This window comes from Eutrema salsugineum, unplaced genomic scaffold (genome assembly GCF_000478725.1).
Source record: "Eutrema salsugineum unplaced genomic scaffold, Eutsalg1_0 scaffold_2, whole genome shotgun sequence".
Classification (NCBI taxonomy): Eukaryota; Viridiplantae; Streptophyta; class Magnoliopsida; order Brassicales; family Brassicaceae; genus Eutrema; species Eutrema salsugineum.
The window spans coordinates 15,706,628-15,774,219 of record NW_006256829.1 but is presented as its reverse complement, the minus strand read 5'-3'; the positions used below and the strand labels follow the sequence as shown (position 1 = coordinate 15,774,219).

General features: G+C 36.1%; 4 protein-coding genes and 1 pseudogene across 4 annotated transcripts; 4 read left to right on the top strand and 1 right to left on the bottom strand.

Moving 5' to 3' along the window:
• Positions 1 to 15,957: 15,957 nt before the first annotated feature.
• On the bottom strand, positions 15,958 to 17,517 carry LOC112086580. Its single transcript, XM_024155549.1, has 3 exons — positions 17,416 to 17,517; positions 16,892 to 17,146; positions 15,958 to 16,794 (listed from the first exon to the last, which is right to left on the bottom strand). The coding sequence occupies exons 1-3, from the start codon at positions 17,515 to 17,517 to the stop codon at positions 15,958 to 15,960; spliced, it is 1,194 nt and encodes a 397-aa protein (XP_024011317.1).
• Positions 17,518 to 27,211: 9,694 nt separating this feature from the next.
• Positions 27,212 to 28,234, top strand: LOC112086579. Its single transcript, XM_024155548.1, has one exon. It carries the CDS (start codon positions 27,212 to 27,214, stop codon positions 28,232 to 28,234), a length of 1,023 nt encoding a protein of 340 aa, XP_024011316.1.
• Positions 28,235 to 29,414: 1,180 nt separating this feature from the next.
• On the top strand, positions 29,415 to 31,837 carry LOC18017649 (cycloeucalenol cycloisomerase). The gene is made up of 8 exons (XM_006402056.2): positions 29,415 to 29,527; positions 29,626 to 29,771; positions 29,907 to 29,990; positions 30,269 to 30,310; positions 30,525 to 30,635; positions 30,739 to 30,930; positions 31,139 to 31,236; positions 31,409 to 31,837. The coding sequence occupies exons 1-8, from the start codon at positions 29,521 to 29,523 to the stop codon at positions 31,584 to 31,586; spliced, it is 858 nt and encodes a 285-aa protein (XP_006402119.1). The 5' UTR covers positions 29,415 to 29,520; the 3' UTR covers positions 31,587 to 31,837.
• Positions 31,838 to 38,018: 6,181 nt separating this feature from the next.
• LOC18017648 lies at positions 38,019 to 39,935 on the top strand (annotated as a pseudogene).
• A 19,269-nt stretch (positions 39,936 to 59,204) lies between these two features.
• Positions 59,205 to 61,788, top strand: LOC112086578. The gene is made up of 7 exons (XM_024155547.1): positions 59,205 to 59,429; positions 59,590 to 59,835; positions 59,937 to 60,562; positions 60,659 to 60,709; positions 60,847 to 60,913; positions 61,013 to 61,105; positions 61,192 to 61,788. Exons 1-7 carry the CDS (start codon positions 59,205 to 59,207, stop codon positions 61,786 to 61,788), a joined length of 1,905 nt encoding a protein of 634 aa, XP_024011315.1.
• The last annotated feature ends 5,804 nt before the right edge of the window (positions 61,789 to 67,592 follow it).

Here is a 67,592-nt window from a genome sequence, read left to right as displayed (position 1 = left end):
TGAAACGTTCGAACTCACAAAAATTCCCCGCGGAGAGAATTCGTCAGCAGATGACTTAGCCGCTCTAGCCTCCAGTTCCAACCCACACATGAAGAGAAAAATCCTGGTCGAAAGCATCTCAGAGCCAAGCATCAAAACCGCACAGGAATGCAACGTTGCTACTCGGCGACGGAACTACGACAAAAACCCGAACTCGGTACCGCAACAAACGCAACGAAGGAATCTAGAATGTACGAGCGAGGGTCCCGAGCAGGTTCCCGAGGATTTAATTGACGACCACGATTTCGAACACATAGCCGAGGGAATCCATAACCCATCAACCAATGAGAACCAAGGACACGAGCTCGCCGACGATTGGACAGCTGCAAACCAGTACGGCACCTTATCCCTTTATGCGATGGGCCATGGACATCATCGGACCCCTATGCCGATCAACAAGTCAAAAACAGTACATCCTGGTCATGACGGATTACTTCACGAAATAGGTCGAAGCCGAAGCATACCCCGAGATCACCGCCCTCGACGTTCAAAAATTCGTATGGAAGTACATCATTTGCCGACACGGGGTTCTGCACGAGATCGTCACGGACAACAGACCACAATTCATTGCAGGAACGTTCAACGATTGGTGCGCAAAATTCCGAATTCGTCTTAGTTTTTCGACCCTGCGCTATCCGCAAGGCAACGGGCAAGCCAAGGCGACCAATAAGACCATCCTGGATGGTATAAAAAAGCGTCTCGAGGCTAAGAAAGGCACTTGGGCGGACGAGCTTGATGGAGTCTTATGGTCGCAACGAACTACTCTACGACGATCAACCAGACAATCTCCATTCTCTTTGGCATACGGAATCGAAGCCCTCCGTCCGGCCAAAGTTAGCATCCCGACCTTAAGATACGCCGTGCTCCCTGAGAACCCCGATCTCAACGACCAGATGATGATCAACAACCTCGATTCCTTGGAAGAACAATGATGTTTAGCTCTCCTCCAAATCCAGAACTATCAACGCCTTGCTGCTCGGTACTACAACAAGAAAGTGCGAGAATGGCACTTCGACCTACGGAAAGTATTCCATAATACCGAGGAGCTAAATGCAGGCAAGCTGGGCACGAACTGTGAAGGCCCATACCAAGTAATGAGAATCGTCAAGCCCGGAGTATACGAACTCATGCAGCTCAACGGAACGCCGATCCCGCGATCATGGAACTCGGTCAACCTCAAACGGTACTACTACTAAGTCCCAGCCACCGCGAGCTCGGGCCAAACCCTCGCGCCACCAGCGCTTAAAAAAAAAAAGGGTACGTAGGCAGCTCGATTTCGAGTCCAGCTATAAATCCAATAAAAATTCATCTTTTCTCAAAAACTGACTCCACACATCGACTCCCCGGCCAGGAGATCGATCCAAGTATTCCCCACGAATACAACTGCGCCCGAGATCAGTCTCGCCCGCATTCCCATGATGCCCCATTGTTTAAAGCTGGAACACAATCCGCACTCGCTCCTCCGAATAACGATCCATCAACCCGAACTCGACTTTGGAAAAGCTCCCCGAGTTCGTTCGCATCGCCACCATAGCATCACGAACTCTCCAGTTTAAGGAAAACAAGCCAAACTCCCAACAGTTCGCGAATAAAATAAACAATACGAGGAAAGTAAATTCTAAGTAAAAAGCTAAGTGAAGAAATATCCGCAATCATTCCATTAAAATATCCGAAAATTGCCTAGATAGACGACAACAATTAAACGCCAAAGCTGGCGACAAAACAATAAGTTAAAACCTGAGCTACACGGGTAAGATAGCTATACGACCTAAAACAACATAAGAAAAATAACAGAGGAATCTACTGGCGAGCAACAGAAGCCGGACTCTTCAAACTCGCTGCCCGGTCAGCCTAGATGGACTTGGAGTTTGAACCGAACTGATCCAAACCTTTCGGAACCTGTGTTCCCGGAGGGAGCTCGATTTTTTGGGATGAGCTCAGCATCGCTCGGAAGTGTGAAGTCTTCATTCCTAACCGCAGAAGAGGAATGTCATCGACCTCCTTCATACAGTTCCTCACCCTCTGCTGATATGTCTCCACAATATGAGACGGGACGATGAGATTGTGCTCTCGCCTAAGGAAGTCACAGAAGCCGACCAGGGCAGTAGCCTGGTGGAGCTTGAGGAACGGCGCCTTTCTCAGCTCAGACTTGTCCATGAAGTCCTTCATCTTTGCCAACTTTCCCTCGCATTTGCCCCTCAGCGCCGCCATCATCTTCCGGCCCTTTGACTCGGCGTCCCGGAACTTCCGTCTCTCAGTCTCGCTCGTTTTGAAAGATTTAGATAAAGCATCCAAATCGCCCTCCAGCTCGCCAGCTTGTTTCTCCAAGGCTCTGACCTTCTCCTTTAGAGCAACGTTCTCCTTCTCCTTCTCGGTGAAGGCCAGCACGGAAGCTTCATATCGTTCTTTCTCATCCCGATACGACACCTCCAACGACGCCCTTTCCGCGGCAATGTCTGCATTAATCTTCTTCAGCCTCTCGACCTCGGAATCATACTCCCGAACGAGTTCATTCGTGTCGCATACGAGCTGGAAATCGAGATAAAGTCAATAACATGTCAAAGCTAAAATGCCTAAGTACAAAAAGAAAAAGGGAACTTACAGCAGAGGCGGATCTCGTGACCCCAGCATAGGACTTGGGACGAAAGAGATCTTCGTCTCTGGCATCGGCGTAGAAGCTGGAACGATCTGCCTGAAGAGTTTGGCGCAGTCGGAAGCGTCAGCGAAAAAGACCGTTCCTTGTCGTAATTGAGACGGACCGAGAAAGATGAAGAATCAGAAACCCGACGTCTCTTTGACGACCTCGGATTCCCGGCTTCGGCCGCGTGACCCTCGGGAGGATCCTGAGTAGCCGCGGGCGAGCCCTCGATGTCTCCGCCGTGAATAACCATGGTCACCTCGCTGACCGCGGCCTCGGGGTCACCAACCCTCTTCTGAGATGACTTCTTGGAGGATTTTCCTCTCTTCAGCGATGGTGAGCTCGTCCTCGTCCTGCTCACCGATCTCACCTTCCTCAATTTGAGGTTGAGGTGTCGCCTCGAGAACGCCAGTCGCCACCTCCTCCACTGCGGGATCCGTTACCAGAATTACCGGATCAGCCTGATCAACAGGCGGAGGCTCAAGAGTAGCATCACCGGCCTCATTCCCATCGAGGCCGACGATGTCGATTGGAGCGTTATCATCCTCCTCATCGCCAGCGAAATTCATAATCGGAATGTCCGACCTGTCAAAAGCCATCCTCCTTCGATTCTTCTTACTCTTCTTCTTCGGATATTTCCTTCTTGGTGCCTGTTTCGAGGAGCTGGGTTCAGTCTGAGTTTTAGCTACAAGAAAAATAACATAGTCGGTCACGCCCTCAGCGTTATCTTAAGATGGACAAGTCGGGAATTCATACCTCTATCCTGAGCTCTCTTTATCCTCCGGTCAATCTTCTCCTGGTAAGCTCGGGGCCAACGCCGCTGTCCGCCAAGGCTTAGTCGCTTCGCTAGATCGGTCGTGAGGGAGCGTTGCAAGAATCCTGGAACGTGGCGATCTGCACAAATCGAAGAATGGTCAGTATCAATCAAAAAATAAAGGAGTTGACCGTGAGATATGTACCGAAGTTAACACTCCAGCCAGTCCGGAACATGCTCTCCGGATTCTCAGCAGAATGCGAGTCAACACGAACAAAGATGTAACTCTTGTCCCAGTCCACAAACTTGCTCGCCTTGTTCCCAGTGACCAAATTGAACTTCCATAATGAAGAGTTCCTGAGAAACTTTCATAATGAAGAGTTCCTCGAACTGGGCGACGTTGATGTAAGTATGGGTGTCGCGCCCGAGCTGGAGGATCCCGACGAAGTTCACTATGGACGCCGGTTGTAACTGCGATATCGCGTAACCACGATGATTGCAGTAGGCAAACAACAGACACGGTAATGGGAAGGTCAGTCCAGCCTCGCGGAAATACGTCTCGTAGACGCAGATGAAGCCCTCAGGAGCATCCCAAGGGCGCTCTTCCGGTTCGAGAATCCAAATTATGATACCAGAAGGGGCCCCGCAGATCAACATGGCGGCCCGGGCTGTCTTTGGGGACGATAGCGTAGATTTCATGGGAGCACACACGGATGGCCGTTCTATGATCATCATCATGTCATCATCGTTCGGATCTCCGGCCCCCTCTTCCCCGACCTCCTGCAATAGAGCTTCTTCGTCCGTCTTCACGTCCGGCTTTCGACCCAGGGCTAGGTCGGCAGGAACCTGACCCTTGGGCTCACGGAGGTCCTGATCCATCTGTTCCGGAGCCCGAATCAGGACACGACTGCTAGACCCGACTTCGACGACCCGAGAGTTCTTCCGGATCCATCTGTTCGGTAGATCCTGAACTCAAGATATCAGTCGAAGTTTTCTCCCGGCGGTGCTCGGGGAGGACGACATTCTTGGAGTTAGATGAGGACTCGGAGGACATTGTCGGAGCACCTTGAGAAACAACCGTCGAAGAGAGAGCACGGCGGACGACGACCGGATTACCTAGAGAGAGAAAGAAGAAAACTTAGAGAGAAGAGAGAGCAAATACCTTGGCAGTGAGAGCGAAAGTAAGAAATGGGGAGAGCTGAGCCCTATTTATAGAAGAAAAACGAATCATTGCGACTTCTCGAGTTCTGAGCCTCGTAACGCCTCATTTTTCCGCCAAAACCGACACGACTCTTCAGTTCCCTACGAGCAAAAAGACCTTAATACCCTCGTCAAAAATGTCAGAGAAAGGAAAGCACATACGGGAATCGGGAATCTAGTTTTGCCGACCTCGGTCATCAACCGCTCCAACTTCAAGTCGGCAAAAGTCTGTCAGGTTCATTTACCGAACTGGGGGGGGGACATACTGTTGGTGGTATGCTCTTCTACCCGGTTCGGACCGGTTAAACCGGTCCAATTAATCTCGGTTTACGACAGTCTTAGCCGAAATGGGCCTGGCCTGACAGCATGGCCCACAGGGAGACAGACCCAGCGACAAGAGGCGGTGAGAGTCGATGGGGAAGCCCTAAATCTTCTCCTCGTTAATGTACTATAAATAGAGGGCTCGTTACTGTAGAAGGGATTCGGACCGGGAGACATAGAGACCTCAATACTTTTGTACCCAGTTCGTCGAGAGACCTCCGAACTGTATGAACTGTAAAATCGAAATTTAATTGAATAAAATCAATCTTCCGAACTCGAATTACCGAACCGACCCTAAACAGTTGAGAACCATAATCAACAGTTATAGTGGCTTATGTGTAGCAAATCGTCCTAGCTGGAGCGACTAGTTAAGCAAATCCTGCGACATTGTAATGAAAGCTTGTGAAGACATCTTATTTTTTAGATTTTGGATCATAGTACTTAGTAAAGAAGATGATACTTAGCTTTTTTTTTATGTTGGCGTGAAATTGTTGTGCTCAGTTCTTTAAATGGAGAGCATGTATATTGTTAAACTCATGATTTTCACAAGTCCCACGCAAGGTATTGTGGAACTGAAAAGCTTCGTGAGATAATGTCAGAGGCTGAAATTCTTTGGCGATTTTCCCGAACTGCGTGAGTATTTTCGCCGTTCCGTTGAATGAATGGATGTCAAACTTGAGCCAGGTTTAACTTATGCAGTGGCCGAACTCAGTTGGAATATTTCCGCAAAAAGAATCCTTTGCTTAGCTTGGGGATAATGAGTTTTTTCTAGTGAAGTTTTCTGAGCTCGGGATGAGGATGAAGCTCTTGAGGTCGGCAATGGAGAAGACTGTGGAGATGGATTTGGGAAATCCGAGAGGGGAAGCTGCGCCTGCCTTTCTCGCCATGGTTGCTGAAGCAAGGAGGAGGGCTTCTTTGCAAGCGATGGGTAAACGATGGAGACAACTAAGGTCAGAAAAGCGGCGGTTCGCTGAAAGCTGCAGATTTGGTTGGAGATTCACCGGATTTTACTTGATCGGAGCTGCATCCGTTTCATCATCGAGAAACGATCGTGAGATTGCCAAGATGGAGATGCTGAATATGGGCTTCAATCTTGTCATCATGTTGTGCCAGTATTTGGGGCTGACATCTCATAATTTACGTGGGCCAGAAACCTTACTAAGCCCAATTGAAGAGAAAATCTGGTTTCCAATAGACAACTCTGTTTGTTGCAGGGGCGACGGAAGATGATGGCGGAGCTTTGGGAAGCTCAAAGCGATGGTCGTGATATGATCAGAAAGCAGAGAAAACGTCGAAGCTCGGAGTGAAATTCTCGGTGATTGGTTTTGCAATGGAGATGGCGTCAAGCTTGCTTTTTTTTTGGAGGGGATGATAAGTGAGACGAGCATTTGCAGGTCGGCTTTGAGACGTTTTAATAAAGACTCGTATCTTTGGGCGGTGCTTTGGATCAAATGGAGATCAGTTTCAGTCATCCTTAGTTTGGTTCTTCATTGACTGGTGAAGTCACAAATCTCGACGAATTCTGTAATCATTTACTTCGTGATGTAACATTTGTTGTCATAGAAACTTGTCTCTTTGCGATCTTGAGCTTCTTAGAAATAGATTTTGTCAACTAGCAGATGTAGAGTTGACAAAGTTAATCTCCAATTTTGAGGTTTCTTTGCTTGTAATTTGCCGATAGAACCAAATTTCTTTGCTGGTCTTAACACGAAGTCTTCAATTCTTTCTTCTAGATAATAGCAAACGAGGTCAGCAGATGTTGAGCCGGGCTTAATGCTGTGACGACGACGAACGATGGAACTCAGAGTCTCGGAGTGAGGTGTCTCCTAGTCCCTACTCCCTCCTCTCTCTTTTTTTTTTTTTTTTTTGGAAAACCAATGAGCTTGGCTGCTTCCTTCTTGTTTATGTTGACCTTGATGTCTTGTTGAGGCATTGATGTTGTTGAATAAAACTTGTTCATAGGCGAACAAGCTAAACCGTAGGCTGGGGTACTTCATTTTTTGGTCTTTTTATCATCTCCAAGGCATAACAACACTTGTCTTTATGTGATCATGGCGGTGGAATGACTTTGCTCTGTTTCTTGAATTGGTGAATTGGTGGAGGTGTTGAAGATTAATGAACTGAGATAGAGCTGCGGGAGCTCGTCTTTGCAAATGCCGAGCTGACGAACTCAAGCGAGGCCGACGAACTCGAGCAGAGTTTAGAGTTTTCGAAGCGAGCTGACTTGTTGACCTTTTCTTGTTGGGTACCTCTCCTTCTTTTTTTTTTTTTTTGAGTGTTTGATTTGGAGAAGAAGCTGTGAACGATCTCCCTTTCTTATTTGTTGCTTTATGTGTTGTTAGGGTCGGTTTTCACCCCAAGCACAGATAGTTGTGAACCATCTCAAAATGACTAAGTGTAGAAGAAAGACAAAGTAGCCGAGCCGTCCACCAAACGAGTGGGAGAGCCGTGCTCACCAGGACAAATGGGAGAGCCGTGGCCACCAAGACAAGTGGGAGAGCCGTGAAGATAGACCAATGGGGAGAGCCGCGAAGAAAGATAGATGGGCCGAGCCGTATCATGAGAAATGGGCCGAGCTGCACTTCAACATGCTTGGGCCGAGCCACGCCTCGGTGAGGTGGACCAAATCACGTCTCGACTCGAATGGCAAGTGGACCAAGCCGTGGAGAAGTTCAGATGGGTCGAACCAAGGCCTTGAGAGACGAAGCCCATAGAAACCCTAGGCAAAATACAAAGGCGGTGAGCCGCACGAGGCGATAAGAAAATATTCCAAAAATCTCTCCCGAGATTCTCAGCTAGGCAGTTCAGAGAATTAGTATAAATAGACGATGTATACAATTCATTCTGTAACTTTTGCAACCCTAAGCAATAAAAGCTAAACACTTTTACAACAAGAAAAACTTTCTTTCGATCTTACTGTTCTTGACGATAAACCCTAGAAGTTTCCAATCCCTTAGTTTTCCTTAAACAAATTTCTGGTTGTGCGAGTTTTAGCTCACACATGTGTGATGTTGGAGGAGCTGCGGAAGAAGCTGCCATTCAAAAAAGAAACGTGAAAAGAGGACCATATAATTTGATTTGATATATATATATATTTTTTTTGCTGACTTGGTTTAACATTGAATTGTACCAATTGGTTATTGCAAACCGAAAATAAATTAAACATGAGTAAGGAAAACTTAGCTTTAGCTTTTTGTGACGAAATCGTTTCTCGGTGGTATTGTCGAAGACCCATGGTTGTGATTGGAGAATGGAAACATCGATTATGTAGGTTGATTTTGACTTTTGTGAAGTCCTCTTCTTTTTGTTGTCATAGTGTCTGCTAAGACTGCTATATTGTACGGCTATGAAAAACCCTAAGACTCCTTATCCCCTTGTTTCTTCTTTATCAAGTAACGCTAAACACCATGTCTTGTATTTTGTCTTGATAAATTTGATTGGAGAAAATCTTGAAGAGAACGACACGATTTTGCGAGATTATAAGTCGGAGATACTGCCAACGTTTCTTTTTTGTTTAGAGTCTTTCACCCTCTTCCTGACGTGCCAATTGTTGATACCGAGTATCACACAAAGAGTTTTTATTGATGTTATAGCTAAACTCAAAATGAGCTGCCTACGTACCCTAGAATAAGGATCAAACCATTCGTAGTTCATATTACAGAGAGAATAAAAAAGACGTGTTCTAGATTTTCTAGTTTCTGAATGATGAATGAATCCCTCTTCTCAATGTAGAGCTCTTTTATTTATAGGTGTTGAAGCAGGTCACTTTTTCCTTTTCCTTTTTCTTCTTGACTTGATATTGCAGATTTCCTTATTTTCTAGAGTAGATAAAAATAACTTCATTTTTTTCGGAGAATTATCTTTTAAGAGTATTTCCTTTTTCCAGATAAGATTAGGAAATATTCCGCGAAGTCCGGATATTGGACTTTAGAGGTCTGGGGCTGTTAATGGGTCGAGTATTCTTCGGATATGAACCATCGTAAATCGGGATCAATTGAACCGATCTCGGTTCATACCAGACTAAACCGGGGGTGCGGAGTACACCACCAACACTAACTCATCTCAGAACATATTTTATTTTATCTTTAGGTTGCCTGAGTGGTGTTTCATCTTCAAACTCTCCTAACTATAGCTGCAATTATAGTGTTCCTTTGATTTAAGAAATTTGTTATTATCTCTATACTCTCACTACTTTTGCTTTATGTGTTGTGCTCTGCTCTAAATATAGGCATATATTACAACTAATTTGATTTACTTATAAGCTAGATCATTCGTATTCGTAATTCAGATATTTGTAATTAATTTAGTCATCAAATATATACTGAAGTCCTATGTCTCTAAATGTCAGCTAGCGGATTAGGAAGGAGCTTCATCTCTCTAAAATATCAAAAGATGTGTTTATGGTTTTATCTACGAACTCTGAAGCTTTTGTTTGGTAACCTTGTGATGTAAATTAAGTTTACGTGAAAGTTATAGAAACGGTTTTAAAAGTAGAGTCATTCTACTTAACACAATATCTTCAGCTACAAAGCAGAGAGAAAGAGAGAAAGAGAGAGATCGAGAGAAGAGTATACATCGGGTATATACTCTCCAACAGATGATTCTCCAACGATTTTAAGAAATACACTAGGATAACAAAACCAAAAATCTTGCACAAACAGTTTAGCGTTGAAAAGGAGAGATTATTGCATTATGACAAGCATCATTAAATGAATATATTTATGTCTTAAGAAGAAGCCAGCATTAATCATTAATGGGGACCTTTCGGATTCATCGACTCACCACGATTAGGGGCAAGTGGAAGCCAAATTCGGTTGTATCTAAAGTTATGGCAGAAAGCGACCAAGAAATATTTCAATTAGAACAAGTTAAATCCATATTGGTTCATTATGCATGCGATTCTAGTATTCGATTCTAAAATCGGTTATTAATTGATTATTTATAAAAATTGGTTATTAAAATGGTAAAAATTGTCTAGAATTTTGTGGTCAAATAGTAAGGGAAGGATTTGGGACGCTAACACGTTTCAAGTTCGATTTATCTGCTATGCGAAACTCCAATACATAATTCTTAGACACCTACATGGATATGGGTTATTGCTTGCAGCCCATTTGAATATTCGGAGAGAGTGTTTATCTATGGCTTGCACCTCTTCTATGAATTAGTTTAACTCTTTCATAGATGTGAGATTTACCCTGAGTTATAAAAAAATGGTAAAAACAATTAACTAGAAGCTTATACATTAGTTATTTATACTATCTAGATATTGCATTCTTATTTTAACTCATCATAATTAAAAAATATAAAGATACTAATACAAATATTATTGATTGGCGAAATTAGGAAGTTTAATCTGGAAAGGCTAAAAAATCTTTTTGATAATGTAGTATAATAATAATGAATGGATCAGTAAATTGTCACCACATGTAATTAAAGGTTCTTTAGCTGATTTCTTTTCTGGATATTCCAAAATTGGTTTAGTTCTGAACCAATGACGGAATGATTTTTTTTTTACATTTCATATAGGTAAATGTAATAGTAAATCATGCATTTTAACTTGGAGATAAACAGTTCCATAAGGGAATTTCACGAAATTTCATGATATATTGACTAGTTACTATGTTTCACCATTGCAAACCGGCTAGTTGTTGATCTAAACTGACTCGGTCAGTAAGTTGGTTTACTTCAATTATATTTTGTCATTTGAGCTTTGGGAGTATTGCTAGCGTCCACGGGAGCATTGACGGGAGCATTCCCGACTCATTGACTCCCCAAGATTAGGAGCTAAGTGGAGCTTGAGTCAATTTGGTTTTTATCATACATATATTATAAAATAAATGCACTACATAACCCTGTTCCTGTTCACAATTTGCAGAACCGGTAAATCTACTATTTGGACACTGTGCACATTCCCAATATGGCACCTTTACCCTTATCACCCTATGGAATGCTAATCGAGCATGCACGATATGGCGAAGATATTTTGTCAGTGGAAATATATTATTTTAATATATGATAGAGTGATAATCGGATAAATTTTCAAAATTCAAAATAAAATTATGTCGAGGTTCCGCTACATACATGATTATTGGGATATTCACATAATTAAACGATCCTCGGTTATATCGTTTAGGATATGTTCCTTCTTAGACAGAAGTTTTCAGTTTCTAAACATTACGAGTCAGAACAATTCCGAGTTCACAATTTTGGGCAGTTTCCGGCAAACCCGAAGTTAAATTCATCAAAATAAAGGTAAATTTCTGATAAATTTGTAATCCATGCCAAATTATTTGATCTACGCTATCTAATCCATTCCTCTGATTCAGCTGTTTTGAAATCAGCGATTCCAGAATGTCTAATATCAAGCTTCCCGAGTGACTTTTCGCAGCTGGTCAAGAACCCATGGGGAAACGAGTTAATTCGTACCAGAAGTCCAAATCTGTGCAAGCGATACTCAACGCCTTAGACGAAGATGAAGTTAAGAGACTCAAAGACTCTCAAATGGGAAGGCTATTGGCGATGATGGATATGCCTTCTTTCTCCGGAAGTTTTGGGTTTTACATGCTAGCTCGACTTCTCCGTGTGAAGAAAAAGCACGAACTTTGGTTTCTGTTCGCCGGTCGTCCGATTAGATTCTCTCTCCGCAAATTCGCTATTGTCACTGGGCTTGAATGTGGGAAATTTGCTCAGACTAGGAAACTCAAAAATCTGGTGGCACAGAAACCTTACTGGCCTTAACTATTTGGGCTATTAAAATCATGCACCGTTGAATCCGTCGTTAACATGTTGCTGAAGAAAAAAATTTCAGACCGAGAGAAAAGATTTAAATGCGCCTGTCTCGCCATCACCGCCGATGTTCTAGTACCAACCTCTCATGTTACCAAGATTGTTCCAGAACATGTTGAGCTCATTAGAGATATTGATGTCTTCCATTCATACCCTTGGGGCAGAGTTGGGTTTGATCTCTTTATATCTAGCATTAAATCCAAAGACGAATTGGAGCTATCCCAGAAGACCATCGCCGTGAAAGGATTCTTCTATGCGATTCAGCTGGTAATGATGGCCGCTGTTCCCACATTAACTGAAGTGGTTCAAGACCCGTCCGGAGAATCCGACAGTGATTGTGATGATGAATCCGATACAGCCATTGACGTTGCTAGCGGTCTAGATGTGAATCGCGTTAACGATCCAACGGTGGACGCCGAAGGCGTAACAGCAACAGGAGCAGTGAAGATGATGCTCAGCCCCAGCCACGCCCGTGAGATTGATGAAGAGGAACAGGTACTTTGAGTTTTTACGTTTTTTTCCCATTCTAAACAGATAAATAGTTTTGTAGTGGGCTAACATTATCGATAGCCGCTAAGATTTAGACAAATTGTTTCCGTTAATACTATTAATTAATATGTAGTCTACCATAACATTTAGATGTTAACATTTGACATATCAGGCTATAGTCCATTCCATTATCCCTAATGATGGTGACATAGCTATCGAGGGGATGGACTTACGATGGGCAGACGAAGTTGCTGACGAGGCCGTAGATGTCATGGTCAAATTGATCGGTGAAGGTTTTCGGTTTACCAAAGATATGTTCTCCGGTGGTCTCTCTGCCGCTGAGTTGGCCCGAATGCGATCTGATAAGGCCTTAAAAGAAAAAGAAACTAAGGACAAGAAGAAGAAAGACAAGACAGCTGAGAGTTCTTCCACATCAGTTTTTCTCGATAAGATGCAATTGCTGACCTCGTGGTTGATAAATTGAAACCTGAACTGCAATCTTTTAACAACAGGTTACGCGATCTGGAAGCATCAGTTCTGTTGCAGGATGGGAAGATAGTTCAAGCTACTACCGGTGCCTTTAAATCATTTCACGACTCTGTTATGCGTAGTATTTCTCAGCATGCCCGGGTAACACATGGGGTGTCAGAAGAATGAGGTCTCCCCACACATTCCGATGATGATAACACAGCTACTCAGCACCCTCCATTTTCAGTATCCCCGGCTGATGTGGTGGCAGATTCGGTCACGGAACATGTTTTCAGAGAAACATCAATAGGTAATCAGTCTGTATCGGTTTCCAGTATCCAAACTCAACCAGCTTCATATCGTTCTACCGCGTTGAACAAGCCCCCGCCACTTGCTATGAGCGATGACGAGTTTCTTCGGCAATTGACCCAATCCATTAATGCCCAGGTAACTGTTTAATTTTTGGTTTGGTTCTCCGACCGCTTGATATATTTAGTAGTTATTGTTGGTAATACAGAGCTAGGATGTTTCTCGCTTTAGTACCGGGTTCCCAGGCATTAATGTATCCCAATGTCAGACTAATCCCATGGTTAGTAGCACAGTCATAGTTACCACAAAACCAGTCACTGCAGAGGTGAGTATTCGATTGTCGTTATGTTTTTATTCGACGTCTAACATAAGGTTTAGATGATATTCGGATTCATGTACCTTTATTGAACTTAATATATCAATATTTTCCGTACCAATTAAGAATTACACATTTCAGTCTTCTCCTTAGAATCAGCTTGTTCTCTATGACACTCAGGCTAATCACCAATCCATTAATGACATTGGAAGCACTAAAGCGGTATATGTTTCTTTCTATTTGCTGTAAATGTCTTTTAAACTTGTTGTATACTAACTACTGTGTTTGTAATACGTAGATGGATTTTCTGCTATCGGTGTCCCCTTCCTTTTCACTTGGTCTGACACAAGATGATTCCTTACTGCATCCGGAGGCGGGCATCTCCAATGTCAACGTAACCGATAACAACCCCTTTATCCCTCGGAAAAGCAAGAGACTGAAGACGTCGTCCGTTGTTTATAAGGACTACCAATGTGGTTTAATTAAGGCTCCCCCCCCCCCCAAACTGACATTTATAATCCCCTGCGACCCTAATGTCAATTACAGTGTTCGTTTTGCGGAATTGAAAGCCAAGATTTCACACGACCGGTATGACAGCATTTCCATAGTCTATATTACTTGGTATAGCCGCAAAACATTTTCTTAGCTGTTAATTTTTATCATCACGTCTACAATTGTTTGTTTATTAAGGTGACCTATTGAGATTTACCCGGGTGCATCTCTCGAATCCGAAGATGTTACTGCCATCGGCGAGAGAATACAAGTGCTTCCTCCGAAGGTAATTTAGTCTTCTCACTTCTTTGTTTGTACTATTTGTGGTATGGGATATATTAACAGTAAATGTGTCTTCTACTTCCACTGTAGGTTGTGGACCCATTAATGTTCTACCTCCGGAACTGTTCTGGCCCTCAACTGTATCCGTTGAACTACTCAAAGATCGAGTTTTTCGATACCATTTTCCCATTGTTAATCAAATCTCAGTATGACAAGTTTACGAGGACCGCTGTTAAAGAGCGTTCCAAGTTCAAATTTCAAGACTCGTTGATGTCGTACTTTGATTCTGAGAACCCCCGACGACCTCTACCTGAGTCAATGTATTTTCCCTTTAACTTTGACAAACGACAGTGGGTTGGCGTATGTGTCAACATCTGCACCGCAACCATCTTCGTGCTTGACTGCAATGTCTCGTTCCGTTCAGACAGTGCCCTTAAGAAAGAATTCACCCCCATCTGTAACATATTTCCTTTTCTACTCAAAGCCGCCAGCACAAAAGCTTTGCGCGACGAGAAACCCTATGCTCTGGAAAGGGTAACGGGCATTCCACAGAACGAGATCAACTCCGATTCTGCTGTCACTGCTTTGTTACTTATGCAGGCCCATGCAAGCTCGGGTTTGGAGGGCTGTCATTCGGTAACTACGGAGTTGGTGTCGTCGGAGGCGTACAAGTTAGCTGTCATGTTCTACAATGAGTTCGGTCCTAATCCCTAGTTTATGAATTGGATTTATGTTTACATCTGTACCTGTACTTCCGATTGGTTTGTTAACGCTTCACTCACTTTAGTTATTTTCCCTTTTATACATTTCCTCCGTTATCATAGAACCATTAATAATATTACCGATCTAATAACATATGTAGTCTTTAAAGATCCACGTAGATTCTGGTACACTTTCTTGATGCTTGCTGTCAAAACAACTTGTTCCCTGCACATATACTTTCGATACACATATATTTTGATATACAACTTGTGATGTCAACAGTTTAGCATCTAAGATACGAAATGACCCTTAATAATTAAATGAAACCTGTTACGTCACCTGCTCCCATATACAATATTAACTACTTACATCATTGAATATGTTTAAAAAAAAACTAACTACTGTGTTAGATGCGAACCGCGTTAACGATCCAACGGTGGACGCCGAAGCCGTAACAGCAACCGGAGCAGTGAAGGTGATGCTCAGCCCCAGCCACGCCCGTGAGATTGATGAAGAGGAGCAGGTACTCTAAGTTTTTAAGTTTTTTTCCTATTCTAGACAGTGAAATAGTTTTGTAACGGACTAACATTATCGATAGCCGTTAAGAAATTTGTTACGTTACCTGTTCCAATACTACAACAATCTATGTATTTTTGTTACGATAAATTTGCTGCGATTGCCTCATAAATGCGATAATTACGGTGTCTTAATACCATAAATTTCGTACCCTTAGCTTAACATTGTTCATGAAGCAAATATTATACATCCCATAAGGTACCATATTACAAACCTTGAAGGAAACAGCAGTACAAATTACAAACGGAGAACGGACATAAAAAGATTCCAAGACTGTAAAGCACACAACACAGTCTATTAAGGGACTTACACTAATATACTACAAAGTCACCAGTTGAAAATTTGGCCGGCCCTTAGTTCGGTTCATATCAAAATAAAACCAAATTCTTTCGTCCTAGTCCTCCCTCTTTTTGACACCTTAGATCGGATTCTTACAGGTGGCTCAGTTGTGTCCCTGTCCACCACACCGACCACAAATTGTAAGACGCCTCACAAGTCGTCTCTGCAAACTTATTGAGTAATAACACTTCGTTAAACGACTTCTTATATAGTTAATATAAACTTTAGACTCCAACAATAAACATTTCAGTGACAAACTAAATTAGAAGATACCCTGTATTCTCCTCGAGAGTAGATGCGTTGCTTACGCGGGCGGCCCGGCGGTCGTCTAGTTGCCGGCGGCATTAGCGAAAAGTTAGCAATCACATCATCTGTCTCTGTCGGTGATTGATAGTCTGGAACTGGGTAAATACTCTCCGAGTAAGCCATCCTCCAATAAGTAGTCGTTAACTCCTCTCCGACCAGTTGTTCAACATTTGCTTTGGACCGTACAGCCGCTGTTACCGCATGAGAGCAAGGTATAGACAGGAGCTGTAACTCGCAACAGGTGCAAGTTTTCTTACACAGATCCACACGATTTGTTATCCCATTTTTGTCTGTCACTTCAAACTCACTCTCGTTAATGCGGTTGACGATATACCCGGTCCCTTTCTCGAAGTTAGCAACCACAATTCCCTGAACTCTCTTTGTAAGCCCACCCGACTCATTGTTGGCCTTGTTTTGCCGTGTGCTAAAGCAAGTCATTAAGGTTGTTTGGATATGCTCCAACAGCGGAATGATAGGAAATCCGCACGTCTCTGCCATTGTAGCGTTTAATGACTCAGCAATGTTGCTAGTCATGACGTTGTACCGCACTCCTGTGAAGTGAGCACGTGTCCATTGCTCAAAACCTATGGAGGCAAGATACTCAGCACATGCTCGATCGATTTCCACAATTTCGTTGAAGTGTGTGTTGAATTCAGAGACGTGGAAAGCTCTAGCTGCTTTGGATATGAGATAACCCAAGTGCCTCTTCTTAAAAATGGCTTGTACATTCCTTTGTAAGTGCACCACACAGATTCCGTGCCTTGCTTTTGGATACACCTTCAAGTGTAACAGATATATGAATAATTACCCACTTTTTTTTTTATGATATTGTCTTAATACATTATCAGAAGTACAGATGCATCACCCTTCATACCTTACTAAGTGCCGCGTAAATGGAATTTTGCCGGTCAGACAGGAAAACGACGTCCTCTGCGTCTGGCATAATGTTAAGAAGATTCTGAAAAAACCAAGTCTGTGACTTGTCATTCTCCCCATCGAAAATTGCAAAAACCACCGGAAAAATCTGATAATTGGCATCCTGCGCGCTTGCTGTAAACATACATCCTGCATAATTCCCCTTCAGATGGGTCCCATCCACTACCACCACCCTTCGCATATACCTCAAACCCTGCACACAAGCTCCAATCAAAAGAAAAAGGTATTTGAACTGCTGTCCAACTCCTTCTTCGATGTCTGTTTCAAGATTGACAATCGACCAGGGTTCGCGATTACAGTTGCTTTAGGTAAGCCGGCAACAACTTGTAAGACCCTCCATTTGTCCCTTTTGCATAGTCCATCGCTACCTGTCGAGATCGCCAAGCCTATATTAAAATAAATATCGTCTACATATTCTAGTATCACTTTAACGCACATCATACACTTCACAAATATGCTTACCTTCCAGTATGATATTGGCACATCGTGATCTGCCATCATCATCTCCCTTACTTCATTAGGCTTTGGACCACCACCCCGACCCGCGTACCTTGCCCGCATCATGTCCCCTATCACACTCGATGTTGCATGCCTTTGAAAGTTTCATCTTTCATCAACCGTGCATAAATGGTCGGCTTTCACCTTTCTAACTTGGTACCACTCCGACCCACCGATCTTACGGCATAAAACTTTTTCCAACACACTCTAGGACCATAACGTTTGGTGTTGACCTCTTGTGAGTGAATCAAATTTTTTGATGAAGTGCGTACATAGCCATGTGTAGTTTGAAAGCTTCGCGATTTTTAAACATCATCCCCACATACACCTCCTCATTTCTAGTTAACCCATCACCTGTATAGTTTCAAATAAATTTACGCTTCACAACTTATTTCATTTACACTTAACATATTTTACAGTGATCGAATATTAAATTATAGACGTTAATAAATTTGTTAAATGCTATCATGTTCCTTACCCACGAATACTTCCTGTGCCATGCCCTCCTCTTCACTATCACTACTCATAGGATCATTGTTATCTGACCCACTCGGACAAGCCAGCGTCAAAGCCAGATTAGTGTCTCCATCAGAGTCATTGTCTGCCATCTTTTGTTTTCCTTTTCCACCACTGAACTTCATAGTATTAGGTGTCACCAGCTCAGCTACGGAGAAGTTTCGTGTCCCACCTGCGTTATACGTTACATTAGAACTTATCAACCTCCATTACAGCTGTTTCGAAATATCTATGATATACCTTTCACTGGAGTCATCAACGCCAGGTTAGCTAGAGCAGCATCGAAGCTCGCAGGTCCCATCCCTGTATCCTCCTCTTCGGCCAGCCTGATGATTCCCTCGTGCGGGCTGCCTCCGTCACCAGGTCTGTTGCTTGACCCCGCAGACGCCGGTTTGTCACTTAGCTCGATCACCGGGTTTGTTGTCATATTAGTCCTCTCTTTCAACAGCTGTGCTTCCAGTTCTGCTGAATGTTTTTCCAGGATTGCCAACTCCTCTGCCGTGCAGATCTCCTTTAACACACTCACGCTGCAAGGAAAGCAGTCCCTAGTTGAAAGACCTGTACATGAAAATACCAATCAACATCTTAATCTCAAAAACTGTACACCGTTTTTCATATTTATTTAACCGCTAATGAATCTCTTACTTCGGTAGTCAAAAGTTCCAAACTGGATATGAGGAGGTTGTGCAGATACTGGATTTGATGGACCTCCAACGTCATATGTAGCACTCTTCTGGAACCTGTAACGGTTAACTTCTTCCGTTCTCACCGTAACATACATCGGTAGTTTTAGAACCTCCTGACGAACCGCCATGAACACTTCTACATCTGAGCTGTTCATCACATCAATAGGCGGCGTCGGCAGCCCGGCTGGAACCAACATCCAGTCTGGGAACTGGTAGCTTAAGGCAATCTCCGTCGCCGCGTCAACCAAGCATCACGCCCTCACACTGTTCATCAGCTCATCGAAGCTCGAGTTCTCTGCCATCATGACGCAGAAGCTATTTCCATTACTGTCCACCTTAAAGTTCCAAGTGCCGACCTCTGTTCTCTGCCAACTTCCGCGAATGAGCATCACCAAACTTCCAACCATCTGTAAATCCAAAACCGAAAACACTGTAAATATCTAAATACTTCCTTTTTATCCAGGTTACTCTCAACGACATCAATAAATTCTTATCATTTATTGCGCAATACGACAGATTCTACACTTTACAACTCTACCAGAACTATTAAATATGCAACAGAAAGAATAAATTGAAGACAACTGCAATAACTGGGGACATACCTTTAACGAACGAAACCGGAAAATCTTTCTCGACTTAATCAACAAGAAGATAACCTTTAACTTTTATATTATTCTTTCTTTATCTGGTGGCTGGTGAACTAAGAAATGTGGCCGATACCTATTTATATAGAGCGTAAAAAACCCTAATACCATAAACATACATACATACATGTCATGCCACATCCACATAAGGAAATCTTTCAGATACGCTATTAAATGCTCAGCTTCGGGAGAGAGAATTTTCTGTGGACAGCAGCTACCTAGTTCCAGACCTAGTAACCGCTATAGAAGTCTAAAACGGCTGATAATATCTACATAATATCTATTTTAAAAAAAAATAAAATCATCCCTAATTAGCAGAAGCTGTCGGGCGGGGCTTTTTCATAATGTACCGCCATTTCGAAATTTCCAAACTCCCTCCATTCACTGTTTTTACCATCTTCCTAATTTCGTCCCATTCTATAAATTTATAGCAAATTCACTCTATATTATATATATATATATGTATATGTATATATAGTAGAAAACGCCCAAGAAATACTTTATTTAGAACGAGTTATATCTTTATAGGCTTACTGTGCATGCAATTCTAATACATGATTTTAATCTTGTTAACTCGTTATCAGGATTGGGCCGTAATTCCCAAGCTGAATTACAAAATAACATAAACTAGGATTTAACACGTGCTAAAGCTAGCAGGGGATAACTTTTTAAGAAAAATATTTAAAAATTTAAAAAAACATTTTTATTTTTATTTCATAATATATTTAACTACTGATTATAGATAAAAATGTTAAATTAAACTAATCCGTTTATTTAATCTGTTTTGAATTGAATTAAGTAGAATAAATTTTTATATTGAACTCGATTTTACGCCCACGCTACGCGTGGGTATTTTGTTGATAAAAATTATATACAATCAATTATATCTATTATGATATAAATTTTATATATTAGTGTTTTGATAATATATTAAAAATATTATGATGTTAATATAATAATTTTAATGTAAATTGTGATGTTTTAACGGTTTTGTTTTGAATTTTGTATTTTAAAAATGTGTTATTTTATCAAACACTTATAAGTTAATATAATCAAACTACCTAAAAAATTTACAAATTAATCAAATGCTACTTTTAAAACATAGTATTGATATGATAATAAAATATTATACATTCACTTCTTTAAATCAAGAAGGAAAAATTATTTTTTCATCAATTTCATTTTTATTTCAATTATATATGTGTTATTTTATAAAACATTAATATTTTTCTGGTTTTATTTAACCAATACAAAATTTTATTTTGATTTATTAATTTAAAAAACAACTAATAAATAAAATATTTACTTTGAGATTAATAACAACTTTAGTTTTGAAACCAAAATCATAGTTGAATATGATATGAATAAAATCACACAAAATATGTGAATTAAATATATTTTTGTCAATTGGTTGTATTAAATTTTAAATAATTTTTCAATGATTACACATCATCTCTTCTAATAAGAATGAATTTGTTTTCATCATGTTCATTTTTATTCTTGTTTTATATGTTTTTTCAATCTTATTTATATATTTTAATGATTTTTGTATGATTATATTCAGTTTCATTATATTCATTCTCACTTTTTGTAATTATAAGTAAGTAGGCAAAACTGGTACAATTTAATACATAAAAATATAAAAAAAATTAATAACAAATTGAAAAACTAAAAACTAAGAATTTCTATTAATATATTGCAATTCCAAATCGAATATACAAATGTATTTTTTTCGCATAATATATTACATGAGATTATGTGAAAATATGTTTTGCATATGTAACAAAAATTTAGATGAATATAAATCATAGTTATTATTTATTTACAATTTTAAGGTGAAAAGCTTTAAAATCTAGTAACTTAATCTTGTATAAGTAGGATATATTTTTATTATAGATAACAAATTAAATTTGTAACTTAAACAGTGATATTGAAGATTTTAATATCATGTTATTTTTTTATTAATATAAATTTCTTTAGTTTTTAATTTATTTTCTTAACAATAATATTAGAATTAAGAAAATTTTTTTTTAATTTACTATTTTGATATATACGAATAATATTGAAATTTTAAATGCTGATGTGGATGCCTTGGAAATAATATAGCTTTAATTGTTATTAATAATAGAAAAATTTGTTAACAATATTATTTTACATTTTTTTTTCTATAAATATATGTTTTGTTAATGATATAATTTTAAAATTTGGAATTTTTTTAAATTTTAAATATTGATGTGGACCAATAAAATTGAACTTTTAAATCCTATGTGGACACTTTTAGAGACATATAACTTTAACTTTTATTAGTAATAGATTTAGAAATCAAAGCTGGAAGATCCCACACGAAGCCCGTTGCGGCAAGTGATTTTGGTCTCTCCTCCTTGTTTTGAAACTTACCAAATGTATTCGGATATTGCTTGGTCAGCGAATTGTTACCTTTGTGGTTCATGTTGGGTTGTCAAAACTCTGTTAGATGTCATGTTATTCCAAAAAATTTCTTTGGATACCTTAGTCTTCTTCGCCTTAATGACGGAATCTCTTACTCTATTTTCAGTGTTTCATCTTTTAAAAAGTGTCGAATATCAATCACTTGACATGTTTCTCGGATTGCTTGGAATTTATCATTCTTCTCAAATTCGATGGTCAAGCTTTAAAGATTTTATAGTCTCTTTTTCACTATTAAAACAACTTGTAGTGGCTTTGTTTATATTTCCTTTCATCATATTCTTTGTAATTTAGCTAATATTTAAACAGATAGTTTAGTCAAATTTGTTCTTTTACGTTGTAATAACTTATTCTTTAGTGAAACCTAACTCTATATTTTTGTTTTTTTGTTTTAATTGAAATGATTGCACACAAAAGGAAAAAAAACTTAAATTTTATTATAGTATATGACAAAAATTTGATTGCTAATGTAAGAGCCCCTAAATATGTGTGCATACATCTAATTTAAATTCAAAATTTTCATATTTTCCTACTTTAATATTGAAAATAATTTAGCTTTAATTGTTATTATGAATTTTAACTAACAATTTTTCTTATATTGTTTTGTATTAACAATGTAATTTTATAATTTAGAAATTTTTTTAATTTTAGTTATTGATGTAGACTAATAAAATTGACCTTTTAAATCTTATGTGGATGTCATTAGATGCATATAGCTTTAACTTTTATTTTTTTATAAATAACAGTTTTTGTTAACAGTAGAATTTTTTTAAAAATTTAATTTTAAATATTGATATGGACCAATAGAATTGAACTTTTAAATCCTATATGGATATTATTAAAGGCATATAGCTTTAATTTTTCTTAGTAATAGGATTTAGAAGCTTCCTGGTTTTGAGGCTTACCGAATGTATTCTGATGCTGCTTGGTCAGCTAATTCTTAATTTTGTGGTTAAAGTTAGGTTGTTAAAACCCCATCAGATGCCATGTTATTTCAAAAATCTTCCTTGGATACCTCAATCTTCTTCATCTTAATGATTAAACTTCTTTCTCTATTTTATGTGATTCGTTTTTCAAAAGTGTCGAATATCAATCACTTGACATTTTTTTCGGATTGCTTGGAATTTATCATTCTTCTCAATTTATATCTTCTTTCATTATATATATATATATATATATGTATATATATATTGTAATTTAGCTAATAGTTTGTCAAGTTGGTTCTTTTATGCTGTAACTGACTCATTTTTTAGTGAAATTTAACTTTTTTTTTTATATGGTTGCACACACAGAAAAAAAAAAATTTTCAAAATTGTTATACGTGACAAAAAATTGGATGCTAATGTAAGAGTCTCTAAATATGTGTATACATCTAATTTAAAATTAAAAATTTCGTATTTTAGCCGCTCTCTGAGGCGATTTTTTCGTTCCCTGCAAGCAAGCCCTGTCGCCGGCCATGGAGCCTCCTCCAGTGCCGGAGGCAGCCCCCACCCCGTCACTAAACAGCCCCTGCCCTGAAAGCTCCCCTGTGACATTTTCCTATGCGTCAGTGACATCGGATCACTCGTCATCGCCATCCGCGTTAGTCCCTGAGTTTGTCGTGTTTGATGGATTTGCTACAGTAACTATCCCGGAAGAGATAATGGTTGATGCTACTCCTCTCTGGAAGTGCTTTGTGGTTGGATATTTTATGGGGGATGCGCCCCATGTTGGTACAATTCATGCGACAGTGAATCGAATCTGGAATTCTACCGAGAAGATGGCTAAGATCGACGTTCAGTTTTTGAACAAAACTACGGTTTTGTTTAGGGTTGTAAACGACCAGATGCGTGAACGAGTGTTGCGAGGGAAGTACTGGCATATTGCGGATACGCCACTTATTGTTAACAAATGGAACCCTGAAACAGCAGGCTCCCCTCCGGATCTAACAGCTATGCCACTATGGGTTGATTTCCGTGGAGTCCCTGGTTACCTGTTCTCACATAAAGGCCTCAGCTTTTTGTCTCGAACTTCAGGAAAGTTTGTGAAGCTACACCCTAATACCGAGCGCTGTATACGTATGGACGTTGCCCGCATACTGGTTGAAGTGAACCTGCAGAAACCTCTGACTGAATAAATATGCTTAAAAAATCAGAGTGGTGATGATGTTACAGTGGATATTTCTTACCCGTGGCTTCCCCCCCCCCCCACTGCAACATTTGCTGCAAATGGGGCCATACCGGAAAAGATTGCTCGGGAAGTAGCATCAAAATTTTACCTAGAGATGTTATGCAGAGTGTGCAAGAAGTTACCGTGATTGACAAGGTTGTGTCGGACAAGACAACAGATGTAGTGTCGGTCCAAGAGATCGCTCAAAACTGCTCCAGGATCTTGAGCGTACTCCTCCCTTTAAGGAGCAGAAAAACTTAGAGGAGGTCCAGGTCGAAGTAAGCCAAGAGGTGATAGATAAGGTTGTGGAAACCAACACGTCTGATTGGAAAACTGTAGCTTGAGGGAAGAGCTCCTCTCCACTGAAGTCTCTCCCAAAAGACAAAGAAGAGATAGGGTCGCTATCCCCAAATGGTTTTGGTGTCCTTGAGGACCTCCGTGAGGATGGTGAGATATCTGAGGCAAACGTGGATATCAGCGTTGAAGAGGGAGAAGTGGAATCATCTGACGCAAATGATGAAAAGAAAGTGGCAAAGATTAATCGTAAGTCGAGTGCGCGAAGAGTAACCAATAAGCATCGACACAGAGCTCGTGTGCCATACAGATCAGTTGGTAATCGCAAGGAGGTGGATCTGAAAATCAACAAAAAAACTTCCGTTAGGAAGTTATGACGTCCTTTTTTGCTTGGAACATGCGAGGGTTCAATAAGCCTCGCAAACACGACGTAGTTCGCCATTGGATTCAATCAGTTAAGCCAGCTTTTGGCTGTTTCGTTGAAACAAGAGTGCAAGAAAACTATTCCAAAGATATTATGGATTTCGTAATCCCAGGCTGGACAACATTCACGAACTATGATAAACATCGATTGGGTCGCATTTGGATTGGATGGTCTAATGCTGTGGACATCAGCCCAATCTTCAAAAGTGCTCAACACATTACTTGTAGTGTCTTGGAGATAGCTATGGGGAAAAAATTCTTATGCACCTTTGTCTATGCTTCGAATTTTGAATCAGAAAGGAGAGAGCTCTGGACAGACCTCTGCAATATTCACTCTTCTCTTGCGCAAGTTCCGATCCCATGGATCATTCTAGGGGATTTTAATGAAATTTTAGCTCTCCAAGATCACTCTCGGTGGTTGGATTATCATGTTCGCTCGCAGGGAATCAGAGATTTTCAGAACGCTGTCGCGCACTGTGAGCTCTCTGATCTCTCTTGCGCAGGCCCTGATTTTACTTGGACAAATAATCAAGACTCAAATCCAATTGCCAAGAGGTTGGATCGTGCTCTCATAAACTCAGACTGGCTGTCTCTTTTCCCCCATTCATACGCTTCTTTCGAAGCGGGTGGTATTTCTGACCACTCTCGGTGTCTGATACGCCTCCAGTCTGTGGATTCCCCCACTCGACGGCCTTTCAGGTTTTTCAATTTTATGGCAACCCATCCGGATTTTCTGTCTATCATCAACCAACACTGGAATGCATCTCCTCCTCTGTTTCATTCGAGAGTGGCTCTCTCTCTCTCTATTCCACCAGAAGCTCAAGAGCTTGAAATTCCCTCTTAGGGAGCTTAATAAGACTAAATTTGGGAACCTTCCCCAGCTATCCAAAGAGGCTCTTGCCCAGTTCTGTGACGCTCAGAACAATGCACTGTCCTCCCCTTCTGTTGAGAATTTAGCAGCGGTCGCTGATGCTTCTGACAAGTGGAATCACCTAGCTGGGTTAGAGGAACAGTTCTTCAAACAGAAATCCCGGATACAATGGTTAAGATGTGGTGACTGTAACGCATCTTTCTTTCATCGAGTTTCTCAGGCCAGAGCCTCAAAGACCTCCATCCGCAAATTACTCTCAGATACGGGTGAGGAGATCACATCTCCGGATGGTATAAAAGCCGCAGCTGCAGAACACTTCCGATGCTTCCTTCAAATGGAGGATGAACATTTCCATTCTGCTCCTCTTGGATATCTTGAGCACTTATTAGAATATCGATGCCCTCCTGAAAAATGTGCAGGGTTAATCGCTCCCATCACTGCTGAGGAGGTCAGGAGTACTCTGTTCTCTATACCATCTGAAAAAGCATCTAGTCCTGACGGTTTCACTAAGGAGTTCTATACAGGAGTATGGAGCATTATTGGGCATGATTTTGTAGTGGCGGTTCAGTCGTTCTTCCTCTACGGCTTTATGCCCAAATCAATAAACGCTACTCTACTGGCTCTCATTCCGAAAAGATTGGATGGATCTTGCCTCTCCATGAAAGACTATAGGCCGATTGCCTGCTGCAACATAGTCTACAAAATTATATCTAAAATCCTGGCAAACCGTTTGAAAGTCATTATAACCGACTTCATTGAATCAAATCAGAGTGCTTTTATTCAAGGGCGTTTACTCCTAGAAATATTCTCCTTGCTACTGAGCTTGTAAAGGATTATCACAAAGACACCATTAGTCCTCACAGTGCTATCAAGTTTGACATCTCAAAAGCCTTTGATACTGTCCAGTGGAGTTTTATTACCGATATCTTCCAAGCGCTGGGTTTCCCGGAACTATTCATTCATTGGATTTTCTGTTGCATTTCAACGGCTTACTTCTCAGTTATTGTTAACAGAGACTTGGAGGGGGTCTTTCACAGTGCTCGCGGAATCCGTCAAGGGTGTTCTCTCTCACCCTATCTTTTTGTAATGGTCCAAAACGTTTTATCAAAGCTTCTCGAGAAAGTTGTGGAGGAGGCCAGAATAGGTACCCACCCACGATGTGACCAGGTGCGTGTCACTCATCTCTCCTTTGCGGACGACATTCTTGTGTTCACGGATGGCTCCTCGCAATCACTTCGTGGAACTATGAGAGTATTCGAGGAATTCACAAAGATTTTCGGATTGCATATCAATGCTGCGAATTCTTCCCTGTTTGTAGGTGGCCGTAATAGCCAATCTGTGATTGCGACTGCAGCGGAGCTGGGAATTCCTCAGGATTCTCTCCCCATTCGTTATTTGGGCCTGCCGCTTACTACTAAAGTCATGACTCGTCACGATTACGCACCGCTGGTCGATAAGATTCGAACAAAGATGCTCTTTTGGACCTGCAAACAGCTCTCTTACGCAGGGCGTCTTCAACTCATCACGTCAGTTATTATGAGCCTATCCAATTTTTGGTGTTCGACCTTTCCTTTGCCAGCAAGCTGTCTGGATGAGATAGAGGCCCTCTGTGGAGCCTTTCTTTGGTCGGGAAACCCAACATTTCTACTGGAGCGAAGGTATCCTGGGAAGAAGTCTGTAGGCCGAAGTCAGAGGGCGGGTTTGGCTTGTGCCGTCTGAGGGATGTGTCCAAAATGTTTGATCTGAGTCTGATTTGGCGACTTTTCTCGGCTCCGGAATCTCTGTGGGTTGCTTGGGTGAAGCGTACTCTGCTGCGAAATGAAAGTTTTTGGATAGCCCCTAACAACACTCAGGGCTCTCGGATCTGGAGGAAGCTTCTCAAACTACGGATCTTTACTAGTCCGTTTATTCAGGGGATTGTTCGGAACGGTCAAACAATTTCTTTTTGGCATGAAAACTGGCTCTCCCTGGGGAAATTGATCGATATCATAGGAGACGCAGGTCCACGGCTTCTGGTGATCCCTCTCAACGCCACTGTGTCTGACGCCTCAACTCCAACAGGATGGAGGATTCGTCGAACCAGGATGCGGCACCTGGATACTGTACTGGAACATATTCGCGCTCATCCGATCCCAAATGCAGCAAATGGACCTGATTTTTATCTTTGGCGTATTGAGGCAGGGTCATATAAAGATCGAATCTCGTCGCCTCATACATGGAATCAGCTTCGTATTCATCACCCGCCGGTCCAATGGTGGAGATTACTCTGGTTTAATCATGGGATCCCAAGATGCAGGTTTATCACCTGGTTGGCTATTAGAAACCGGCTTTCTACGGGTGTTCGAATGAGAAGATGGGGAGCAGATCAAGCTTGTGTCTTATGTGGCGAAAGAGATGAGTCCAGGGATCACTTGTTCTTTGCCTGTCCATACTCTTTCACGGTATGGTCAGACCTTGCGGGGAGGCTCCTTCGAAACCGTCAGACCCCAGATTGGACAGATACAGTTAACTCCATTCAAACGTTTCAGGGAGACAGACTGGATACTATATTGATAAGGCTGGTATTTCAGGTGACGGTGTATTATTTGTGGAGGGAACAGAACTCTCGTATCCACCGGAGCGGTTTCTATTCAGCTTCCCAACTTGTTCGTCTCATTGATAAAGTGGTTCGTAACAGGATCACTTCTCTGCAATACCACACAGATCCCAAGCTCCACCTACTGATGCAAAGATGGTTCACGGTGGCTCCTCCCTGAGAGCAGCTCTCTTTCGTTTACTCATATTTATCTCTGAGTTTTTTTGTATTTTCGGGTTATGCTCTGTTTTGCTCTACAAACACTGAAAATATTTTTCACAGTGATCAATGAATTTAACATTTCATAAAAAAAAAATCAAAAAAAAAAATTTCGTATTTTAATATTATTTATTTTAATTTATTTTATTATTAATATTAATTATATATAATTTCTTTATCTTTAATAATTTAAAAAAAACAATAATATAATTTGTAAATTTTTTAATTTTCAATGTTGAAGTGAACCAATAAAAAAATTATACAGAATTTCTTTATTTAGCAATTATATTAGAATTTGTAAACTTTTTTAATTTCCTTATTCAACAATAATATTAGAACTTGTAAACTTTCCTTATTTTTGAATGTTGATGTGGACCAATAAAATTGTAATCTTGAATCCTATGTGGACACCCTTAGAAGCCTATAGCTTCAACTTTTATTAGTAAAAAATAGGATTATCCAATTTCGAACCCAAACCGAATATGATTTGTATGAAACCAAATAAAGTTAGCCGTAGTAATCAAAATTTTAAAAATATATATGATAACTTTAAATACAATAAAATCTACAATATCATTAGCAATTAATTAATTAATTTGGATTCTTCTATAACTTTTGTCTGAAAAATAAATCTGAATCGAACAAAACCAATATAAATTTGATTTCGTATATGATCTATTTATTAAAACTTAAAAACAGCAAAAAATTAAATAATTAAACCGAACTGAATAACCAAATAATCTCACCTCCACTTGAAAATCGAAATGATTATAGACCACAAACAGAGAAAGTCCATAAATATAATTTTATCATGTCTTAGTAAGTAGAGTTAGAAAAAAAAAAATGTAATTGAAAAGGTTGAATACTATAAGTCTATTTTTTCTTATTGCTTGATTATTAAGTCTGTTTTGTAGCAATTTGATTCGATTTATTCTTTTTTTTATTATAAATATTTTCAAATAGTTCAATAACTTTAACATTTAAAGAAAAGAAAAAAAAGTTGAATCCTAAATAAGAGAGTGATGTCACCCAATAACGAGAACGTAGATGCCCATGATGAAGCGGATCTAGTTTTCCTCAAAAATATCACACAGTACACCTGCCACGTCACCTTGATTGGGTGATTTTTTTTTTTTTTTTTTGGTCGACCGTACAAAAACGAACCCAATCTCACCCTCACTCTAGTCAACCATCGTTTCGTTTTCTTTTTCTCCGGCGAGCAATCTCAGATTCTCCGGCGGAGTGATTATGTCAGGTAACGCCGATCTATTCTTCTGTTTCCGATTCTCAAATCCGATTTTCACACTTAACATCACTCAATATTGAGTTTTTTTTTTCCCTGGCGAATGATAGGATCTGGTGGTGGTGGTGGTGATTCTCGGAGCTTGTGGCTAGCAGAGAATCCGAGCAAAAGATGGGGAGAGCTCTTCTTCCTCTTCTATACTCCTTTCTGGCTCACTCTCTCTTTAGGAATCGTTGTTCCTTACAAGCTTTACGAGGTCCGATTCTCCAAATCCTTAGAGATGAGAATATTTCATCTTTGAATTGTATTGGGATGCAGTCAAGTTTCTATCTTTTGGTATCCAATCATGCAATACTAAAAAGGGTTTTTAATTTCTTGGCCAAACTAGTAGACATTCACGGAGTTGGAGTATCTGCTTTTGGCCTTGGTCTCTGCTGTTCCAGCTTTCGTGATACCTATGCTACTCATCGGAAAGGTTTACACTGTCATTCTCTGTTGTATCTTTTATCGGAAAGGTTTACACTTTAATATCCAAACAGTGAAGATGATATTATATGTTATTTGGCAGTATAGAAGCTTTGTTTGACTCTGCTACTTGTTGAAAGCTTTTGCTTTCACTGTGAGCTTTAATATGTTGGTGCTTTAGTTTCTTGTCTATGGCCATATTTTATCTGCTTACGTTTAGTTGAAAGCAAAAACCTTTATTTATCTTCCTTACGTATAAATGGACTCCAAAATTTATGTTATTTTCAGGCTGACAGAAGTTTATGCTGGAAAGACCGTTATTGGGTTAAGGCAAGCTAATTTCTTCTCTGTCCATGAAATTCTGCTGCCCAGTGTTAGTTTCAAGCTAATTTCTTCTCTCTCTGGAAGCTCTTTCTATTTAAGTTTGGTTTGATACTTTCCTTAAGGATAGTTTGTGAGAGTTTCTTTTGATTGTCGTTTTGATTGTGGACTTAATTTCTACCATAGTTGTATTGATTGATTGTGGACATAATTTCTACCACAGGCAAATCTCTGGATAATTATTTTCAGCTATGTGGGAAACTACTTTTGGACTCACTATTTCTTTCAAGTTCTTGGTGCGTCCTATACTTTCCCATCGTGGAAAATGAATAATGTAAGCAAAAAACAGGTTTACTGGATAATCTCGGCTTTGTTCCGTTGAGTGTTTTTCGTGTTTCCATGAACTCATCATGGCAGGTTTCTTTTTGTTTGAACAGGTGCCCCACACAACGTTCTTTCTAACACATGTTTGCTTCCTCTTTTACCACGTTGCATCGAACATGACTCTTCGAAGGCTACGACACTCGATTGCTGATTTACCAGACTCTCTGAGATGGTGTTTTGAAGCTGCATGGATACTGGCGCTTTCTTATTTCATTGCATACCTGGAGACTGTTGCTATCGCAAATGTATGGTGTCATGTTCATTCTCTTGTAGATCTTTAGTTTTTGTGTTTCTAGCTAGTTCATCCTAGAAAGCAATTTACTTCGTGTTTGATCAAGTAAATAGCTTATATCTTGATTATAAATTTCTTCTTGTAGTCTGCTTACACAGGCTATATAGATTTTGCTACTTAATCATTTTGGAATCTTGTTTGACTCTTTTAAACATGTGCAGTTTCCTTATTATGAGTTTGTGGACCGAAGTGCCATGTACAGAGTTGGATGTTTGTTCTATGCCATCTACTTCATTGTGAGCTTCCCAATGTTCTTCAGGTAAACCATAATTTTCTGTATTCTGAGTTTCTTGATTTTCCATCTCATAGAAGCTGTTGAGTCTTTTCAGTGTCATGATTGTTGCATATCAAGATTGCTCTTGAGTGTTATACTCGAACTGGCCTTTTTTTTTTTTTTTTTCATATATGCGTTTGATTCATTGGTTTTGCAGGATGGAAGAGAAATCAAGTGATGAGTGGGATTTATCACGTGTGGCTGTTGATGCTTTAGGCGCTGCTATGTTGGTAACAATCATTCTTGATCTATGGCGTCTCTTCTTGGGACCTATAGTTCCCTTACTGGAGGGACGAAGCTGCCTTGAGTCTGGATTACCATGGTTCTCCCATTGAATATCGTAAAGAAAGATGATGGCTGCTTCTACCAAAACAGTGAAAGAGAAACCTACACAAGAGTTTCTATGACCGCTTTACGGATTTTTGGGCATGCTTTGTTATGCTTTCTTTCAGTTTTTCATTGATAGACTTACTTCAAGCAGAAAACAGAGAATTCTGACATTCTAAAGATTTAACTTTCAAGCTACAACTTGAGCGTGCTAGTTCATTGGTAGAAAGATGCTCATAAGAATCTGAGTTTTTATGATCATAAGAATCCAGAGTATTTGACCCCAAAAAAAAAAATTCTGAGTATAAAATAATCAAATAAGTTCTGAATGCCATATTTTTAAATTAACTAATCAAATTCTGATGCATATTAGTATTTTGCAGGACTTATTCTTCTCTTTGGGCGCCATATGAATATTTTTTCTAATCATTTTGCATGCAGGCTTAGACTTAAAATTTTGGAAATTCGTTAAACTACTGTTTATGCTATAAACACTTATGGAAAAATATTTAATTAAATGCATATATAAAAGCATGTAAAATGATGTATATAAACTGTTCAGATTGCCGGATTGTACTTGTTGCGTAGCTCCTAGACCACTCATCCCCCTAATTCCACAATCTCCTGATGACTCAGCACAACTCAATGATTTTGAGAAAATGTGGCCTTATACAACATGTTCTAACATTTTCTAAGTATGTGATCACTTAGCCTCTAATAACATTCTCTCCAAATAACATGGCAATAATAGTGGATTTTGGGATAGGTGACGTGAATATATATATAGATATAGATATATAGATATATTTCATTGAATGTAGAAAAATGAATTTTTTATTTAATTTCAACCATTGAAAAATTATATTAAATAAATGATTGTGGAAGCTCCTTAGCCCATTTATTGACTAATTATTCTGTTATAGAATTGTTATTGTAATATTTCTAGTAATTTATAAAAAAACTATTAAATTAATGTTAAAAATTCATTGTACTTAACTTGAATAGTATTGATGAATACCTAGTTTATTTTGATTGTCTAACATTATATAATTTCAATCTTTTTGCTTCATCCAACCCAAAATACATAATAATAACTAACATACATATGATTTTTTTTTAAAAATAAATACTTTCGGATATAATTTGTTTTTCATTTATTTATTAAATACTTACTATTGGTTTAGCTAAATTTAAACACAAACATAAGCCAATAAATTTTCTGGCTAGTATCAAAAAGTAAAACTGGTCAATAAGATTGCAAACCTTATAATCTTACCTTACAAATTTATAGCTAATCACGAAAATAAAACCTAAACCAATAGTTGTAACAGAAATATTACAACTATGTTATTTTAAGGGTTTAATGCAAAAAAACCTATCACCTTTATTTTTTTTTCAGATATGACTCTCACCTTTCAAAAATACAGGTCAATCCCTTTACCTTGAAAGTCACCCGCAAAACAGTCCAGCCTATATTGATGATGTGGCAAATGTTTAAATTCCATAAAAAAACACACGGAGAATTAAACGCCTCATTTTATCAGTATAAAAACTGCAACCACTCTTTCACTCATTACATTTTTTTATAAATAAAATTGCACATAGTTTTGGTTTTGAAATGCTTTTTGCTATTATCGATTTGGAAAAATTGATAAAATTAGGGTTCTTGAAACATAATCTATCGATGGGAAAGAGGAATATTAAGCTTTCTTCTCTGTTCAAATGTGGAGACGACATGATCAAGACGGTGAATTCGGTCTTCTTCGACCATAAACACCACAATGGAAATATATTGGAGACTGAAATGCATGAGTCGTGGTTCACGAAGACGAGTGCTCAGACGTATGATAGAGGAGAAATGTTTGGTTTTGTTTTACTTGTCAATTGTATCAAAAAATAATTAAAATTTATAAAACAGCTTGATTTATATTCTCTCTCATTGAATTTTAAGACACGTGTATATTTTTTAGTATTAAAACAACATGATTTTTCATCCATTCTTTTAAGACAAAACGCTGCACTTTTAAAACTGTTGCAGATATAACATGTGTTTAACGGAGGTGTTATATAGCGGATGACTTTCAAGGTGAAGGGATTGACCTGCATTTTTGAAAAATGAGAGTCATATTTGCAAAAAAAATAAAGGTGATGTTTTTTTTTGCATTAAATCCTTATTTTAACTATATTAATAAAATATAGTATACTACTAAGACCATTTACAATGGTGGGTTGAATAAAATAATTGATCTGTTGAGAGGATACAATAGTTTGTTGAAAACAGAAAAAAACTGAGTTATATTAAAATCTGTTGGTGTCAAAAAAAAAAATCTGTTGAAAAAGTGTAGGTAAACAAAGAGACATGTGACATTTAGTGATTGAACGCAAAAAAAAAAATATAGTTAATGAAATTGACACATGTTCAATTCATATTTGTTGTTGAGATTTTTTTTTTTTCCCTCCAAATCATTTGCGATCAGTTATTTCATAAAAAGTTATATTTGATTTTTACTATACCAAAATTCATCATTTTTTCACACTCTATAAATAGAGTCTTGTTTCACTTAATTTGGATACAGAAAAAAAAACCATTTTTTCACTATATTTCATTTTTCCTATTAGCCGCTAAAAAACTCTTTTTATTTCTTTATCTGTCTTTTTAGGGTAATAGATCTGAATAATATATAACCTTTTTAGCTTCCAAAATTCTTCTAATTATCCTTTTAACTATCCAAATCCTAACAATTGTTTGTGATTTAAAGTTATGTGTGTTTTATTTATTTGTGTCATATGTTTATTCTTGTATTGTATTACATTTTAAAATTTTTATAATAGTATTTGTTTTAATAATAGCTAAGTTTCTTTTTTCGTGTTAATAATAAAATATATGGTTAAAAATGTAAAATATAATATTTATCAAATTTATTTATTTTAGTATTTTAAGTTGATTTAATTGTAATCTAATATCAAATTATAATAAAAAAAACATAAAATAAAGTAAAAATATGAAATAAAAGTAATAGGTTAGAGTGTTGAATTTTACTAAACAAAACTATTGTAGAAGATAAAAATGAGTGGATGTTGAATTATTAAGTGGAAGAGAGAGAAGATAATGTGGAATGTTATTAAAAGATAAAAAAGAGGATGTTGAAAAAAAAAACCATTGTTGTAACAACCCAACCTCCGGTTAACCGAATGAGGATTGTTACCAGTTCTTAATCCAGTTTAATTAGATTAAACCATTATTTTTAATTATCTTTTTTAAAAATCAATTTTTCTTAATTTCTTTTTAAAAGCCCATTAACCCAACCCATCTAAATTAAGTCTAACTATAAATATTTTATTAATCTTTTATTTTCACTTTCAGAAAACTCTAGCCTCTCTTTCTTTTCTCTCTTTTTCGTCACCTTTCTCTTTCTATCCTCCGTCAACTTCCAAGATGATTTCCCGGCGATCCGTGAGAAACCACGTAAATTATAACATATCAAATTGAAGCTCCAAGTGTCAGCTTTCTAAAGAGACCAAGTTCGTTTTGATCAGAGATCTGAGTAAGGAGATATCGCCGTTCTCGTGTGGGATGTCAGATCTGTCTAAAGGGGAGGCTAAAGTAGATCTTCTTCTATAAAGGCATTTGTGAGGACTTTATGCTTCAACCTCTCTTTCATACATAACTATTTATAATTAGCCTCTTCTTAAAGCAATGGTTAGATCTGTCTGTTAGGGTTTATAGAATTAATAGCACCTAGATCCATGTTGTTTGCTTGTTGATGATTGTTGGTTGTTGGTGGAATGATACACACTAATTTGATATAGATCTGGGCTTATGGAACCTTAAAAAATACATTGTTTGATGATCTGTTATTCTTTAGTATTATGTTATGCTCAGTAAGGCCGCTGGCCCATGGAGGATGGGTCAGTTTTTGTTGTTGGCTGGATGATGTCTGTGTGATCTTCAGCAGTCACCATCGGTGGGGGGATGACCCACCAGGCCTGTTTGTGTGACATGGTGCCTGTCTGTTTGACCTGGAAAATATTGAACCTGTTTGTGTGACCTGGTGCCTGTCTATATGACCTGGTGGATTGGGTAGTCTTACCTGTCTGTGTGATCTGGCCGGTTACCCGTAGATGGTAGTTGCTTGTAGGGCATGTTTGTCCGTGAATGCTTGCTAGTTTAGGCATTAGAACCTTAGTTTGAATGATGGTTTAAGCTTGTGTTAGGATTAGACTTTTTATAAATACTTCTGTTTGTTATGATGGTGTTGTGGGCCTCCTTAAGGTCAATCCTCGCTGAGTAATCCCCATTACTCAACCCTCTTTCCCCTATTTTATTTTCAGGTATAGGTAGATCAGTAAGTCTATGTTGTTGTTTGTTCTTGGGTGTTTTTGATCCTCGCCGACCCTGAGGCCTACCAAGGACCCAACCTGGTGTCATACTGAATGAGGTATTGATACCGACTTAACAGACCCTATTCTACTTTCTCTATAGGAAGCCCGGAGGAGGGATGTTACAATTATACGTAGTTTAATAAGAAGTATGTTTTTCGATCAAAACAAAACATTGTAACATAATATAACAGCAAACCAAAAGACAGATTAAAAAAAATTGAGAAATTTATCTTAATTTTTAATAATAATTTAATTTCAGCATGCCGTTATTTCAATAAAAAAATTCAGCATACCGAGAATTCGGTTGCTTACTTCCCACTACATTTTATCGTAATGATTTGTCGCTATCATATTGTTGGATGACATATAAACAAAATTGATTTGTGTTTGTAGGAATTTGTTTCATGCAAAGTTGTGTTTATTGTGAATAATGGAAGAGAACTTTGTCGGTCTGCCTCCATTGCCACACTTGATCAGCTGAACGTTTGAAAATCACAAGATAAATTTAATAAAATACTAATTCTAATAATTTAGAAAAAATATATGTAAATCCTAAAGTCAATAATGGGTAGTTAGATCGAGAGGTAACCATGCTTGACGAGGAAACAATGGTTCATCATTCGTCCACTTAGCTGCACCAGAATCATATTATGCTAAAGTTGAAGCGACATCAATATTCAACAATTCTCTACATCTGTAAATTTTGCGTAAATTATTTCTTATCATAGTTAACTTCTATTGTATTAAGATCTGGTTGTGACGAACAAATCTTCTCTAAATCCACTGAAATTCTCTCATTCTTTGTTGTATATCCCTTTTAAGATTTAGACACAACCTCATAATTGAAATTGTAAGCAACATCAATCAACGATTCTCTGTATATATAAATTTGTACAACTTTATTTCCATCATAATTCACCCTGATGGTATGAAATACCTGGTTGTGATGAACAAATCCTCTTCCATTATTCACAATTCTTATAAAACTGACTATAGAAATGGTGACTTTAATGTTTGCATCAACTCTAACAATTGATACAACTATTCCATATCATTTGTATTCATTTATGTTAATTTGTATCATTTTATTTTGTTTATATTATTTTTTTATTGATGCAAACGAAATAAAACTGATTATAGAAGTAAGGATTTTAATGTTTTGCATCACTTTTAATGATTGATATACCATTATTGATGATAATTTTTATTGCTTGTAATAAATGATGTTAATATTTTTTTTTGAGCGAAATAAATGAAGTTAATTTTTGTTTTAAAATAAATGATGTTAATATTTGTTTCGTTGACAATTGATTTCAAATACATATATCAGTTATTTGAATTGATGTAATAATTATATTAATTACAAATAAGTAATGCTAAAATGAGTGTCAATGTTGTTGAGAATTGTATCATTTATCAATAACCAATGATAAGGATTAATTCATTCCACATAACTGAAAATAACTGAAGGGTCGTTTTTAACAATACTATTATACTACAGATGATGTTTTTAATCATTTATTAATCATATATATGATTTTAGGTGGACTTTTTTCATCTTGCTACCACATCAGCACACAAATAGAGGACACCTGTCCACCTTCTAATGCCCTAAATAATAATTCCCCCCATTCATCATTGATATTTATTTTTATTCAATGCACCTTTTAAATTTACAAACATCTTCTGCTTACAAGTTGGGTTTAGAAACCCAAATTTAGCACATCCCATTAAAAACAAACGTTAAAAAATTTAGAATTGGACCAGAAATTTAATAAAAATATGTCATGGGCTACAGTACGTATACCCACCCACATAGTACTCAAGCCCTGAAATTTCATACCAGTTCATCTTCCTCGCTTTCTCCGTTTCTCCTTTTTCTGTAATTAATCCCCACTCTTTTCAGTAATCACTCCCTATGCTGACTGGATTTCCTTCTCTAACACTGCCTACAAATTTAGTCCCCCCTCTTGTTCTATGCGAATTTTGTGGTTTTACAGACCCACGAAAGATTGTAGCTTCTCTCATATTTTGTTCGACGGGATTTTGAGATTTAGATGGGTCTTTGTAAACTTGTGATAAAGAGGCTCGCTCATGCGCAACGCCGACAATCTTCCTTCTCGAAGAGGCGTTCTGGGTTGCTAAAGAAGGCTCGCCAGCTCTCTACTCTTTGCAAGGCTGAGGTGGCCGTCATTGTCTTCTCCAATTCTGGCAAGCTCTTCCAGTTTTCCAGCACTGGGTATTCATCATTACTCTTTCTGATTTTGTAATTCCATGCGTAGATTTGTTAAATCGATCTGTGCAGGCTTAAGTGTGTGTTCCTCTTAGTTGTATTGTTACTGCACGTTTCTGAATTTGTCTCACCTGGGAGAGATATGTAGCCACGATTTAGCGTATGTACTCTCACTTCCGTTCTGTTGTCCATATAATTTTTCATTTGATGTGTAGCATGACACAAACACTTATGAGATATGAGAATTACCAGCTCTCTACAGATGCTCCTCTGATTACTTCTAAAGCAGCGATCAGCCATGCTTGTGCCCTGTTGACATCGTATTGTTTTTTATTTATATTCATGTATATTGTTCTTATGCATGACGTAACTCATATGCCGTTTAGAAACAGGAGGATTGTGCAAAGGTTTACCTTTCAAAAGATGAGATTTCAAAGCTTCAAGAGAGACATTGGTATGGGACCTATTCCCCACTTTGTTGTCAGTTTCATTTCCCGTAATCAGCAACCAATTTTGTGTTTATATAGTTTTCTCTTTCTGTGTTCTGCAGACACCTGCAGGGTAAGAAGTTGAATATTATGAGCATGAAAGTTCTGCAACACCTTGAGCATCAACTAAATGCTGCATTGATATCTGAAAAAGAGCGAAATGTAATTAGTCTCTGCGTTACATATCCAACTTCTTCAAGTTTATTTTCACATCTCATTTTCCTCTTCATAACACCCTTGCATTATATTTTTTGTGTGGCCATTTTCCTTGAAAAAATTTGGTACACAAACTTATGTTTGGTAACACACCCATCGGATTTGCCCGGGTTTTTGGTTTTCCCCTTCTCAGTGTTTACATTTCAACATAACTGATGTGATGATGAGCATATTTGCTAATTTTTGTGTATTAAATAGCTTTTCATAATTTGAATATGTTTTCAAACACACAAATGGTGTCTGTATTTTAATCACATGACTGGTGTCATTAAGAATTTATATACATGTTTTTTCCCCCTCCCATTCCTGCAGCTTCGAAGCGTCAACTTATGTGTGGGGCTTCCATTGTCCACAGCTTCAGACTGTCACAACCTGAATGACATTCAAGGTATCACGGCTTTTGTAAACGCCTTTATCCCACTCGGCGACTGACGAAGAAAAAATCTGCAGATAAATCTTATTGGTCAGGGTACTTAGCAGTTGCAGAGTGTGTGAAGAAGGTGGGGCTCCAGCTACATATTTCACTCTTTCTCCATGGCTCAAAACACCCGGAAACAGGTCTCCCTGACTGGGAGAAAAACACCCCTCACGATGACCCAGGACTCTGTCTGTTGTCTGCTGTTGATGCTGCCGCCGTACCTGATCGACGGACTCTAATGGCGGTTTCTGCGAAAGCTTCAACTGTGCTTTGTCTGAGTACATGTGCAACACAATCACGGTAAACATATCAGAATTTGTCTATGTATTTACACTCTCAATCTGCTTTTCCTGGTTAAGTTTCCCGATTTTTCTCTCACTGTGATCCAGAAAATCACATTAGGCTTCGGACCACACGACCATGTTAGATTTCCTTCTGGAGCTCACATTTATCACAAGGTGAAATTTGTGAAAAAGCAATATATTAGCGTTTATGTCAAACATATACAGTTTTCTAATTCATAGGCTTCCCCTATAATTTTTAACCATCTTTTGTGATTGACAGGTTGGATTTGCATCCGCTTTGGTAATTAATGATGGGATCATTTTTGGTGGCCCCATCGGGAGATACTCAGGTTATTTATTAACAAAATTTGCTATATTTGATCATTGCTATCTGTTCCCTTATTCATCCACGCTTAAAAAAACACCATTACAAATTTTGGGTAATTGCGAATACATATTTTAAGAAATATCATTCTCCATTATGATTGTGATTTATATTGATAGTACATGGACTCTTTACGAACATATATTATATCCTGTACTGTTTTTCTCTCTCACACAGAGAGCCTAGCACTTACAAACTTTGGTATTTAAAAATGTGGTCTGCAGACATGTCTATGTGTGTGATGTTTGTACATGTATGTCCAGGTTCGTTATTCTTATTGTGAAAGAGAAGCCGTGTTGAGGTCTCCTTCCAATCTTGTCAATCCTAGAATTTTGACTTTTACATCATGGATTTACAGAAACAAAACTTTTGGAAAAATACTCCAAAAGTTATTGTACAATCACCCAACAAAGTTTTACTGGGATAAAGAAAGTCATGTTTGGATTGAAAAACAAGAGAAAATTACAATAGCAAGAGGATGCACCAGCTTTGCTACAGATGTACTTGACACAATTGCTGAATACCATGCTGCAATGGCAGAAACTACTTCATGGGCTACACCTAAACAACTATGGGCACTGGTTCTCACAGTTCTTTCATGTATTGGAAATGATTTAAGCAGTATATGAGAAGGCCATCAAAGCAATGAATACGATGAGTAGTCAACTTCACCAGCATCTTTGTTCAATATTCAACCTGCTTACTTTTCTGTATTTTGTCCCACATTTTCAGTCTGGCTGTTCTTTTCCTAAAACCTCTTATCAATAACATGCAATGGTCTTTCGTATAATTTATGTTATGTTCCATCATTTAAAAATTTTATTAAATTCTGCCAAATTCTTACAATGAATTTCATTTCCCTACTTATATAAATAAATTATACGTGTTTGTTTTGCAACTCATAATCCAGAAAATAAAACAATTAGTAAATGACAATTAAGAGATTACGTAAAGTTATTATTCTAATCTAGCAATTTTTCCTATTTTATTTATTAAAATATTATTTGTATTTTACAATAACAATCTCAAAATATAGACATTCACATCAAATTTATATCACACATTAAATAAGTTAGCCATAACGTTTTACTATCTTCCTACCATTAGGAATACAGGACATCATTATTACTAATATAATATATGAATCTGGTAATAAATATTAATCAAACGTCATAATTAAAAGTAGATGTTACAAATAAAATCCACTCCTACTCCACCCAATCATTAGATTAGTGTTGGAGAAAATTAATTCACTTTATTCACATAACAACGAGAGAAATAACAACTATCTTTTAGATCCAATGTAAACATTCTGTGATCAATTAGCCTCCAATATATAACCAGATTTTGTTGTTGAGATTGAGGGTGATCATTTACATTACGTTTTAAAAAAAATACCTGCACTATAATTGTATTATCTTCTGAAAATTGACATTACATCCACCAAATTTTAAGACTATGGCATGACATCCATAAATGAGTAAACATAACAACAATTACATACCCATACATAAAACAACCACAAGCAAACTATGTTACCAATTAACTAATAATGTGGCATACAATGTATACTTATTAAAATGAAAATAGAGGGACCTGATATTTTTCTAAATAGTTACAAAATTAAAGAAATATTGGTACCCAACTTATTATTTGATTTCAAACAAACTAAATGCGTTATAAGAACATACAAATTACCAAATGATCATCAAATTGAGACTTAACCCAGTTTCATTTCACGTCTTTTCTATTATTTCTTTCATTAATAAAAAACGGCGAATACTTATTTCATCAATTATTAGTGGTTGACGAGTTCTGGGAACCCTGCAAATGAGTTTAATAATGCACTAACATTATTTATTTGTGGGCAAGCTCGCCCAAGATGTTGTGCACTAAACTCTGTACTTAATATTAAAAGCAAACTCCAAAAAAAAACCTAAGTGTAGACAAACAAGACATAAATGTTTATGTAATCTCCTCATACACTTTAGTCTTCTTCTAACAATCAAAACTGAAATTCTCACATGTTCTCCACCAATAATTAGCTTCTTAACTCCTATTTAACCACCAATTAAACATAAACATTACAAATTGAAATCCTCTACTATTCCCACACATAATTGACGTTAGTAAATACTAATTACACACATAATCAATATCTTTCAACAGTCAAATATGACCTATACAATTTTGGATGAAGATTACGTTAACTTGCAAAAAAAAACTTCTACAATTCCTGCACACCACTTACTTTACTAATACATTAACACACTTATTAAATATACTCCTACAAAACCACAAAACTATAAATACTAAGCACTCTGCCGAACTCCTTCACAGTGTTTCAAACCCCAGTATATACCATCACTCACTAAATTACTTATCTCATATCGAAACCAAAAGACAGTGGATTTTTCACTTCAAACCATTGGCCCTTATGTTGTCTTCAAAGATTTGTGTCTTGGTGTCAAAGAACAACATGTTGTTGGCCGCATGCTGAAATTCTGGATAATCCGTGATGAAACTAATCATGAGGATTTCAAAGGAATCTCTTTTCTCCTGCTGGCTGAAAAGGTATTTTGTTTAAGGCCAATATATGTATCTAACCATTTTTCCTAATCCACAGAACACCACTATCCATTGCTTCATCCCCCAAAAACTTGTGGAACAGTTTTATGCTGATTTAAGGGAGGGAAAAATCTTCCAAATTCTCAATTTTGAAGTGCAAGGCTGCACTAAACACCACAAAGTGACAAACCATCTGTTAGTCATCAATTTCATTGACAATACCAGTTTGGTTGATGTCAACAACACATGGCTGAGTATAGCCAAATACAAATTCAGGATTAAAAGCCCTGAACATTTACTGGCGTTTGCAAACACAAACATTGCTCTTCCTGGTATATTTCTGAAACTAAACTTATTTTAACAATTAATTATTTTCCTCTTTAAGCCACACCTTTTATTTAGCAATTTAAAATCCTATAGAAATACTTTTCAAAACTATAATGATACCTTTTAGTTTTTAAACCCAAATAAATAGTCATATAAGTTTTTGTGTTTTAAAGTCAGTTAACTATTTAGTACGTTCCTAATCTCAAAACTAATCCACTTTTATTTTATCAGATGTTGTTGGCGAAATCACTACGGTTGAAGGAACCAATCTACATAACTCAACTTCTACAGATAGGGTTCTAGTTCGTTTGAACCTCCTTCCGTAAGCCATTACCCTTACTTTTTAGGATTTTCAAGGATATACAAACATATAATATCTGCATACAACTAATCATTCTACTGTTTATGCACAGAAATGTTACTATCTCTCTCTCATTGTGGGGTGATACAGCTTCACGATTTCGCGGTTTACTAAATACATCTAGCGAGGTTAAATCTGTTGCTTTGGTTACAGTGTTTAACCCAACCCTCCTTGAAGGTATGACTACTTTCATTTACAACTCGGTTTAATTGAGTGTAAACATTTTAAATTAATTAGTTGTCTCATTTTATTATACAGGAATGCTTTACTTGGATTCCACTGTGTCCACCCGGTTCTTTTTTGCCAAGAACATCAAACCAATATCTGATTTCACAAAGCGGTGCCTTAATGTCTTCTTCTATCAATTACTTTACTAAAAATATATAACGAATAATACAATTTTGACTTTTTCAGTTTTGGGATTCAAAGAAGCCAAGCTTATGCTATTTCCGACATAGCTACTAATGTTCACAAGCTAGGAACTGTGACAGTTGCAGACCTCACTGAATTCATTGTGCAAGCACATTTCCAAGTCAACTCTATGCCTCTTCTTCATGTTTGTTATTTTGTTTTATTAATTAATACAAAAACTGCTTAAAATCATTTACAGAGAATCAAGAATGCTGACTTCATCTGCCAAGGTATAGTTGTAGATGTTTTATCAACATATGGCTGGAACCACATGTCATGCAAAAATTGTCTAGGCACCTTACAAGCTGATGACAACAGTCTTCTTTGTGCTCAATGCCATGAAGATGATTATGACAGAGATGAGAGGTAAATATTAAAGGGAAACACCATTCAAACTTATTTTAGTCCAAAATAATAATCTTAATTTCTATATATTTCCCAGGTTTGATGTCCCATTAGCTGTACTAGACGCCGGAGATATATCCACTTTTTTTGTTCCAACCGATGCCTTCATTGATCTTTCTGTCCAAATGCATATGACCTTTTATGCAAAATGGTTAATTAATACTTTTTAAATATTAAAAAGCTTTTCATATTTTAAAATCTCAATGATTCTGATAAACATAATATACAGGTAAATGAAGAAATATTCCCAGATTTGAGTGACTGTCTTGAATACATCATAGGAAATTCTTTAATTTTCTAGGTCAAAGTGACCGCTAATAACTACGCCGTTACAAACCACAGCTTCACAGTAGCAAAAATAAACCAAACAAATACTGCAAAGGTAAATTCATCCAGTCATTGTCTGTCATCCAGTTCATAAGCTTTTTAATAACAAATTTATAAACTTCAATAACAAATGTTTTTCTTTAATATTATAGCCTACCTTCGCAGCTGACAGTGCGTACACTGATAACAACATGCGCATACGCAGTAACATTGCAAGTACATCATCCTTTATCATTCCAGAGTGGGAAACAACAATAATAAAAGGCAACATATCTAAACAAAAGATGCCCAACACACCATCATGACAAACATTAGAAAAACTTTCTTTAAGAAGGATTCTACAAGTCAATATTTGGGATTCTTATGTTTTTCATTTTAGCATATCTAAATTTACTCTTCTATCATTTCGTTGTTGTTTTATCTAGGTTTCATTATCAAACCCCAATGTATCAGACTTCTTATATATGACATATCCTATGCACGCAAATGCCATTTTCCAACAAAACAAATTATTATAAATACCTAGCTTAAATCATTTTGTCATTCATGTACTACACACAAGAATATTTTTTTCCTAGATTGCTAACTCAACTGGAAATCCAAGTGATAACACCCCTAAAAAACCTTAATTATATAATAAAATAACATATATGGAAAACGTATTTTAAGCATTACCCAGCAGTATCTGGATTTCATGAGGAAAATTAGTGTTTAGTGATGTTCAATTTTTCACATCTATATTAGTTGCAATTTCTATACGAAAAATTTCAGTTGGTTTAATTAAAAAACAAATGAGTGATACACTACTGTTAGTAGATTTATTTGGAAAAAAATCAAATTAAAAAACTCGATAAAAATCATACATAAATTGAAAACTGTAAACTACTTCCTAATTTGATATTATTGTATTGACAACAACATTATTATTTTAATTTCATATTTATATTTGTAACTCAAATAATAAATAATAACTTTAAAAAATTATTACTATTCAGTATGCTAATAGATAAGCAATATGTAATCTTTAAATTGTAACCAATTGTAATTATACAGTATACTAACTTCATCACCATATTTTGCAACTATAATTCAAGCAGCATTATCAAATATTCCTTTTGACTATACGGAATAAATGTTAAGATATTGAACTTTTCTCAATTCTCCTTTAGTCTTCCTCTAACAATCAAAACTGATATTCTCATTTGTTCTCATGCAATAATTATCTTATTAACTACTATTTAATACCCAATTAAATACTAATTACACACAAAATAAATAGACAAAAAACTGTAAACTATGTCCTCTACAATTCCTGAAGAATATAACTTAAACTGCAACAAAAAAAGACTTTTACAATTCCTAAACAATAATTACCTTACTAATACCATTTACATACCTAATAAATACTGCTACAAAACCACAAATCTATAAATACTAAGTTCTATGCCCAATTTCTCCCTCTGTTCTATAATAGTTGATTTTCTGAATATTGCACATAGATTAAGAAGCAATAAATGCTTAATTATTTACTGTTTTAATTATTTAATTAGCTTACTTTTACAACTGATTTTACTAATTTTATAATACTACTTTCTGTTTTCCACCAATAGAGAATGAGAATAAAGAAAAGACATACATTTATTATGCATTAATTAGATCCAGGAAATCAACTATTGTGAAACAAGAAAAAAACTTAGAAAATCAACTATTATGAAACAGATTGAGTACTATTTAACACCCAATTAAATACTAATTACACACAAAATAAATAGACAAAAAACTGTAAACTATGTCCTCTACAATTCCTGAAGAATATAACATAAACTGCCAAAAAAAGACTTCTACAATTCCTAAACAATAATTACTTTACTAATACCATTTACACACCTAATAAATACTGCTACAAAACCACAAATCTATAAATACTAATTTCTATGCCCAACTACTCTAGAATGTTTAAAACACCAACAAATACCATCACTCTCTAAATTACTCATCCCTAACCATAACCAAAATACAATGGATTTATACCCTCAAACCATTGATCCTTATGTTATTTTTTTTTTTTTGAAGATTTGTGTCTTGATGTAAAAGCACAACATGTTGTTGGTCGCATGCTGAAATACTGGACAGTCCGTAATGAAACCAATCACGAGGATTTCAATGGAATCTCTTTTCTCATGCTTGATAAAAAAGTTATTCTGTTACTATTTTAAATTAATTTTACAATTTTTACAGACCAATATATGTATCTTATCATTTTCTCATATCTACAGAACACCCCTATCCATTGCTTCATCCCTAAAGATCTTGTGGGACAACATCATGCTGATTTAAGAGAGGGAATAATCTTCCAAATTAAAAATTTTGAGGTGAAAGGATGCACTAAACACCACAAAGTGATAGACCATCCGTTAGTCATCAATTTCACCAACAATACCGATTTGGTTGATGTCAACAACACATGGCTGAGTATAGAGAAATACAAATTCAGGGTTAAAAGCCATGAACATCTTCTCGCGCTTGCAAACACAAACCTTGCTCTCCCTGGTATATTTTTAAAACTCTTATTATTTTAACTATTTATTACTTATAAAAATAAGTAACACATTTTAATTCGCAATTTTAAATCCTTTTATAATTATTTTTTGTAAATTATACTAATCCTATCCCTTTAAATTGTAATTCCAAATAAGTAGTCACATAATTTTTTGTGTGCAAAACTCAATTAACTATTTTAAATGTTCATAATCTAATAACTAATCAATTTTTTTTAACTCAGATGTTGCTGGTGAAATAACTTCTGTTGAAGGAACCAATCTACATAATCCGACTTCTACAGATAGGGTTCTGGTTCGCTTGAACCTCCTACCGTAAGCCATTACTATAAATTTTTCTTATTTTCCAGATAAACAAACAAAACAGTATTTGCATACAACTAATCATTCTACTCTTTATGCACAGAAATGTTGCAATCTCGGTCTCATTGTGGGGTGATACAGCTTCACGATTTTGCGGTTTACTATATGCACCTAGCGAGGTCAAATCTGTTGTTTTGGTCACATCTGTTAACCCAACACTTCTTGAATGTATGACTACTTTTCATTAAAACTCTGTAAAATTGAGTGTAAATTTTTAAAATTAATTAGTTGTTTGATTTTATTTTACAGGAATACTTTACTTAAACTCTACTATGTCCACTTGGTTCTTCTTTGAGAAGAACATCAAACCAATATCTGATTTCACAAAGCAGTGCCTTATTGTCTTCTCCCATCAATTACTTTTACAAAAATATATAACTAATAATACATTTTTCCTTACTCAGATTTGGGATCCAGGAAAACCAAGGTTATGCTATTTCCGACATAGCTAATAATGTTCGCAAGATGGAAACTGTGACAATTGCAGATCTCACTGGATTCATTGCCAAGGCATATCATCAGGTAAACTATAAGCCTGCTATCCATGTTCTTTATTTAGTTTTTATAATCAATACTAAAACTACTTAAAACAATTAACAGAGAATCAAGGATGCTGACTTCATCTGTCAAGCTACAGTTGTAGATGTTTTATCAACATATGGATGGAACCATATGTCATGTAGAAATTGTCTAGGGCACCTTACAAACTTATGAAAAAGTCTTCTTTGTGCTCAATGCCATGAAGATGATTATTACAGAGATGAGAAGTAAATATTAAAGGCAAAAAACCATTTAAATTTCTTTTGGACCCAAATAATAATTTTAATCCAATAAATTTTTCAGCTTTTATGTGCCATTAGCTGTTTTAGACAGTGGAAATATAGCAACATTTTTGGTTTCAAGCAATGACTTGATTGATATTCTCTGCCCAAATGCATATGACCAATTATGCAAAAAGGTAGATTTATATACGAACACATTAAAAATATTAAGAAGCTTTTTGTATATTTTAATTTTGATGAGTTAGGTAAACATGTTAAAAACAGGTAAAAGATGAAATATTCTCAGATTTTAGTGACTGCCTTGAAGACATCATAGGAAGATCTTTAATTTTCCAGATCAAAGTGACCGCTAATAACTATGCCGTTACAAACCGCAGCTTCACAATAGCAAAGATAAGAAACCAAACAATTACTGCTCAGGTAAATTCAGCAAACCATTTTCTGTCATCCAGTTCATAGTTTTTTTTTAGTTCCAAATATGTAAACTTCAATAACATATACTTTTCTCCAATATTATAGCCTACTTTCGCACATGCCACTGCGTACAATCATAACAACATTCAGTCTTCAAATGACAATCTCAACAATGTTGCAAGTACCTCATCATTTATCATTCCAGAAGTGAGAACTAACAATAATAAAAGGCACTGTTTCTAAACCAAAAACGCCCAAAATACCATCAGTAAAAGGAATAAAAAACTGTTTTCAAGGAGGATTCTACAAGTCATTATTTAGGATTGCTATGCTTTCCATTCTACAAGTCATTATGTTTCATTTTTAGCATATCTAAATTTAATCTACTATCATTTCGTTCTTGTTTTACCCTTTGTTTCATTATCAAACTCCAATGTATGAGACTTCCTATATATGAGATATCCTATGCACACAAATGCCTTTTTGTCTAAAACAAACTAAATAATACAAATAACTAGCTTAAGCATTATATCATTCATGTACTACTCAAGAATATTTTTCCCCTAGATCACTAACGTAACTGGAAATTCAAAGTGATAACACCCATAAATAACCATAATCATCTAAAAAAACACATATGAAAACGTATATTACGCATTAGCCAACAACTTCTATATTTCTTGGGGCAAAATTTGTGTTTGAGGAAAGATTGTCGATGCTTAATTTTACGCATCTATATTGCTTGCCATTTCTATAAGCAAAATATTATTTGGCTGAATTTAAAATCAAATGGGTGATACACTTATGTTACTACACTTATTTGGAGAAGAATCCAATTACATCTCTCGCTATAAATCATACATATAGCAAAACAACTTTGCTTTGTCCGGAATTTTTAAATGGTATACTACTAACTCATTTGATATCATTATATTAACAACAACATTATTTTATTTATTTCTTATTTATAATTATAATTTAATATAAAAATAATTATTCTAATAAAATTAAACGGTAAGCTAACAGATAAGCTATAAGTAAGCAAAAAAATGTAACCAGAAGGAATAATACAGTTTACTAACTTCATCACCACATTTTGAAACTATAATTTTAGCAGCATTACCCAATTCTCACTCTTCAATTCAAAGAGGCCTATACCCAATTAACAAAATATTAAAATAATAATAATAAGTAGTGGATAATAGTAACCTCCGTAAAAATAAAAGTATAACCTCCAAAATATAACACACAATGTTATTAACCTTTAACCCAACAACATGCGTGTCTCATTACTCTTAGGTTAATGAGATTACACGTACTCTTAATTCTTAATACGTGTCTTCTTTGTATTTTCGACCTTTCCGTTTTATTACCTTTGTGCCTCATCCCTTATCTACCATCTTTTCCTTTTCTGGTTTTTATACAAATCTATGGACCAACCCAAAATTACCTTACATCAACAAACATCTACAATACCATCGACCAAGACAGAAAAAATGTAGATTATATTATCACTTCAAATAAATTAAAACAATAATACGTTATGATTTAAAAAAACTAAAAAGTACCATGTCATGGTTTGAGGTATCTAAGTTACTCAATAGATAATTGGAAAGTAAACAGATCGACAACAAAATAATAAACAAAAAAGGAAACAAACATATAGTTCTAATATGGTTCCAACGGTTAAAAACTCTATATCTTCTTCACATGTGAATATAAATGCAAAGAAATGGGGGAGAGACATTTAATGCGTAAAACTGAACCAAATTATTATACAGTATATGAATAGTCTCCAGCATTAATAACATCCGAAAAATACAAACCTAAGCAGACCCTATAAAAGCTTCGGACTAATTCGTTAAAAATACAAACACCTCATACAATATAATATACCATTTCAAAAATTAATATTATAGCTCCAATGAAACAATCAACCCCCCTCCCCACCCTTTCTTTCATCTCTCCCACAAGATATTCTCTCCAAAATTCTTGGTCTAGCTGGTCAGACATCACATACTCTGATGTTAAAAATGCAATGGTAACTTGCAAGGAACTTGGAAAATCAGGTGCTAATGTTCAGGTCCTAGCAACATTAGAGCTCAATGATATTGTAAAATCACCATTGTTGGCTATAGGCAATTATACTGATTTAACTGCTAAATGCTTACAACATTCCAACCCATCAGCCCACTACATTAAATGATTGTTAGAGTATTTTTTTTTCTTTAACAACCCTATTGAGGGTTTGAATCATTTGAAGGAGGCTGCAAATTACAAAATCCCAATCAAAGAGGCTGTCTATCTCTATAACTCTATGGCATAATCAACTTATGCAGTAGCGGATCTAGAAAAAAAAATTGTTGGGGGCATAAGTTTATAAGCAGGAGAAAAAAAATTTAGTTGGGAACAATTTTTTCTTTTTTATCACTAAATTAAAAATAGTTTGATTAAATATATCTAAATATTTTAAAAAAAATAAAAATAAAAAAGAGTAGGGGGCACATGACCCCAGTACTCCTTCACTACCTCCACCCCTGAACTTATGTACTGGTCAATATGAATTAGGAAAATAGATTTTGGACAAGCTAGGTTGGAAGGAAGACAAATATGTTGCAGATCTATGCTGGAACAATATCAAGATTGCTGTTCATGGGATTTGAATCATACAGAAGCCAGAAGATGCAAACTCATTATGGACAATGATGCCTCCATATGTTTGCGACTTAAATGACATGGAAAATACTTGCGAGAAGTGCTATTACTACAAAAAAATGATCAAATTTGTTTACACAATATAGCAAGAATATAAAATGTAATTCCAAAGTGTTAGTTATTTGTTTCTGTTTTTTATTTTCTTTTTTATTTCATCAATAAAGTCCTTCAGCTACCACTCTATTAATTCCAACATTTCGTTAAGAAAATTTTTTTTGTCTTCATAATATTAGAATAAAATTAAATAAATTAAAAATATGTTCTAGCAACACCTACAGAATATATAACCATTTGACAAACACAACCGACAAACAACATTCTAATCAGTACACAATATTTGGCAATTGTTAAGCCTAACAGTTAATATGGATTTATTTAATAAATTATGACTTCATCAGTACATAATTACTGGCAATTGTTAAGCCTGACAGTTAATATGGATTTATTTTAATAAATTATGACTTTAAAAATATAACTCCAGTCAACACTTTATAATGAATACAAAATTATTGGCAATTGTATAAGAATAAATAATAATAATGGACTTTAATTAAATATTCAATCACCATTCAAATTAGACACCAAATCCCAAATTCCCTCAGAAAATATATCAACAGATAAAAATGATAAAATATCATTCTCTTTAAAAATAAAAAAACAAATTTCCCTAAAAAGTTCCAAGTTCCTTTCGATTCTAGACAAATTTCCCTCCAAAGGAAATTTTAGAACAATTCCAATACGAACTAACATCAAACCATAATAGCATAATGACATTATCATACTTAAGTTCTTAAAAAAGATACATTGTTCATACCATATCCCCTTTTACCAATTAATGAACTCGGTGCAAAGTTTATTGTGTATCATAGATTGTAAAATATATATACCCACGTTTACACAAAGACAATAATACATACACATCCTAACTAACAGATAAATAATCGTTGTCAAAAAAAAAATAGATAAAGTAAATAATCAATCAAACAAAAAGAAAAACAAAATGTGTTCTATAAATCATCAAGATAGAAGATTACTCAAAGGGAATAAAACATCTATCAGGGAAGAAATTTACAATACAAATTTCGTAGGATATTCTAATTTTATAGGATTTTCAACGCTCCAACAAACGACCAAAAAATACAAATGTAAGATGTTTTAATTTTATGGTGGTAGCAAATGCAGAATTACATAATTAAGGAGTGCAAACGACGATGCATGTAATATGTATTTTATAATAATTTTGTAATATATATGCAAACAACAATGCATGTAATAGTTATTATGGCAAATTAATGTGAAATATGTATTTTAAATCAGCAAGGAAAACAAGGTAAAAATTTGTAATCTAAGATTTGTAAAACCTCAAACCAAAGTTTGGATCTTCTTCCATCTCTCTCTATTAGCAGTGTTCCTATATTTCCCAAGTATGTGTTAAATGTTAGTAATTATCTCTCTTAGAATTTTTTATATTACGTTGAATTGAGCAACCTCAGAAAATTGAATAAATAGTCATACATGTTTGAGGTATTTTCTCAGTTTAAACAGAAAATTAGCTGACAAGTTTTACAGCTTTTTCTATTCTGTGAATCTTTTTCTTCATCTCGTCCTCTTGTTTCGTTTTGAAGGAGTTAGATTTGGAATTGTTTTGGTCTCATCCTTCAGTTTGTGCTCTATTTAACACCAAGAGTTTTGTAATGCAGCGTATAACTGATATATCTACTCTCAAGAAAAATATAATATTTATATAACTAAATACTTCTAATTATTTTTAATTATATCTACCCTAAGAGATGAACTCTTTTCATACCTTGCCACATCAGCAATTCAAAAGCTGACACCTGTCCTTTCATATAATTAAATTATAAAATTTAAAATAAAAAGTTAAAAACTAATTAATACCACTAATTTTAACATAATTTTTCTTTTTAATGTTTATCTCATATGTATTTACATTTATGTTCATAACTATTAAGTTGTACATCAAGATTAAGACTTTCCATATTCCTAATAAAAATAAATAAACAACATTTCTAACCTTTTGATATTCGTCTCAGACTTTTTAATATTTTTTTGTACTAATTTGATACATTTTCTTCCGCTTTATCTTCATCATGAATACTTTTTTTGAAACTTGTTCTATGAAAGAATGTAAAGAGGTAGCCTTCTTTTCATTCAAAGATTTTGCAGTTTTATGGGTTAACTATGATATTGTTATAGCTGTATTTCATTGTGAAACATGAAGTACGGGGTGGTTCTTGCAGAATTATGACAATTGTGCATGTCATAAGTATGATAACATTAAAAATCGGAGGTAATTATATGTTTTCAAGCAATTCAACACAAAAAATGTGGTTTTTATCTGCGTCTTTTTTACTCATATCATATTTATGATTTCTAGAATAGTAAAATTACGTATTTTCCTACTTACCCTACTTCAAATCCTAAAAATAGTTATTTGTTTGATAAAAATTTTGTTTTTAAAAAACTAAAACAAAAGAATCAAGCAAATTACAATATTCTTCTAATTAACTACTTATATATATATATATATATATAAACACAAACATATTTTTAAAAATCATATATATGAAAGTAGGTGAACTCTCTCCATAGCTTGCCACATCAGCAATTCAGAATCTGACACCTGTCCTTTCATATAATTATTAAATCATAAATTTTTAAATAAAAAGTTAAAATCTAATTAAGACCACTAATTTTAACATAATTTTTTCTTTTTAATATTTATCTCATATGTATTTATATATGCTCATAACTATTAAGTTGTACATTAAAATTAAGATTTTACATATTCCTAATAAAAATAAATAAACAACATTTCTAACCTTTTGATATTCGTCTAAGACTTTTTAATATTTTTTTGTACTAACTTGATATATTTTCTTCCAGCTTATCCTCATCATGAATACTTTTTTTTTGAAACTTTTTCTGTGAAAGAATGTAAAGATGTAGCTTTCTCTTCATTCAAATATTTTGCATTTTTATGGGTCAACTATGATATTGTTATAGCTGTATTTCATTGTGAAACATGAAGTATGAAGTGGTTTTTACAGAATCATGACAATAGTGCATGTCATAAATATGAGAACATTAAAAATCGGAGGTAATTATATGTTTCCAAGCAATTCAACCCAAAAATGTGGCTTTTATCTACGTCTTTTTTACTCATATCATATTTATGATTTATAGAATAGTAAAATTATGTATTTTCCTACTTACTCTACTTCCAATTCTAAAAATAGTTATTTGCTTGATAAAAGTTTTGTTTTTAAAAAACTAAAACCAAACATATTTTTAGAATTGACTACAAACATATTTTTTAAAAATATTATATGAAACAAAACCTGTGCGTATGCACGGGTAAAAGCCTAGTGACATCAAAAGTCTCTGTCGATTTATTAAATTTTAGTTATATCTAAATAAAATAAGATTAAAAAATCTCAAACATTAATTGAAAATCATAATAAAAGCTAAAACACAAAATCCATTGAGATACAATGTTCAAAATAACATAAAACATAAAAAAACTATAAACATACTGCTACGATAGTAGAAAAAAATACATAATGTTATGCTAGATCTTATTATTATTATTTTATCATATAAAAAGAATATTTCAACGTAAATGTGATACATAGGATTCTTATAAGTCATTATATCATAACATTTGTCACGATTAATTAAAATCTTGCATGTGTCAATGTAATAATATAAATTTTGCATTTTTAATTATTTACTTTAAAAAGGAAAAAAATTAAAATATAGATTTTTTCAATAAAAATTAACAAATAGAAAAAGTAGAATAAATTAAAAAAATAAAATACCATATTATAGAAATTATGTTTTTGGAACCTTAAGAGAGATTGTTTATAAGATTTATGATTAATGTATGAATCAAATTCTAATTTTTTAATTGCTAATTATAAAGCATTAATTATAAATAACTTAACAGGATTTTAATTTAAATTTAATTATATAAATCATAATTACGCAAATAATCAATTTTAAAATCTAAAATTTTCTTAATTCTCATGTATCACGTGGAATCTAATTTAGTTATTATCTAAAGCTGTACTCGCTCAACGTGAATATGACACATAAGATAATTATAACTCACGAGATCGTGACATGTATTATCGCTAATATAGATTGTGATATATGTCACACTCATGGAAGCTACAATGTTCACCAATATTAATATTACAACATTTTATTTGGCAAGCTATATCAGGATGTCTTTCGGTAACAGAAAACCTCCAAGATAGGGGAATTAATAGTGATACACTATCTGCAAGGTGTGGAGCTGAAGAAGAAACAATCAATCACGTTCTTTTCGAATGTCCCCCAGCTTTACAATGATGGACACTCTCCCAAATACCAACACCCACCATTGTTTTTCCAATATTGTCAGAATTTTCAAATTTTGATCATTTATTTTGGCGAATTCCAAAAAAAAATAAGAATACAATTTTCCCTTTGATAGCATGGTATATCTGGAAAGCAAGGAATCATAAGTTTTTTCCAAATGTGGACAGAGGTATATATAAAATTTTGAATAAAGCGAAAGTTGAGGCTACAATCTGGGAGTCGGCACAAAATTTGGATCTAACCATAGCATCTAGAGATATTTCTTGATATGAAGGATTGAAATGTTATATTGATGGGTCTTGGAAGGAGACCGATAATTTTACCGGACTTAGATGGTACTGTTTTCAAGAAAGTGTCAACATAACAATAATGGGAGCTACAAACTTATGAAGAAGTCTTTCTCCCTTACACGCAGAATTAGAAGCGCTTATATGGGCTATGCACTGCATGATTGCGAACCAGAAAATAGCAGTAGCTTTTGCAACTGACTGTTCTGAGTTGGTGAAGATGGTGTCTACACCCGAAGAATGACCCGCTTTTAACTTACAATTGGAGGAATTCAAGAGGAGCAAGGAGGCGTTCACCTTTGTCTCTATTTCACTCATTCCACACGCAGACAACACAAAGGTGGACAAATTAGCAAGGAATGCTCGTGTTCAGCCACAAGATGTTTTTTACGTAAACTCATTACCACCAGTTTGGATAACCTAATCATTTTAGGTACTAAGTCTGTCGATAAAAAAAAAAGATTGTGACATATGTCAATGCAATAATATAAACTTTTCATTTTTAATTATTTAATATAGACAAATAACCAAAAATTAAAGAAAATAATTTTTTTTATTTGAAAAAGTAAATTACAAAAATATATAATTGAAAACATAAACTATTAAATCTTATAAACACTTTCATTCATTTAGAAAGATTTTTTATAGTTAATATGAATTGTTTTTGAATTTTATTACTTGCAAATTACAAAACATAATTTTTTGATAATAAAACGAGAGTTTTAATTCAAATCTAACTACACGGATCATAAAATACTAACTGAAAAATGTAAACTATTAAATCTTATGAACACTACATTCATTTAGAAAGATTATTTATGGTTAATATGAATTATTTTTAAATTTTAGTACTTGTGAATTATAAACATAATTTCACTACAAAAAAATTGTACATTGATAGCATGATTTTCAATTTTACTATCTAAGTTGACCATCTAATTTGGTAACTATATAATAGCATTTGATAAACGCTAAGATAGAGTTTTAATAAGCGGGAAACAAAAATCACCTTTTCCGCCTAACACTTAGCCAAATTTTTATCGGATTTCCCTCTAAACCTTAATTTCTCACTTTTCCCCTCTAAGACTCGACACTTCTCTTTCAGTCGACACTTCCCTCTCGAAAACCCTAAAATTATCAGTTCTCTTTCACTCGACATGATTCGACTCACCATTCTGTCGCCGTCTCCGCTCTCTTCTCTTCTCTGAAGTTCCGCCGGACTGAATTCGCCAGATTTGAGCTCCAATCGAAGGTTGTTTTCTTCCTCATATGATTTATTTGTTTTGATTTTGGACTGTTTGTTTAATTTAAGTTTTGATTGGAGATAAACCTGTTTATTTATTTCGATTCACTCATGAAACCCTAACAATTAACCGTTTCTTTTCGACATGCAAGAGATTTGGTAATTTTGTTCTGTGAGATTTGATTTTTCTGCGAAATTTGATTTAAATCTGCTCACTAATGATTTTGTTCTGCTAAATTTTGATTTAAATTTGATTTAACATCGTGGCTGAGTTTGTAGAATGAATCTGAGTTAAGAACATATGCTCAATCTGGGTTAAGAACATAGTTCATGTTATATATTCGGTTCTGATATGAGATGAAATGTGATTATTTGTTTACTCCATTTGATTATGTTAAATGTAATTTCATTTGTTTATTCCATAAATATGTTGCTGAACATTATTTACTCATGTTTTGCAAGTGTTGGTGAGTGCAATACGGGAATCTCAAGCATTGTTTATCTCTTATCACACGACAGGTTAGTGCCTCCTTTTTCTGCTTGTCTCTTATGTTGATTCATTTTAGTACATGACTCTCTTCTTTGTTGCTGTTTACAGTTTTTTGTTGCTGTTATGGTTTTTTGTTTCTTTCTATGTTTTGTTGTTGCTTCATTTAACCACATTCATTTTAATACATTACTCGTCTGTGTTCATATGGCTAGTATGATGCTTCGTTTAACTAGTAACTCTCTTGTTTTGTTCAAATGGTCTTTTGTTTCTGTTTATGGTCTATTGTTGCTGTTTATGGTTTGCTGTTGCTGTCGTATGATATGTAATTCTTGTAATTGTTTGTATGACTATTGAGTGATTTTGTGATGTGTATGATTCTGCCAATAACTCTGATATAGCTCTTATGGTACTAAAGGTTTTAATTAAGGTAGAACATATAATGGTGGACAAGGATTGGGTGCATATTTGCAGGTAAGAAATTAAAATTATAGGTTAGGTTTCAGTAGGGGTTTAGAGAGTTTACTGGCTTTTTTTTTTTTTACTTCTGCCATGAAGAGCTGATCCAGCGTATCTGAGAGGGGCTTCTAATTTTGTACGAGCTGTGGCTGTGAGTTTGGGAGATGGTGATATGATTATATGTCCTTGCATCGACTGTCGTAACATAGATCGTCACTCAGAAAGTGTTGTCGTCGACCATCTTGTTACAAGGGGAATGGACGAGGCTTATAAATTGCGGGCTGATTGGTATCATCATGGAGAGTTGAAGTCTGGGGTTGAAGGCGACAGTAAGTTCAGTCAGTGGAATGAAGAGATATTTGTGTTATATCAAGCTGCTGAGTTTATGGATGAGCAATTTGTTATTAGTGATGAACTCGGTGAGATTGCAGAGTCTGAGGATAGAAAAGAAGATGAGTTCCTTGCAAAGCTCGCAGATGCTGAAACACCCTTATATCCAAGTTGTGTTAATCATAGTAAGCTCTCGGCAATTGTGACCCTATTCAGAGTGAAGACAAAGAATGGCTGGTCTGACAAGAGCTTCAATGATCTTCTAGAGACTTTGCCGGAGATGTTACCAGAGGATAATGTGCTATACACATCACTATACGAGGTCAAGAAGTTTCTTAAAACATTTGATATGGGCTATCAGAAGATTCATGCCTGTGTCAATGATTGTTGCTTATTCAGAAAGAAGTACAAGAAGCTGGAGAATTGTCCTAAATGCGATGCTTCTAGATGGAAGACTAACATGGTCACTGGTGAAGTAAAGAAAGGTGTTCCCCAGAAAGTGTTAAGGTACTTTCCGATAATCCCACGGCTGAAGAGAATGTTTAGGTCTGAGGAGATGGCTAAAGACTTGAGGTGGCATCATAGTAATAAGAGCAACGATGGGAAACTTCATCACCCTGTGGATTCAGTGACATAGGATCAGATGAATGCAAAATACCCTTCCTTTGCAGCTGAAGAAAGAAATGTGCGCCTTGGTCTTTCGACAGATGGATTCAATCCATTTAATATGAAGAATACCAACTACAGTTGCTGGCCTGTGTTGTTGGTAAACTATAATTTACCACCTGACTTATGCATGAAGAAGGAGAACATCATGCTTTCATTGTTGATTCCTGGACCACAACAGCCGGGTAATAGCATTGATATATACTTAGAGCCGCTGATTGAGGATCTAATACATCTGTGGAACAATGGCGAGACAACATATGACGCTTTTAGTAAAACAACTTTTAATCTGAAGGCATTGTTGCTTTGGACGATTAGTGACTTCCCAACTTATGGGAATCTTGCAGGCTGCAAAGTAAAGGGTCAGATGGGTGTCCTTTATGTGGAAAAAATACATATAGTATGTGGTTGAAGTTCAGCCGAAAACATGTCTACATTTGCCATCGAAAGGGTCTGCCACCAACTCATAGTTTCAGAGTAAAGAAGTCTTGGTTTGATGGAAAATCTGAGAAAAGAAGAAAGGAAGGATTTTAAGTGGTCATGAAATTAGTAAAAACCTCAAAAACTTCAAAAATGACTTTGGAAATCTGAAACGATCTGCACGCAAGAGGAAAAGAACTGAGTGTACTGGATTGGGATCTGATAATGATGAGTCTTCAAGTGAGTCAGATGAGGATGAAGAAGACGAAGTCAAATTAGATGAGGATGAGTTATCACGATGGAAGAAAAGGTCCATATTTTTCAAGTTACCGTATTGGGAGGTATGTTGTCATGTGCATACTATTTTATTTTCAAATTTTTATCCAATCAAGTATGTTTACCTTTCGTTTTACTTATTGTATGTATTCTGTCTATTTTATAGGATCTTCCCGTGAGGCATAACTTAGATGTAATGCATGTAGAGAGGAATGTGGCTGCAAGTATTGTCTCTACGTTGCTACATTGTGGGAAATCAAAGGATGGTCTCAATGCCCGTAAAGATTTGGAGGTACTCGGTATTAGGAAAGATTTGCACCCTAGGACGAAAGGGAAAAGAACATATCTGCCTCCAGCTCCTTGGTCTTTGTCAAAGGCAGAAAAGAAAATATTTTGTACTCGGCTTGTTGACTTCAAAGGACCAGATGGCTACTGTTCAAACATAGCCAGAGGTGTATCGATAAAGGACTGTAAGGTAACAGGTCTAAAATCACACGACTACCACGTGTTAATACAACAACTCCTTCCTATTGCACTTAAAGGTTTGTCACCAAAAGGTCTGAGGCTAGCAATTTTAAGATTATGTGCATTCTACAACCTCTTGTGCCAACGAGTTATTGATAGGGAGCAGATTTTGGTAATGGAAGCTGAGATTGTTGAAACGATCTGCATGTTTGAAAGATTTTTTCCGCCAAGTTTCTTTGATATCATGGTGCATTTGACGGTTCATCTAGGAAGAGAAACCAGGTTAGGTGGACCAGTCCATTTTAGATGGATGTACCCTTTCGAAAGGTATGTTTGCTGTATTTTTTTGTTCATTGTTTATCTTTTCCTAGATGTCTTATTGGTTGTTCATTGGTAACCTATAAATCTTCCAACTTTGAACAGGTATATGAAAGTTCTGAAAGACTTTGTGAGGAACCCTGCAAGACCTGAGGGGTGTATTGCTGAGTGTTATCTTGCTGAAAAATGCATACAATTTTGTAATGAATTCTTAAAGAAGTCTACAAACGTCCACGAAAAGCTAGATAGAAACACTGATTATGAAAATAGTTCTATACTATTTACTCTTTCAGAAATGGATATGAAAATAGCTCATCTTGCTGTCATCCAGAATATGGCTGTAGTGGAACCTTATGTCGAGTAAGTTACATATATTTCTTTTTTTCTTCTCATATATATTTTATAATAAAGTATCTAATGAAGACCTTTATTTTATCTTGTACAAATGAGCACCTTCAGCATCTACAAGACTCAAATGGAAGATGCCGACGTGATGCATCAATGTTATGGAGGATGCATACTGATAAGTTTGCATCTTGGTTAAAACAGCAGGCAAGTAACATCAACTCTATTATTTTCTGTTGTTCTTTCATGTTTATGTTTGTATGTGTCTGATTTTTTTTTATTATTTCTCGTAGATACCACTTGATTCAGACAGCCATGGAAAAATTCTGAAATGGTTGGCATATGGTCCACGTTGCATTGCACGTTCATATACAGGTTACATAGTAAATGGGCAACGGTTTCATACAATGTCAGTTGATAGGAAAAATCATAATAGTGGGGTCTATTATGAGGCTACGGCAATCTGTAGGGCTAGTGCTAAAGACATTTCACAAGTAGTTGATTTGGTCTCATACTACGGCAGAGTGGTGGACATCATACTGTTGGAGTACAACGTCTTTTATGTTCCTCTCTTCCGGTGTAACTGGGCAGTAATGGGTAATGAAGTGAAGATAGAAGATGGTTTTACACTAGTGAACATGAGTCAGAGTCAAGTATCATTCTTACGAGAGCCATATATATTAGCATCGCAAGCAAAGCAGGTGTTTTATCTAAGGGAAGACGCTGAATCAAGTTGGCATGTTGTTATGCGAGGTCCTTCAAGAAGATATAAGAATGATCTGGATGATGGAATTGGAGAGATTGGTCCATTGCCATCGAATGTGGACATGGATATACACATGGATGAATCTGAAAATGCCCGAACTGATTGTGAAGGCATATATGTCTGAAATGTAGTTTGTTCTTCATTTTTACATTCGTTTTTCTTTGCTCTGTCTGATATGCTTGATTGTTAACTGTTTGATTTGAATTTGTGTTTGTTGGTGTGCATTTATGTATGGTATTAAGTCATTGTGTGTGTTCTAAATATTTCAGTTTCATTCATTTCAGGTGAGTTAACATGAAACGGCAATATAAACGTGGAGGAAGAAAAAGGAAAAACAAAGCTGAGGATGAGCCAGAATTCATCGGTACAGTGTACCCTCAAGAGCAGCATCCTGTAGAAGAAGAGAAGCATGCAGATGAGCACCGTGAAGAAGAGCAGCATTCAGAGGATAATCGTGAAGAAGAGCAGCATTCAGAGGAGAACCTTGAAGAAGAGCAGACTGTAGTGAACCGTGAAGAAGAGCTCCCTGTAGAAGATAACAGTGAAGAAGATCAGACTGTAGAAGAGGAAGGAGTCAATAGAGAAGAGAACCGTTTAGAGGACCCACTTGAAGAAGAGCAACCTGTAGAACATGATGGAGTTAATATGGAAGAAGTTGAAGTTGAACCTAAGTGTAAGCGACAGCGAGGACCAACAAGGATGAAAGACATCGCCAATGATCCAAATAGCAGAGTACATGTAGACTTCACTGGCATGGGAGAACCGTATGGTCCAGGGTCTGTGAAGTTGTCATCGTATCTCGGACCATTGGTACGAGAACATGTTCCTGTGACAATTGAAAATTGGACTAAAATCAGTGAAGATATGAAGACAGTGCTCTGGAAATCTGTACAGGTTACCGTTTCTTAACTTTGGAAGCTACTTATGACTTAATAGTTGATTCAAGTAATGGATTTAAATGCTGTTGTAAATGTGATTGATTGCAGGTGAGGTTTGATCTAGATGAAGAGTACCAAAAGACTGCGGTGCTTAAACAAATGGGCTGTTTGTGGAGGGCATCAAAGTCACTGTTGGTTAAGGATATTATGGAAGCTCAGACTAACCAAGAAAGGATGAATATGCGACCTAAGAATGTGAACCCAGATGATTGGCGTAAATTTGTCAAGATCAAAACTAGCAATGAATTTAAGGTAATGAATTTGAAGTAATTACTTTTTTGTGGGATATTAGATGACATATTTATAAAAAATGTGTTAGGTTGTGAGCGATAGCTATAAGGATAGAAGGCGCAAACAGATTCCCCACATGCACTTGTAGTCGAAAAGGGATGGTTAGACTAGCTGAAGATATGGTAAGCATTCTACTATTCTGTTGTTAATTGTCATCAAATGTTAGTGTTTTATATGATATTTCTTTTTTGGTTTAGAAAAAGGAAAGTTCAGATCCTTCTGAAGTGTCAAGACTGAAGGTGTAGGTGAAGTCGCGTACTAAAAAAGATGGGACACCGGTTAATACGACTGCAGCTGAGAAGATTGTGAGTTATAAATTATGTACCTCGTGAATTGGCATTGACTGTACAGTTTGCTAATTGCAAAATTTGCCTGACTATATTTGCAGCAAAAGGCAGCTGATATCGTTGAGTCTGGTCATCCATCAGTTGCAACAAATGAAGGACAAGATACACTTAGCCAAGTGTTAGGACCTGATAACCCTGGTCGAATGAGGGCAATGGGGAGAAATATGAGTAAGACCAAAATAGCTTGTTTCCAAGTTCAGCACAAGTGTATTGCAAAAATGGAAGAGAACCAAATTAATCTCCAGCAAAAGGTTATTGAGCTACAAAATGAACTAGCCATACTTAAGAAACAGGTAATCCACTTTTCTATGTGTACATTAAGCTGCTGTATTATTACATAGATGAAATTCTGATTTTCTTATGGTATGTCGCAGAGACAAGAACCTGAAGTTGGTGAAAACTCTGCTGCAAGAGTAAGTTATTCATATCGCTGCAATTGATTTCTTTCAAATTTACAGTCTAACTTGTTTTTTGTCTACTACAAATTTTAATAGAGTGTGAACAAAAAAGCACAACCAAAGTGTGTCTTGATTGACTGGGCTGGTGATAATGCAAACGTTGCTGAGGGACGTATTATATCTTCTGATCCGCATGATCTGGTGAATGAGAGTCGTTTAGGTCCTTCTGATGTTAAAGTGTTGGTTGACATTGCCACGGTACCAGAAGCATTCCTTTGGAGACCTGCTAGTCAGATGTTCACAATTGAAGAAGCTGTTGGGCATATGATTGCATGGCCTGCCGCAAAGTGTGTTAACATGGAACAGGGGGTCGAAGAAGAAGACATTGCACCATTGGTAAAGTTATAACTTGTTATTGAAATAATGAGTTTTGACAGATTCTTAATAACTTAAATAGTCTGTGTTTTATTAATGTGTTTAACAGGGCTCAAGAACAAATTATTTGAACAAATGCAAAATACTTGATTTGTCTACAGATGATGTTGTTGTTGCTGAAGGCCGTTGGCACACACAAGAACCGAAAGCTTTGGTGAATGGACTTCCACTCGGGCCAAAGGCTGTAAAAGGTTTTGTTGATGTGGTAAATGAGCCTAATACATTTATATGGAGGCCTACGTTGGATGTCGCATACATAGAAGACTGTTTACACTCCTTTGTAGCATGGCCTGTCACCAAAGTTATCTTCAAAAACAACCCAGGCGAATCAGGTGTGATATCTCCTACTCAGAAATCTGCATCAAATACTCAACCAGCACATGGAAGATCAGCATCAGCGTTTGAAATATCCACGGCAACAGGTTCTAAATCTCATATGTAGACATCTTCAGCACCGTCTCAGAAGTATCCAACAAAAGTTCCAAACTCTACTGCGATGGAAACTCAACCATCTGTACGGTCCCCTCTTCGAAGATCATCGGTAATAATTTTAATATGTTGTCAATTTGAATATGGTTATGTCTGATACCTGTAGTAAACGGTTATGGTTATATTGTGAACTTGTCAGCGTAAAAAAGTAGCTATCAAGGAAAATCAGAAGTGTAAGTTAATGGATATTAGTGGAAGAAAGCGGGTTGTTGCTTAAGGACGGGTGCATTCAACTGATCAAGAGCAAAAGGTACACTTTGTTCGCTTGGGTCCTAATGTTGTGCGAGTTTGGGCTGATACTGTCAAGGTAGATGACGCAGCGGTTTGGAGGCAATCAGACGAGATTGAATTTATGAAAGATGCACTTGGTTCATCTATCGCATGGCCAATTGATCAGTTGGTCATCTACTGACTGTTTTAAAACTGAGGTAAGTGTTTATATTGGTGTGATCACTGTGTTTCAGTTTTTCCATGTGCAAGACTAATATAGGACAATGTCCATGATGGCAAGGAATGAAGTAAACTTTGGTCCAGCTACTTTAAGTTATATGCAAGACTTGTGTTCTGTATTTTGGATTGAAATAAGACTTCTATTTGGTATGTTAGATTCGGAGTTGTGTTTTGGATGTTGGATTTATAATGTGTTTCGTATGTTGGATTCAGAATGATGATGTTATGTTTGTTGGATTGGTTTCCAGATTTTATAAATGGTTTCATTTTAAATTTAAAGATAGCATTCATAAGATAGCAGTATGACATATATATAATAGCACAACAAAAAAACCTTAAAAGCAACTATAATAGCAAAAAAAAAACGTTATATTATATTATCATAGGGGTGAAACTATGATATGTAATTGGTTATTATAACAAAAGTAAATGTCATGAAAACATAAATTATGGCAATAATTATTTGCTATTGTATACTTATATATTATAGCACATAACTGAAGAATCATAACACAAAAGTAGTGTTATGATAAAAAAAATAATTACAGCCAAATAGTGCTATCGTATTGGAGCCTTTCATAGCAGACGAAAAAAACGCTATAATATGGGTTGTATCTACCATAGCTGCCGAGATCATAGCATTTGTGAATTCGCTATCTATTACCTATCATAGCAGATTTTCCGCGCTAAGAATATACGTTTTTCTTGTAGTGTTTTTGGATAATAAACAAACGGTTTAATTCATATTTACTATACAGGATGCAGATTTTCATTCAATTTAGAATTTAAACATTGAGATAATTACACTCTATGGCTCTTTCTCAGAATATTTACACTCTATAGCATTTTATGTTGAAGTAGCTCTTTCAATGCATTTTCACTAGCAAAAGGACATCATGGCCCTCTTCTTTATTCTTTGTCACTAAACCATAATCATCAAACCACATTAAACCAACATTTTTTTTTCTTCCTTCTTCCTTCGTGCTTTTTCTATTCTTTCTTCTTCTCAATTTTTTTTTCTATTCTTTCTTCTTCTCCACTTTCTTCTTCTTTCTATTATTTCTTCTTCTTTCTTCATTTCTTTTTTCTTCTTATAGCTTTTTACATATTTTATAATTTGGATATGAGGAGAGGTAGAAACTCTCCGCTGTGGAGCGTCTCCGCTGTGAAGCGTCACCAGCAGCTCAGAAACTTTAGATCTGCAAAGCTTTTCATCAAATAATCTCTCAGGGCTCATCCTTGGTCCACTCCTTTTGGTGCTTGGGCTTTCGTCAGCTTAACCACTTCAGTCTTCACCAGAACGCTTTCGTTCTCAGCCGCACAAATCCAAGACATGGTCACATCCACACACACAGTCATATGGAAGTATCCACCAGTTCTTATCCATGCATTCATCTAATCCATGGTTACGTATTCATTGTTATAGACCTGAGGTAACATGGTTAATGTATCTTCCTTAAGTTGGTTCATCCTCTCCTTGTACTCCCTCTTAATCTTTTTTTGCATCTTCATTTCTTATAGATTTGGTCTCATGTTCTTGACAAAGCTCTCAAACTCTTGCTGAGCTTGCAGCCACTTTCCACCATCATATGGTGGTCTCCCGACTGCCACAACCAAATGTTTGTCCAGATTTGCATTTGGATCAATATGTGTGTATCCATGTGGACATGGACACAAAGCGTTGCATCACTCTCTATTTGTCCATAAGTGATGACCCCCTCGACCAATTCTGATTCCTCCAACGATGGACGTAAAGTTTATGAACGTATCCACACAGATAAACACAATGCATTTTAAGGTGTTTCTACGTGGACATAGACACAAAGCTGTAGACCCAAAGCTACATAATATTTTGTGACTTTGGGTTTATCCATTTTACCTTTTAACACGTCTAGATGGCTATATCCATATATAATCCATTAAAGATGTTTATATCCTTATTCATTTTTCCATATTATTATAGTCAGTCCACACTGTATCGACATTCGTAATGGTTATATCCATATAATGAGTATGAACATATTTTATTTAGCATACTATTTGTGGTATCCCCCATCATTAACTCCATATCCACAATAGCAATGGATACATCCACATAGTCTAGAGAATATGAATCAATTGTCATGGATACTTAATTATATCTATATGGATGTGTCCACATTGGTCAAAATCCGACTCATCATGCTATTATCAATTGTAATCTCTTTACATTTTAATTAATTTTATTATTCCTGGACGTGTACATGGCAAAGATATTCAAAATAATTAATACAATGCGTATATGATAATATGTCTATATGGAAATATCCACACAAAATTAATTCGAGACAACTATATTCAAACATTCATTAGTGAAAGAAACTATTGCATGTACATAACATTACACTCAAAGGATATGTCCACTAAAAGATATCTAAGGGAAATTGAGTTATGTGTACTTATCCACTAACTAGGTTCGTGTACTTGTCCATATAACTTGTTTCTTGTACTGTTTTTTCTCCTCCTCATCTTCAGACCCACCATAACAACATGCAGTTCTAGTTGCAAAGACGGCGGATGCGCAACTACAAGATCCAAGTG

Bases quoted from the DNA above. Each gene is read 5' to 3' on its own strand.
- LOC112086580 (XM_024155549.1), bottom strand. From the start codon at position 17,517: ATGATGCGGGCAAGGTACGCGGGTCGGGGTGGTGGTCCAAAGCCTAAT. The intron at 17,147-17,415 runs GTAAGCATATTT...GCTTGTGTGCAG, and splicing joins TGCCAATATCATACTGGAAG to GGTTTGAGGTATATGCGAAG. The intron at 16,795-16,891 runs GTATGAAGGGTG...TTACACTTGAAG, and splicing joins TTTACGCGGCACTTAGTAAG to GTGTATCCAAAAGCAAGGCA.
- LOC112086579 (XM_024155548.1), top strand. From the start codon at position 27,212: ATGTTTGATCTGAGTCTGATTTGGCGACTTTTCTCGGCTCCGGAATCT.
- LOC18017649 (XM_006402056.2), top strand. The intron at 29,772-29,906 runs GTCCGATTCTCC...CCAAACTAGTAG, and splicing joins TTCCTTACAAGCTTTACGAG to ACATTCACGGAGTTGGAGTA. The intron at 29,991-30,268 runs GTTTACACTGTC...TGTTATTTTCAG, and splicing joins CTATGCTACTCATCGGAAAG to GCTGACAGAAGTTTATGCTG.
- LOC112086578 (XM_024155547.1), top strand. From the start codon at position 59,205: ATGAAGAAGGAGAACATCATGCTTTCATTGTTGATTCCTGGACCACAA. The intron at 59,836-59,936 runs GTATGTTGTCAT...TCTATTTTATAG, and splicing joins TCAAGTTACCGTATTGGGAG to GATCTTCCCGTGAGGCATAA. The intron at 60,710-60,846 runs GTGTATTGCTGA...TTACTCTTTCAG, and splicing joins AACCCTGCAAGACCTGAGGG to AAATGGATATGAAAATAGCT.